The sequence below is a fragment of the Netta rufina genome, assembly GCF_964035555.1.
Source record: "Netta rufina genome assembly, chromosome: 1".
Lineage (NCBI taxonomy): Eukaryota > Metazoa > Chordata > Aves > Anseriformes > Anatidae > Netta > Netta rufina.
Window position 1 is genome coordinate 109,693,377 of NC_140123.1, and position 72,089 is coordinate 109,765,465.

The window sequence follows — 72,089 nt, forward strand, 5'->3', positions numbered from 1 at the left end:
TATTTTCTGATACACAGAAATTTTACATGTGAAAGTAATTGCCGGCATAGTTGTGCTCTACTTGGCAACCACTTTGAGGCCCATTTTGAACTAATTATTTGTTCTATTACTTTTTGCATTTACAATCAAATACCTAGATCTAGATGATAAAGCTTCAGAGGTCTGTCCCCAAACCTGTTATTACCTAGTTAATAATATAGCCAAGGGTATGACATGAATGTCCAGGAGATGCCACAAAGAGAATGACATTGTTTTGCTGGCTTAGCTTTTAATTCCAAGCATAAATAGGGCATAAAAAGTAGGTACAGAAAAAGTATCACAGACTAGTTGGGGTAATACACATTAAACACAATAAAGAAGTGTGTAACAAAGTGTTTCCTGATATTCAGATGGAACCTTCAGTGTTTCAGCTTGTGCCCATTGCCTCTTGTCCTGGCAATATGCACAACTGAAAAGAGCTTGGCTCTGTCTTCTGTGTACTCTCCCTTCAGGTATATATATCTTCTATGTACTCTCCCTTCAGGTAAATATATACATTGATGAGATTCCCTGAGCCACCTCTTCCCCAGATTGAGCAGTCCCAGCTCTCTCATCCTCTCCTGATAGAAGATGCTCTTGTCCTTTAATCATCTCTGTGGATCTTCACTGGACCTCCCTCCAGTAGCTCTGTCTCTCTCTCTTCTACTGAGAGAGAGAGAGTACATGGAGTAGGAAATACTAGTAGGATTTAAAATAAATAAATAAATAAATAAATAAATAAAATTCTGATTTTGTTTAAAGAATAATAAACAATTTATGATGCTAATTTTAAATGAACAGCTTTAGAGAGATAATTATGCTTTCAAAACAGTCTCTGAATAACAAATGGAAAAATTCAGAGAGTCAGTTATCTTTACTGTCATGTCTGCTTCCTATTTATTTGTTTGGGTTCATACTTTACAACCTTCTGTGGACCATTATAATTCCAGTTTGTCACTCAGAGCTGGCAAATCCTACAGGCATCCTTCAGCTACCTCCCATTTTAACAGCAAACAACTTGCCTTATCTATTTCCTTGTTATAGATAAATTAATGATGGAAACAACATTCCTTTTCTAGTCCCACCGAGAGTAACAGAGTAGCTCGAAAAGACGAGACCCCAGTTGCTTAAGCACTGGCAAAACAATCCTGCCCCCTAGCAGCACTTGAGAACTGTCTGTCCTTTCAGACAACAAGGCTAGCCAAAGCCAAATAAGAATGTTTACTGTAACAGACACCCCCAGAAATGTCTCTTTAAGAGCAATGAGCAAGCCTTGGAAGCAGTGGAAGCACAGTTTAAGCATATATTCCAAAGTATTAAAATTCTTGAGACATTTGCCATCATGCTATTCTTTTAAACTTCATTATGAGTGTCCTCATTCAGCTTATTAAAGACACAGTCACTCACTCCTGAACCTTCCCAAGCCAAAATCCAAATCCAATAAAGCACATAACTGCATGTCTACATCTGTCCCCTTCTAGCCCCACCCCCCCAAAAAAAAGGCTCTCCAACTTCACAAACACGCTCTTCCATCTTTTACATAAGGATCCAGCTCAGTCTGCTTTTTCTTTTCTTTTTTTTTTTTTTTTCAGACATTAGGTATGCAAGAAGAGTCTCAATAAATTACTTGATGCAGCACATGATTGTTATGAAACGTCCAAGTCTTATATAGACATTATTTCATCTCCTTGTACGCTCTCTCAGCACTCAGGTTTTCACTGATTTGTGCCGTGTATTCTGTTTAGTCATTAAGTCAGAGCACATGTGACTTCTAGGACACAGGGATCTCTTAATTTTTCTACAGTGCTCAGGGTTTGCATCTCAGAAAACACAGAACATGTGTTACTCATCTGTAGTAGTAGAAAAGAATTTTTGAAATTCCCTTTTTTAGGCAACATATGTAAACTTTGTCTCATTTGCTTTGCTAATCAGACACATACAGACTTAGATGTGCAACAGTAAAAATGTTTTGGGAGTTAGTCAATATTTAACAAACAGCAGATATTAATTCCAAATACCTTAAGAGCACTGCATAGCCACAAATAGTTTTAAAAGCTACACACAAATTCCCAGGAGCACAATGAAAGTTTTGAACATCACTAATCATTGTGGAAATAAGAGAGCACAGGTGATTGTGACTGAGATTAAAAGACACAGGAGGAACTGTATGTGGCACTTGTTAATATAAATCAATGTCCAAACAATGAAGCAAAAACAATGTCTCTACAATGAAGCAGCTTTGTCTGGACAGTTATCAACAACACTGATAATAAATACAGAGCTGAAGTCTCCTTGTTAAGCTGAATTTATCAAACTTGACTTCTACTACAAAAAATCAATAGAATTGAAGGAGTCTTGGAGTTTTTGGGAGATGCTCTGCACCTTCAGGCAGCTGCTGTCAGCAGGCTCAATGTTAGTTAAAAAAAACACAAAGGTATTACACACGAGGCTAGTAGATCTTTGCTTGGAGACCTTCATGAAAATATATTTAAATTTCCCAAAATAACTATTAAGCCATCAGATTCAAAGGCCACATATATTATTATATTAATGGCTCAGCAGGATTCTTTTAATAGTGTTCTACATGAAAGCTAACATTTCAATATTTTGTTTGCTTAAAGAAAAAAAAAAAAAAAAGGAATATAAACTATTATTAAAAAAATACAACTTTCCCCTCAGGAGGTACGTTCTTCTAGGCTGGGATTTTCCACAGTTGATCAGTTTGAACTTATTTTTTCCTTGAAAGCATCTGGTAATGCTTTGAGATGACTAGTAGGTGCCTAAACATAAGGAAGAGGAAGCAGTTTATTTCCCTTAAGACTCTCTCCACAGGAGTACTCAGTCAGTGCAGGTACACATTCATTCCTATGTAGGCTGCAGATCTGAAATTCTTTATACGACAAGGAAATTTAAATAACTGAAAAGATCTCTAGATCAGGCAGGCCACTATACTTTGTAAGGCTACCCTTCTGATACCCTACTATAGTTTTGATGAAAAATTAAAAAAAAAAAAAAAAAAAAAAGTAAACCTCAAATATCTCTAAAATCTGTGAGACTACAGAGACTATTCAATTTCCAGAAGTGCTTCAAATCTGCTAGAAAAGTGAACTAAAAGCTTAAACCAAGTGTGACAATAAATTTGTTAATATGTTTAATTAAATTAGATTGCTTTCATCCTCTTCTCTAAGTGCTGATTGAAATTGAAATGTGTTCCTTCTTATTCTGCCTACAGCAATGCTAAAAGGAACTTCAGATATGTCAGAGGCATAAGTTTCATAGCTCTCCCTTCCTCATACCTCATTGCTCTTGTCCATTCTTCTTGAAACAACAGGCCACAGTTCAGAGTGATTTATACTTTTGCTATACAAGCCTCACTGAGCTGGTCCCACGTGAGAATGTGAAGATAATGGAATAAAGAACAATAACAATGAATCTCTTTATTATAATCCACAAGGGGGAAGTTTGCACTCAGAGATGCTTCCTTGGCTTTCTCTTAATCTTTGTTCCTACAATGGTGTGTAAAGGTTTGAAAAACAAGCAGATCTGTTTGTAAATCAGAACCAAAGAAGCCTGATTCTTTAGATTTATGTCTCAAATAAACAATAGGCTGCTAATGAAGTAACCCCAAACTCACTGTTCTCTTCTTTGCCACTCTCCCTTAAAACCTACAATTATTTTCTTGCTGTCTCCATTTGGACGCTGGTAGCAACCTTGCGGCTGTGTGGTCAGTTTGCTTATCTACATGGAAGTTGGCTTGACCTGGCAACAATTCATTTTCACCCAGATCAGGTGCACATACACATTTGAATTGCAGAGGTTGCATCAGACTGACAGTGTTATGTGCAAAAAGATATGAAAATAGAAGTTTGTTCTGCTTCATCAGGATAATGAGGAAAGCTGACTACAAACTGAAACTGCACATCACTGCTAGCTGGCATGATTTTTTAAAATCATCATAGCAATGTTGGATTTTTTTTTCCTTAGTACTTAACTGTTCAGATAAAAAAAATCTGCAGAACTTTTGCTTTCCCACTAAAAAGTTAGTTTCTATCACTTAGAAATCCAAAGAAAATGAACTTTTAAAGAGGATAAAAAAATTTCTTAATTTTCTCAAATCCTGATATTATGACCAATGGACTGGTTACCCTGAGGAGAGAAGGCAGGACAGAGATCTCATTTTTGAACAGCTGTAGTTAGCAATAGTGAGCACATGAAAAGCCTAAATTTGGAATACCATCAATTGCGTGAGAGATAAAGGAAAAATACACATTCATTAAAACTGAAAGAAAAGGCATGGAACGGGATGGAAAACAGGAAAAAAATGAATTCTTTGTTTTTCAAGAGTTTCTGAACTTGGACCAGTTCTTTTCTTGCTCAGTATAATTGTAACACATCTTTATTTTCAGCAGATGTTGTTCAGTTGTTCCAAATCTCGGTATTCTGAAATTCAAGGAAAAGCAGCAACCTGGCTTCCAAAACTCTTGAGATGAGTTTCAATGTCATGAAATCTGTGATTATTTAACTTTGCCTTTTCACTTGTGAATCAACAGACTGCAATCAGTTCAATATTTTAAAGCATTTTTCTGCAAAGGCAGACTTATGGTATTTCATTCTAACGAAAGCCCATGTTCTCAGTTCAACTTATTGATTCCAGTAGTTAAGCCTTTTAAGGAAAACACCAAAATGACAAAATTTATGAAAGCTGTCATCAAAACTGAAAAGAATATTCATAGGGATTTTGTTTGTTTGTTTGATTGCTCTTTAATCCTCAGCTTTACAAATGTTTCCTTGATGAAAGAATGAGTGCAGTATCAAAGTTTAAACAGCATTGCAGTCAAATCACAAGTAGCAGAATGAACTGATTACAAAAGAAATAACTCTAATCCAAAGATAATGTTAAGAGCATTTAGCACTGAAATTTAAGTGTCTTTTTTTTTGTTGTTTTGTTTTCTTCTGGAAAAGATATTCCCCACATACACACACACACAAAACAAGATGGGACAAGAAATGATATTCTAATTAAAAAGCTGTTCAGAGTCATTCCTTTCTTTCACAACATAACATAAAACTAGTGTTTTCTTTTGCTAAGAGACCAGTAAATTTATATAAATACACTGTAGTTAGATTGGGCAAGATACTCTTTGAATTTAGCATGCTACAGCTTTCCTGAACTTCAGTGTTAGCAACCTCTGTCAAGAGAGGGCTGAACTAATTTTTCAGACGTCAAAGGTCGTGTTTGAGATGTGCAGGTAAGTTTGTGATAAGTTCAGGCACGCTTGACAGTCCTATCGGTAATGACCTTTTGTAAGTAATGACCCTTTGCTGGGTGTAAATTGAAAAACATTGCTGCATTTTCAACATAATTTGAACCAACAATTCATCTTTACCAGTATTTTATCCCCTAGACTATGGAGACCAGCTTTAAAAAATGTAAAGATGTTAAGTGATAAACTAACCACCAGAGGGAGCATCTCCAATTTCAGAAATTTAATCAAACCCAACAAAGACTAAGAAAAATACACTTGAACATTAACATATTTTAATGCAGGCAGCTTCAGAGTTCAAACTGCCATCAAGGTTTCACTATAACCTTTGGGTACATAATCTAAGGTGAGGGGCAAAAGTCAGATTTAATTCCCTTTTCTCTTTCCTGTAAAAACAGGAAGAGAACAGATCACATTGCATTTTTACCCATTACTAACACACCTCACAGAATTTTAAGAAGCAGAGCTACAATGAATGATGTGTACGTATCAAAAAGCTAAAATTTTGAGACTGAGGTGGCAATGCTCTCCAATCAACATAAATATTGGGTAAAATTCTGACAAATCCCCCAAAAGGAGAAGAAACTTTCAACGAGTGTGCTCTTTGCCAAGAGAAATCTTGGGACAGATGTGTAGAAGAAGCAACTAGAATGATTACTACATTTTCCCATCATGCTGGGGAAGCAAGGCAGTTTAATTTCTACTAAATGTGATATTGGCTAATGTTTATGACATTGAAGCATAACTGTTAAATGCTGCAATCACATTTTACACTGTTTACAATTCTTGTGCATTGCTTTAGATTCGTGTTCTAGCTCTCATGCCTGGAGCTTCATTTTATTTTGACAGACAAGTCTATTAGTTGCATTTTCATCAGTGTTTCAGCCTTTTGAACTCTTTTCTAGAAAAGACCTATTCCAAAAAGTAATTATGAATTTATTGTTTTTCTTTGTCTTCCAGGAAAACTCTGAATGAACTTCACAATTCCACTATGGTTTTTCTGATTTTATTGCTACAACTGAATACAAACTTGATGCTTTGCTTTCCTGAATTTGTGTCTTTGTTATTGTATGTCATACAAATTCTTTTAATAGTAGCAGAATTTATGCATGCTGCCCAAGGATGTGATAGATTTCCTAAAGAATAGAAACCAATCAGGTTAAAAAATTCCATAGGAAATTGAAATGTGCCTGCATCTCACTAAAGAGAACACAACAGTACGGGCAATATGTAAAAACCTTATTAATACAAAGTTTCTCCAGTCAACAAATAAATTAGAAGGCAGAGACCTATAGAAGCTAAGTTTCTGTCAAGACCCCCAGGATGACAGTAAAAAAAAATAATCCCTTACCTGTAATAAAAAGGTGAGCAATAGAGATACAGTTTATGAAAGCTCTCAGATCAATGATTTATCCCAGGGAATGGCAATAAAAATAGCTAGTGCAATTTAATTATGAAAGGGAAATGTCCTGGACAATAAATTTACAGTGAGGTTCCAACATACAAATTAAGATACAGTACTTTGTATCTTATCGAATTATCCCTGCTCACCATAAATCAACAGAACACGAACCTCATGCAAAGCCCAGCAAAGCTAAATGAAAACTACCACTGCCTTCCTGAGGCCACGAAGAAAATTCTTAACACAGAACTTTTCCCTTAGATTTGCAGGAAAAGAAATAACACCTTTTTTCACCAGCTGTATTATTGAATAAACACTTTTCAAAATAAAAAACTGTTGGTTTCTTCTCTTTTTAAAAAGCCAGGTTATAGAAAATAATTATGACATGAAAGTCAAGGACTCCTAAATATATATATATAATATATATTATATTAATATATAATATATTAATACATAATATATTTATATATATATATATTATATAAACTATGCAACCATGCTGAAAGCTGCATACAGTTGTAGGGTTTTTATTATTATTTTTATTATTTTAGAATTTAGAAATGGCGCATCCTTTTGTGAAGCTTTCACTCCAACTCTCAGGTTTTTATTCTATGGGTAACAATTAAGAGGTGTTAGATTTTAGAATTCTGCATAAAAATTTGGATTCATGTTCATTCATTTTGGACTTCTCCATAGATGTTCTCAGGGATTGTAAAATATAAACATGTACATGCTGAATGAAATCTAAGGCTTTCTGGAAAGCACCTTTTAAGAATGTAAAGGCCTGATCCTGTTCCCTCCAGACTTTATGAACAACAATAAAAAAAAAAAATCTATTAAATTCCACTGTGTCTTTGAAATTAGACCAGAAATGGAGAATAATTTATTCACATATTACTGCTGATTTCCAGCAGCTTAAAGCCAATCAAAAAGAATATATATACACTTACAAATTAAATACTACCTAAGCAAAGCACTGATGTAAAAAGGATAACAAATCCTAGCTTAATAAAGTAGGCATTTATTAATATATTTTGATTTTGCAACCTTTCATTTTACATAACACATCCTAAATAGAGTTTAAGTACTTCATGAAATCCAAATGGATTTGAGCATGTGCTTAAATAGCATGCTAACATGGGCCTTGGGGAAGTCTAAACAGAATTTATTGTGGGACATGCATTTATTTAGCATCTGCTGAAGAATGATCTCCGTCTGTTTTGGAACACTTTGTATTGTGATACAGAAGAGGCTACGGATGATGTGTTGATAATTTTCCCTCCATTTCAATCTAAGTTTTTGCTTTACACGCTTTCCTAAGCCAGTTTAAAGTTACATAGCGTGAGTGGACTGCAAACCAGTGACTTAAGGACAAAGTCAGGTGGGGCAAGTAATGTAAAGTGGCTGCTCAGGATTCAACTACGCTGCAGCTGACTCATTTTTAGCTACTTCTTATATTCTGTAATTATTCCTTACACTATCATTCTAATTATGCAGATAGATGTCCTCTGTTGACAAGCACTTATAATCATACAGCTTAATTAAAACATAATTGAAACACCTATGGTGATAAAAATACCTCCAGGAAATAAATAAATAAATAAATACATACATACATACATACATACATAAATAAAGCCTTGAGTTAAAGGAATCTGACTTTACATCTGACTAGGCTCTGTGTCTACCTTCTTAAACCCTCACAGATGAATTTGTATTTTATTTGTATTCAGTCACCACAAGGGATTTGGAATAATACTGCTATTTTCTTACTGAAATAAAACCTGTTTTCACGCCTTACTGATATTTTCTTCAATCACACACAATTGTGCAAAATCAAACAACAGCTGGTAAAACCAAGTAATTCAGAGCAGTTATACTTTATAGATGCTTTGCACAAAGTAGATATTGACCATCCAAGAAGAACAACTGTAGAGAAGCTAGCCTAGAGTTTTCTGTAGTATTCTGGTTGATAAACATTTTTTTTATGCCGTTGCTGCCCTTGCAGAAAACAGGCCATATAGTACAAACAGTTAACACCTTTTAAGATAAAATGATAAATTATATAGTGCTAAAATTCAAAAACAGCCTTTATAACTTGCTGAAGTGACATTATTTTGTCAAGGCAGCTGGGACAAGTGGCATGCTACCTGTGAACACAAGAAGGTGATTCTTGCCCTTAGTGCTGGTGAGAACACATCAGGAGTGCGATGTCCAGCTCCTTACTTCCCAGGACCAGATAGGGCCATGCAAGAGCAAGCCCAGCAAAGGGCCAGAAAGATGTTGAAGGAACTAGAGTTCTTATCAAGTAGGGGATGCAGGAAGGTAATAGGACTAGACTATTATCAGCTGTGCCTAGTGAAAAGACAAGGGACATTAGGCTCAAATTAAAACGGAGTAAATTCCATATAAACATAAGAAATAAATATTAAAATATATATATATTTATTGCAAGGGTGGCAGCACACTGTACAGCCTCAGCAGTCTCTCTCTTCCGTAGTAACTAAACAAAGATAAATGCCTGCACTACATTGGATTTCTCTCTTCAAAACCATATAACAATTCCTTTAAACTTTACTTTGCACTCTCTTTCTTTATGACTTCATCTTCTTTTTCTTTTGTGTCCAGGTAAATCTTATTCCTGAAACTTCCTCACTAACGTTTCATTTAAAAAATCTCAATAGCTATTCAGATAACTTAAGAGAACTGTAGCTGTTATAAATCATCATTTGTACCAGCTGATGGTGTTTTCTGTGGATCCTGAAGAGCCATCTGAAAGTTACAGAATATTATCAAAACTTACTATAAATTTGAGTAAAAAGAAAGGTTGGGCTTCCAGACATTAGTGCAGTCTATTTTTTTATACAATTCAACTTGTTCCATCAGTTTTCAAACCATTTTTCAGCTTTCCACTATTGTTTTCTTCCACTGAGAAGACTACATTCAATGCCTTTTCTACTTAAATTATTCAAATTCAGACTTGAATTATAAACCCCTTGGAAAATAAGAACCATTTAACATACTAAAAGGAACATTATAGGTTAAATTTACAAATTATGTATCCTTATAATTTGTTTCACTGCACATGTAGGCGTGCACAGATTTTAAGTGTTATTATGAGACATTAGGAATTTAAATGAAATATTAATTAGAAAGATATTACTGATTTTAGCAGCAGAGATCCATACAACAGTTGCTTAAGATTTGTTTTTAAGCCACAAGAGAAAAGGAGACTGATGGTGCCATCTGTTGGTCAATTTAAAATGGACATCATTTAGTGGAGGTTTATGGTCTAATTACCTGCAATGTTTGCTGTAATATCTGCGAGGTGTTACACTTGTTACCCATCTGAATTGTGGTCCTAACAGAGGACCAAACTGTATTTAGTTCACAGTAGTGCATGCAAAATGCATAACACCTTATCACAGAGCTGGGGAACTGATGTTCTGCCAGTTCTACTGAAACGTATGCAAATGCAGACAAGTGATTTTAAGAGACTTTGAATGACTTGTTTGATTACTACATCATGTGTAGTGCATACTGGAAGACGCTTGTGCAGAGTGGGGCTCCATTACTGTTGTAGTGCAGAGCATAAAAACACTGGAAGCAAAGCCCCCCGATTGTCCCTGCTAACTGCGCACAAGTTCAGATAGTTGAATGGTCCACAAGAACTATGTTTGTGTTGGCAATCTGCCCTAGATGCACACAAAACACACTCCAGTGGCTAAAGGGGTAGAAAGTCTGAACAAATGAGCAGGCTGAACAACCATGAAGTCCCCCAACATGTTCCTAGCTTGCATGATGCAAAGGACAGTTCTAAATTAGAAAATCATATAAGCTCTTGGTCAAAGTACTTCTCAGGCTATGCAAGATGGCACCTAGGTCTTAAGTTACGTTGACTGCTAGCACTCAATCAAGTCTTTGCAACACCACGTCTACCTTCAGCATTTTTTCCTAGCTGTTTTCTTTTAAGGTTTCAATGTCCTTTCCTTTTAACATGCTGTATCTCTATTCTTTAGAGCCTTTTTCTACTTGCTAAGCTCCTCACATATTCTGCAGCTTTTTCTTTGATTTCCCTCTCCTTCTCATCCATGCTCTCATCAGGAGCCATGTCTCCCTTGCCTTCCCATTTCAGCCTGGAAGCATATGGTATGATAGCTGGTTCTGAACACCTCCCTCATCATCCAAACAACTTGTGATAGTGCATGCTTCCATTCTTTTATGCCTTGCTGTCCTCTGATGGGCTATGGTAGCACATATGGAAAAGTTTGTCTTTTGACTGTTTGCTTCACACATTTTACTGTCTCTCCACGCACCCCATTACATCCTGTGCTCCATCTCTGTTCATCAAAAGATCCTATACAACACAGAAAACCATGAGGAATAAAGGTCAGGAAAGTCCTGTCAGCATTTCCCTTCATACTATCTGAACACAGTAGACAACACTTCTGTTTGCCCATTTACAAGACTTAGCATCAGAAGGTTGTTGAGTACTAGGCACCATGGTGCCATTTGTAAACATGCAAGATTAGAAGTAAAGTGAAGAAGTAAGAAGAAGAAGGAACACGAGAAGGAGCAGAAATTAAACATGTTTTCCCTGTGAATCCACACTTATGAATTAAAAGGTCAGATAGCTAATGAATATGCTGGCAGCAAGTAGGAGCAGTAATAGGCTTAGACAGGATGCTGGGTAACAGCATGATATGAAGACAGTGAAAGCCTTTTAAAGATTTAACATCAAGAATATCACTTTCGAAATAGATTTACATATTTATTTTATATTTATTTACATACATATTTTTAGATTTACTTTGGTATATGCTTTTTCCATTCACTGCCTTTTTTTTTTTCCAAGCTAAGCCATTGACCAAGGGGTATGGGGTGGGAGAGGAATGAACCAGACATTATAGATTATGAATTTCATATATACCCACAAATAAACAGTTTTATACTTAAAAAATTCTCAATGCCTGGCAATCCTGACTCTGCTTCTTAAAATTCCAAGAACAATAACGTTTCAGCTGCTATTAGCAGGCTTGATATAGGATGTATAATGAAGTCCTTGAAGGGTCTGGGGGCAGAGCAGGAGGAACAATCTATAAAACTTTCTCTTCACTGAAAGTATTTTATATTGAGAATTAAAACCACTGCCAAATATGGAGCATATGATCTTGAGATATGTGAGCTCTTGCACATGAAATTGTTAGTGGACTTTATTGTGACAAAGCACTAATTCCAGACAGTGTAGAGTAGGGCAGCACATTACACCCTATAACTGCTTTAGGTCAGCTCAAGGGACTTAATTGACTGTAAAAGTATTTACATGGTTTCACTGAATCCAGTTCACCCTCAAAAACGATCCAACTTTTCATACTTGCCACAAAAAGACATGCTGTGCTATAAGTATTTATTTCCTTTAACTTATTTAAATAATGAGTAGTATAACTAGGGGAAAAACAAACAAACAAAAAACTGTAGGCAACTGGATAACTGGATTTGTCAGTGTTTGCAGAGATAATTGGAAAATGTATTGAAAATACTGCCAATCATCCTAACAGATGCAAAAATCTTATATACTTCTCAAGAAATGGAGATGCTCCTGAGGGACAGCAGGAAAAAGGTTCGCTGTATTTGATAAGGAGTTTTCATTGGAAAAAAAATTCAGACTATGCCATAACTTTATTAGTACTCCTTGTCTTCTTCTAATTATTCTACTATATCAGCTAATTATTACAGAGCAAACCTTTTTTCTTCTGTTATGCAGGAATATTATTTCTTCTGTTATGCAGGAATATTATACATTAAACACAAAACCCCTCTGAAAGAAAACACTTTAAGTATTTTATAGTGTGAAAACTGGCCTGAAGTAGAGACAAACAAGCATAGCAGTCAAACAAAAACAAACCGTAGTAAGAGATGCCTCTATTATTTCATTGTTTCTTTACATATCTTCTCTAAGATATGCAGTGGAACACAAACTCAGAGTTTTGGTATTCACTTCTACAGTGCTTACAGGACACTCACAAAATCCATATGAGGCTACCATTTCAGTAAGATCAGGTCTTGAGAGGAGTGCAGAGGAACATGAACAAATTTTTGTTGTTGTTTTGGTTTTTTGTTTGTTTTGCTCCATTTGAGACATGAAAACTCCATAAGCTCAAAATCAAGTACTAGAGATTCAAAAAATTGCCACTGACTATTGAATAACCCTAACTTTTTCCACATCTCTGCATTTAATGAAAACAGGGATACAAGACGCAAATGTTACAAATATTATTGCAGTATTTTGTGCTGACTACAAATCCAGGAAGCTTTAGGAACTTCTTTTCTTATGCACCTACCTAAAATGTTTGAGGAATGGATCCTTTACAGACCTGCTGCTTTTTTTTCACATGATTTGTTTCCATTTAACATGTAGAATTCACCAGCTGATTTTTGGATTAGTCTCCCCTTGCTAAGTTCTCAAGAAAAGCAATAAACACCACAAAGAAACACACCTTCCACCATTAACTGTATGTTTTCCAAAACAAATACAGTAGGAAAAAAAAAACAAACAAACAAACAAAAAAAAAAAAAACACAGAGGGAAATGAATAATTTGCTGATAACATCCAGCTCTAACAGTAGGAGTTCGATCCAGGAATTCAGCAATGCAGACTCGTGCATGAAATAACTGTTCCTTTTCAGAAGAGCAAGCAGCTCGCTAGGTATGTGGCACAGTCCCAATTTAAAAGGTAGTTTTCTCTAAGCCCTGCTGACAGCTAGCCCAAGCCACATTCGTCAGTAAAAGCAAGCTATGGCACATTTGGCTCTTTATTCAGCTTCTGTAATCCTGTCTGAAGCCTTTAGTACACATCAAGAAAATAGCACATTTATATGCCAGACTGACACAGTCAGTAAAACATTGTACTCAGCTGTCATTCTTTGTACAAAAAATGAAGCAAGATTTGCTACCACCAAGCTAAGTAAAATAGTAATCACTATGGTGGGTGGTTAGCTGTTTTTACTTCATTGTTACCTTATAAACTCAAGTAAAACCCAGTTTGCTCATCTAAATCTTTGTTAAAATGACACAGAGTAAACTTACAGACCAAAACAGGACTCCAACGTTTGATAGCTGAAAATGCCTGGCCAGAGAAGTTATCAAGGATCACGCAAAACTATAGCAAATAACAGGCAATGTATTTGCTTTCCAACAGTGGCATGCCAAACAACAGCAGATTCTCACACATTTTGAGCTCATAAGGGGGCTGCTTGACTACTAATGAACAAAATGGCAAAGGTACACGTATGAAAGGGAGGAGAAAAGAAGAGACTCATAGGATACAATCCTCCCCCTCCAATTTCACTGCCATCAGTTTAGTCTACATTTTAATTAGATTTTATGTGCTATAGTACTCGAGTACAGCTGCTAAGACTGCTGATAAAATATTATGTCTAAAATTTCAATAATCACGAGTCTGTCCTTTTCTTTCAGCCAAAATCCATTCTTGAAATTCAGAATGATACATTGTTTTAGATTGATGAAATAGTTAAAATAATTGCAGAAATAGCTCTTTTCTCCCACAAACAGAAAGATGCAACAACTATCCCACAGCAACAGAATCCTATTTATTATTTCTGATGACATTTGCACAATTATTTTTTTTTTTGGAATTGAGTTTCACGATTTCTAATTTTGTTGACCATGACATATCTTTTTTCACAGTTTCAAAACATTCGCATGTTAAACAATTTTGTTCTCTACATAGAATATTTATGGAAAATTTTATCTGCCAGTCATAAGTGAAATAATAATGGTATACTATAGCACCAAGAGTCAAAAAAAGTAAAAAAAAACAAACAGCCCCCACAAAACAGTCTTCTAAAAAAAAAAAAAAAAAAAAAAAAAATGGAATGACATGCCTTTTTTACATGTCACCAGCCCACCAGATATGATATCTTTATCCAAAATAAGAGACTACTTAAAATACCTGTTTTTTTTTTTTTGTTTTTTTTTTTGTTTGTTTGTTTTTTTGTTTTTAACACATTGAGCTTCTTGCTCCATATAGGATATTTGGATGAGAAGACAAAGAAAAGCATTAATTTGGATGTGTTTCCCAGCCACAGAAGTGGGCATCATGTCTCTGTTTTTAGCAAGTTTCATTTCAGATTCATATAACTGCACTGAAATAGTTTTATTTCGTATATTTTCTGAAATTCTCATTCTTCAAATGTTATACAGATCCTTTACATAATAGTAATACTTTTCAGATAGTACTGGTTACTTACGTCTCTCCTTCAAAGTACACATTGCTGTTACCTACTAGATGTACTAGTACGTCTTGTAGGCATCTAGTGTACATATATATATATATATATCTATATATATATAGGTGCGTGTGTGTGTGTGTATACACACATAAGCACACATTCTTCTTTCAGATAACAGTGCAAGAAAACATGACTACTTGCAACTTACATAAACATTAAGGATATTTTGTATGCTATTGAGAGGGATTTTTTTTGGTAATATCAGTTGAGAATGGAAGATGACATCATGATACAAAATACTAATATTATCTAGTTAAATATAAAACTATACTAAGTTTAAAGGCTAATATATGTTCAAACAAAGTTTTAATTTATTGAATGAACACAGCAAAACATGTTTTGTTTTTGATTCATCACATTAAAACTTTTCTGGAGCTGAATTAATGTCTCAGGTGAGGTAAAATTCTAAAGATATTTGCAAGTTTTCCTTGAAAAAAGACTAAAGCAAAGGAATGAGAATGTTGAAGAATTGTGAATTCCCAACATGCTCTTGGGAGTTGCAGCCACCAGTAAAACCATCCTATGACACATTTGAGTAAAAGAAATTGATGACAGTGGTGTTTGAACTGAACCAAGTTTGAAAGAAGTGGTCTTCCATATCCTGCAAAATCTTTGGAAACTGAAGACTATACTTTCCAGTGAACATGGACATTTCTGCAACATTACTAATAATTCAGAGACAACTGTGAGATGGAGTTTCTAAAAGCACAAGACATATTTATCAGTTGTTTGTTTTGTTTTGTTTTAAAACTATTTTAAGCAAATTGAAGTTCTGTTAAAATGCTAACATGTCCCAGCAACAACCAGATTGTTCAGACTATGCCTTCCTGAGAGATACAAGCAAATTGACCTTGTTAAAAGGCAAAATACAACATAATTGAATTTGAATCCAAATGCATTAATGCCAATTGTTTGCTTGCTTGACTATGAGACTCTGAGGAGCTGTTTTTAAGCAACCAAGTTTAAATACTTTTGTTAGGTTTGCAGGCTGTAATTAAGATCACCACCTTTTCCAGTAGATGCATTCTATTACTGAGAGAGGGAAGTGGATTATTTTTTTTTTATTATTTTTTTTTTGTACAAATGAACAAGAACACTTTGGCATTTGGCAGCTATGCTTTGCAAAGAAGATGAATAAATTTCATAATCACACTTGGATCTCAGGGATGCGTACACAGATCTGCTTTTCTTTAGTGAGATGGGAAACATTAAGAAGTGACCTATAAAAAGCTTTGAAGCATTTGGGGGATAAAAATAGATGACCATGACCAAGGAAGAATAAGCAGACGAGAATATGATAAACCTCAAATGTCATACAAATATTTTTTGAGACTATATTTAGCAAAATTGTCAAAAATCTTTTTTTTTTTTTTTTTTTTCACCCCTGCAAGAGTTCCCATTATTCCCACCCTAATGTTAATACTCTTTCTTTTAGGGTGGTACTGATAATTTTGATAACAAAACCTAGATCAAAAAAAAAAAAAAAAAGTTCAAAAATTTGTGAGACACTCAGTTTTTTCAGTTAGCTGTGGAATTTCAATACAAGTGAAACTTGGGATTTTCCTTGTTTTCCTTGTTTCCTTTGTTTCCTTGTTTATTTTAACAAATTATTCACAAAATGAGCCCCCACCACTTTCTAGATCTGCTCATATACAGAGAGTTCACTAAGTAAACAGATGCCCTTCCATCTTCCACCAATCAAATTAGGACAACTGAAGTTAAGCTAGATGACAGCATTTTACAATGGCATAATGACAAAGGATGTTAATTTCATCGCCAGTTCTCAGAAAACTGTAGAGGATACAGAAAACCAGTGTGAAAAGCCTTGCATAATCCTTCATTTTTCCACCAGCTGAGGGTTTAATCTCAGCAGTGCACTGGGGAGTAAGTTGAACATTATCTATTACTCTGGCACTTTAGAAAATCCATACATCTGATGCATACAGTATTTCAGATAGTGGTTATTAAAACAGGTAACTGTTTTGTCCAAATCACCATGGGTATTGGAATGCATATGTCTGGGAAGGCTTACTCTAGGCAAATAATTATTTCAAACTGGGTTAAGGTAGCAGAAGGGTTAAGAAAAAGTTTAACAGCCATGTTATATTGGAGCAATCATTGTAATGCCAGTGCTCTGGGCAATGACAATCTGTTAGCTCTTTTCTAAACCCAGCACAGGCATTTGTAATGCAAATGTTAGCGCACTGAATATATGGCACTGTGTCTATACTCATTCATGGGAGAGAGGGAAAGAATCATGTGGCCCCATCCCCCCAGCAGCAGCAGCTCCCTGTAGAGAGGAGACTAGAAAGTAAACGAGCTAATCTAGTTCTTGGTGTCACCAAACACAGAAATGGTTGTTTAGGAGTGGTTAAAACATTTGTTAGCCTTGTATCTCCTTTTCAGCATAGAACAGGATGACGTATGTAGTGAACGTGCCCAGTGAAGCTGGACCATTTTACAGGAGTATATCGGATAAGTGGCAGACCCCTAAACATTCAGCTCTGACCCTTGCAAGGCATATACAATGCAAAGTATCATCTGTTCCTGTGATACATATTTCCATAAATACTTCAGGAGTTAAGATTCGATGTCTGTACAAAATATTCACAGTGAGAAATGTGACATGAGAAAAAAACTAAAAGAAGTATGAAGGAAGGGAAACCTCTCCTCCCAACACCAGCACTAGATGATTGACATTTTAACTGTTTCTCACAGCTGATTATTTGCATTGTTATTGCTATAGCTATATCTATAAATTATGTCAAGAAAAGCAGGAATCCTTAAAGCATGAATAAAACAGTCTGTGAAAAATAAACCATCGCAACATGGAAAAGCAACTACAAGCTGGGTAGATTTCAGGCATTATAAGATACATTTCTACCAAGAATTGGCACTAATAGATTCTGGTTCTCTTCACGGGGCAACAAATGCTCTAACCATCTATTGCATTTTTTTCAGTAAAATAAGCCTGAAGTCTATGTAAAAAAAAAAAAAAAAAAAAAAAAAAAAAAAAAAAGTACACATGGAAGTCATGAAAGTAAAAGCAAAGACAAGGAAACAACACACAAAGTAATTACAGGTAACATCACTGGGGAAATATCAAAATCCTTCAAGAATATAAAATCCTTCAAGGCCAAAGAAATTACAATGTTTTTCAATAAGGAATGGTATGAACAAGAACCTAACACCAGAGAAAGCTGACCAGGGATTTGCAGCAATTAGTGATTAATTTTATCCTTTCAGAGAAAGACAAAGTCTTCCATGATATCACTGTAACTGAAGAAAAAAAAAAAAAAAAAAAAAAAAAAAAGTTATAGAATGAAGGTAGAAAAAGGCAATATCCAACTATAATCCAGAGATCATATCCAGACATGATCTTCATTCAAAGAATAACCATTGAAGATAAAACAATGACAAGAACTATCTATGAATTTCAAGAACTGAAGAAAGTATCAGAAACCAGCCACCACGATACACTCTGGAACACCCTGACGGGTAACGTTTTATTAAAATTTCATTTACACCTTACACAAATACATACAGAAGAAGACTACAGTTTTAAGGAATGTTCAAGAAGAAAGTAAAAGCAGTATAGAAGAAAATGGTTCCTTTTTGATGGTGTCATCAAGTTAAACACAGAATATACAGATAAATACTACACATACATCTTGTATACATACAACACCACCCTATAACACTGGTTTAAAACCTTTCTTTTTTGTTTATTGGAAGTCACCCTAAAATTCTTACGGTGGAAATATGAATACCTAAAAAAAAAAAAAAAAAAAAAAAAAAAAAAAAAAAAAGCCTACTGTATAATTTATTTTGCTGACTGATTTTTCATGCATTTATTGAGACAGACCTTACATTCACTGCGAGTAAAACAAGTTGGAAACTGTTACGTTGGAATACCTTTTTCTGACAAGATCACTCTAGAATTCACCACACCAGTAATCACGGAAGATTTTCTCCCAGCCACATAAGATCCTTGACTAAAGTAGTCATTTTAAATTTAATTAAATACATAAAAAAAACTGCCAGAAATAAAAGTAGTGAACCTGGGTACTTGTCTTGGCAGAAATTAGCAGAGAAAAATGAACGACGAACTACATTAGCCATATTCCATGTCCTAAACAAGATCTGATGGCCAAAAACACAAATTAAAAATTAAATTTTCAAGTTGCTTTTCCTTCCATTAAAATGCATATGTTAAAACTAGAAATCTCACAAATGTTTAAGGAGATTGTTAAGTTCTGCCAAGACAGACACCTCTTTCACAGCAGTAGGTATGAGATGGAATTTTAGTTTAGTTTTTTTTTTTTTGGCACAAGTGCTGAGATACAGTGGAGTTCACAGCTTGTCACCTCAAGATCTACAGAGAAAAGCAGATGGTGATACTTTATATGATTTAAAAATGAAACTGGAGCACCTGCCATGACACATGTTATCTAAGGTATATATGAAGAAAGTGTTAAATGGCCTGCAGAGAGGGTAGATTTCTGCGTTGTTAAGATGCCTTCAAATGACAAGCAAGGAGGGATAGGGAATACAGAACATGCAAGAAAGGTGGAGAACTGCTTAAGCCCAATTGCAATTTTCAACTGCAAAATAAATTCCCATGTCAATTTGTGTGATTCTTTCTTTGTTAAGGAGTAAGACCTTGCAATTCCACTGAATTACTACGGACTCATTGGATTTAGCACTGAAAAAAGAAAAGGCAAAACAGTCATGGAAACCATACTGTTTTACCTGATACATTAACTCATGCCACTACTGAGCTTTATTAATTTTTATTTCTGTCCCAATGTGTTTACTTACTTAAGGAATCGCTGCTTCTAAACAAAAAGTATGAAGACATAAGATTACATTTTCAACAGTATCAACCACCAGAGATATTAACAAAATTCTGAAGTATTTAACAGTGAAAACCACAGTTAACTGCTGCAATTTTCTAATATGGACATAATTAAAGCTGCAAAAAGTGGTGTCTGTTTTCCTTTCAAAACAAATATGTGTCATTATAGGATTTAACAGCTATCTGTGTTGATAAATGAACAACTTGAACACAGATATGTCTTGCATGACTGAATATCCCAATAGATCCATGCCCCTAAATCAAGAAGATTTTGAAAACCCAACACATCATGTAAAAAGCTTCAATGATTAAATGAAGCAATATTTCTCAATCTTTCTTTCACAATTAATGACCTACAGACCTTCTTGGTTTTGTTCAAACTGACCTGCAAGAAACTAAGAATCAGCATCCTTCACCTACTTGGCTATAGAAGTGAGCATCCTGAGAATAAAATCAAAATACTGAATTGCCATTCTAGAATATGGGTCAAAGCAAGACATTTAACTTTGTATTTTATAGAGTAAAACAGTTGATCTAGTGAAAAATTGCTTCAGAGGAAAAGATGCAACACGGCAACTTCCCTTATTGTATTCCTAAATGTATGAAATAATTTAATTTGAATTGAAACATATTATTGATACTTGAAGACAACAGCGTTTATATTTCTTCCCCAAAGAAATTATTTGAAGACATTATGATTCCTCAGGAGGAAAAAAAATATATATATATGATTCCTTTTAGCATACCAATGAAATCAGAGGGGAAGTCCTACTGAAGGACTAACTCTCCTTAATGCCCTTATTCTCCCTTCATTATGCCATCGATGTCCCATGAAAACAACATTAATTTGACATGGATGAGTTATGACCCACTGTTTCCTGCACAACCAACAGGATGCCCAAGGCAGGGTTTTCTACTTTGGGTATTGGGGCCAGAAAGACATGCATAAAACCAGCACAGTAGAAGGAGCAATTAAGCTACAGGTTGTTTTGCTGTAAGCAGTTAACCAGCTGTGCCTAATAAATTATTTGATTATACAACATCCTATAGTTTTGACATCAGTGGTAACCATGCATAAAACTAACATTCGGGGATTTTGTATATTTGCACGTGTGATTATATCAGTAATTCCTCCTGGCACTCATTAACGGACCCTGCCAATCCAGCACTATTGGTTTTTTCCATGCAAATGGTCAGCTTGCTCACAACAGCTTGAAAACACTGGCTAATAAAATACCACAACCCTGAGAAGGAAATGGGAAGTGTTTGTTACTCCTATTTGCTGACAAGAAAAGAAACAGACCTGTGCAAGGACATGTGCACACAGAGCAGAACTAAATAAAAGAGTAAAACTGAAGTGTGTAGAAACATTGTATGTATATATACAATGGGCATACTTGCATGTACATACAAAAATGTACAAAAACTTCCTTCAGTAGGGTTAAAAAATATAACCAAGAAACTCTTGAACTACAAGCCTGGCATGGATATTTTTGTGGGTGGAATACCATGCTAACGTACACATACTGTTTCTGGCACCTGCACTACTTTGATCAGTGGGTTTCCATCATCTCTTCATGCTTGGGAGCTACAGACATTGCATTTCCCAGTCCTACACTGCTTCCACGCTATACTGCTTTCTCACAAAAGAAAGAGAAGTTTGAGCTGATGTAGTGGGTTTATGTGGCGAGGTTTTGGTAGCAGGGGGCCCTAGGGGTGGTTTCTGTGAGAAGGATCTAGAAGCTGCCCCATGTTTGGTAAGGGCCCCACTGCTGACCAGAGTCAAGCCAATAAGCAATGTTGTTTTGCACCTCTGTGAGAGCATATTTAAGACAGGAAAAAAAAACGCTGCGCCACACACAGCAGCTGGGAGAGTGAGAGGAGTGAGGAACAGCCTTGCAGGCACCAAGGTCAGTGAAGAAGGAGGGGGAGAGGTGCTCCAGGTGCCAGAGCAGAAGTCCCCTGTGGCCTGTGGTGAGGACCATGGTGAAGCAGGCTGCCCCCTGCAGCCCATGGAGTACCACGGTGGAGCAGGGTTCCACGCTGCAGCCCGTGGAGGAAACCACAGTGGAGCAGGTGGACCTGTACCAACGGAGGCTGCCACCTGTGGAAGACGCCTGCCAGAGCAGATTCTGGGCCGGACCTGTAGCCCGTGGAGAGGAGACCACGCAGGAGCAGGTGACCTGGCAGGAGCTGCCCGTGGGGGACCCAGGTTGGAGCAGTTTTCTCCTGAGGGATGGACCCCATTGTATGGACCCATTTCTGGAGCAGTTCTGGAAGAGCTGCTACCTGTGGGAAGCCCACGTTGAATCAAGGACTGCGTCCCGTGGGAGGGACCCCACAGCACAGGAGACGAGAGTGACCAAGAAGGAGCAGCAAAGAAGTGCTGTAGATTGACCATAACCCCCATTCCCCTGTGCTGTTTGGGGGGAGGAGGTGGAAGAGGGTGGATGGGGAGGAAGGTGCTTTTGGTTTCTTTCCTTTGTTCCTCACTTCTCTACCTTGTTAGTAATAAGCAATAAATCTTACTGTCTCCCTATGCCAAGTCTGTTTTGCCCATTACAATAATTACTGAGTGATCTCCTTGTCCTTATCTCAACCTTTGAGCTCTTTTCATTGTATTTTCTCCCTGTTCCTCTTTGAGGAGGGGGAGTGAGAGAGCAGTTGTGGTGGAGCTCAGCTGCCCACTCGAGTGGAACCACCACAGCTGACAAGAAAATCAGATTTCACAGTCTTGCACAAACATGAATGCACAAACACTGCAAGTCTAAACAGCCGCCCCCCTTGACCATGTCCATTTCCTAACAAATGCTGGCAAATGAGTTCTCTTCATAGCGAGGAGGCACATTCTCATGTGGCCAAAAAGAACCACAGAAAGCAATAATTGTTCTCTATTTAAAAGTTTTAGCCTTCCAGTGAGGACCCAAAAACTGTCAAGATGACTTTGATGACCACCATACATCACATGCAACAAAACAGTGAAACGAGCACTTCTTAGAAAATTCAGACAGCAATTCATAAACTATTTAATGTGAGATTATGAATAACAAATAGATGAATGTAAATTCTTTTCTCCATGGATAATGCATGTACAAAAATGCAAATTTTTCAGGATAAATTATGCACAGCGAATGAGTCAATCAGCCCTATTCCCTCATAGGCCACTATTTCCGGAAGCTATTTTAAAGTGAGACAAAATTGGTGAAATTGTATCATCTATTTTTGTATACAACTGGAAAGCACACGATAAAACCCTTCTTTATTCCCTTTATTAAAGCATTCCATGAACATGAATGGCAACAATGAACATAAGCAGCAGCTGTAATTGATACTGCAGTGAAAGCGAAATTGCACATTGGTGGATTTAGCTAACATCACAAATCTCAGTAATTCTGATCAGGCAGTTAATAACAAAAGATCTCATTTATTAAGTGATATTAGCAGACATTTGAACAAAACAGCCAGTTTCAGAATTCTGTCAGCATCACGTAAAATACCTGATTGTTCAGTGACTTTTCCTAAAAGCCAAACCTCTGTAATTCCCAGGAGCATTTACAATCAGGAACTGCCATTGTGAAAAAGGTGTATCATTGAGAGCTGCTGTTCCCTGACCTCCAGGCCAGCTGCACTTCCCATGACCACAGAACCCCTCCTACTTGGAGGAGTTTAGTTCTCCTGGACAACAGGGAGAAAAATACCGCTGAGTTTCTTTCCCCTCCACTCCATGGGCTAGGATTTCAGCCTACAGACTTTGATGCACACTATAAAAAATAGTAAAAATAGTTGCAGCCACCAACTCTCTCAGCAGAATAGCCCTTTCTCTCATTCATTTCCAAAACTGGAGCAAGACCTGATAGAAGGATTTTTCTGAGGCAAGAGGGTCAGAAGAACTTAGCTAAACTGGGACATCGAACCCACCAGTGGTTCACACCCTCCACATAAAATGGTACGAAGTTTCATAATTTCCAAACATTTTTAGCAACTACAGTTATATCAGGATCAAGGAGTAAATTAGAAGGAAAAAGTATCTAGTGGTAATATTTCACAAGCAAACGCTTATTAAGCTAGTCCCTTCCATCAACTGCATACAAGTTAAGAAAAAAAGAGCCACCACAGACATGTGTTTTCTCAGATATCATTTAAAGGTTAAACCAGACAAGCCCCCTGAATAGGGATCTAACTAGATCAAAAGGCTCAGCTCTAGAGATGTGATGTTGTACAGGCAGAGAAAGACAGGAGATACTGCTCAACAATGCTTCTGTCAGTGACAGCTGAGTCTTCCAGACTGCTACAGATACTCACATGTGCATCCTGGTGACCTCATTTACCAATGAAACACCTCAGTTATCATACAAGGGGATTATCCATTGAATTCACACTGAAGTTAATATGGCCAAATATCTTTCCTGTCTTTTAGAGCTGAGTCTTCATTTACATGTAGCTGAGTTTTTTTCCCCTGCCTTCCCTTGAAATGGCATGGTTTACCTTAACAGTATGAAGTTGGTATTGAAGGGTTAAGAAAGAAACTGTGACGTAAAAGAGTTTGAACTAATCTAAAATAAATCCAACGCCTTTTTAAACAGGGAAAACAACATTAGTCCAAATTTAACTTTTTTTTTTTTCAGTACAGATTCACATACAGACAACAAAGAGAACATAGATTCAACTAAAATGAAATGAGATTCAAAATCGCTTCCAGAGTTGGTGCTGAAAACAAAGCATGCACATGGGCGTACTAGGCTGCACTCTTGCAAGGCATAAACAGAGTCTACAATAAATTGCTTGATGTTGTCTTGCTGGTCATAAAGCTATGAAAAAAAGGAATATGCCATTTTTTATAACACTTAAGGGCCCAATGCAATACAAACTATGGCTGGCTTTCTAGTAATATATGTTTTGGGAGTAGATACCAGTGAATTTGAGTTTTATATGTGCTTTTGCGATATAGGACCTGAACATATTTTTTGTTGGATTAGACCATTAGGTAGCTATAGCTATTCTCAAAGGACAAAATAAGTGACAAGCCTTCTGAACCCCGGCAAAAATATAAATCACTAAAAAAGTTGAGAAATCCTTGATTTAACATTTCCAGTATTCAGAGATATTTTTGTATTCCTTTTCTACTTAACAGAAACATTAATGTTTTTAAAATTTTTAAAGAAATTTCTCTTCATATGGATGAAATAATACCAATACAACTCTATTAAATAAATGTTTGTTTCTTCCCACAGCTTTCAAAACATAGAATAAAAAATGTTTTAAAGTATAGCTGAATCATCAGAAGTAAAAAGAATTGTTACCTTAAGACATGAAGAATATCATGCACTTAGAATAAAAGAAATATTAAAATACTTCTACTTTATCTTCTAACTTCTACTTTATCTACTAACTTCTCAAAAGATATCTTCCCCATAAGAATTGTTATAAAAATGCTGAATCAAACAGCATCTATTAAGGATGCATGTTTTCATTTTCAGAAAGCCCTCTCTTTTGATTCCCTTTCTCTCTATTCTGTTTCTGAAGAGTATCATTCATTAGTACAAAACCTCTACTATCACATTTATTCTGACTACTTACACATCCATTTCTCTACTCTGGACTTCTTTATTTGAACTGTTCATCTAGCATTAACTTATAAGTATTCAGCTCTGTAGGACAGCGTTCTTAATCTTTCAACTACTCAGTGCTTCCAGCCTTCTCCCTTTTGTAATCAATGCAAGCACCACCATCTTCACTTCTGTTATTCAGGGTTTCAAGCTGAGCATCATCTCCAGATCCTCATCATTTCTGCTGTATACAAATCTTACCACTCACTCCTGCAGAGCAACCCAGCTAAACCAGCCTTTCCTATCTAGTCACCAAGCTGAAGTCCAGTCACTTGTTATTGTGATGCCAGGTGATTGCAACATCTTTACGTCCCTGATGTAGCTAATCTGGCTCCTTCAAAATGATTTGCAGAAGATAGCCTTCTTGATTCGTTGCTTTGATTACACTGCCATTTTCTTTGACTTTAGTTCCTTTGGTTACCCATCTCAGATGCATCTCTATTCAAGGCCCTCCCCCCTTCAAGACCCTCCGTACCATCCCACATTCACTGCCCACAGACTCCTTCAGTTTTCATTAATGCTAGCTGTTCACAACCAGTTCGAAAAATTGCTTCTGACAAAACAAGCACCTTTTGTCTTTGCTACTTATCACTGTTGGAAAGACTTCTTCACAAGCTGTTACAAAGATCTTTCAAATACCTTCTTAAGATCTTTTTGCATTGACACCTATGCACAGAAAGGATGTAAGGCTAAGTAAGAAAACTTCTGGTTTCCTTCCACTGTCCCATATGTTAATGTCCACATATTATTTCTTAGTGTACTGGGACAACATATTCTCTGGTGCAGGGTGTGTGTGTTTTTGTTTCACATGTATTGAATTCCTAACCCAAAGTAGCCATGTTCTTAGATAATAAAGTAACACAAATAATGAACAGTAATAATCTTAAACTGAATTCCTACATTTGTAATGCATGATTTTAGAACTACTACTTGTATTGTTCTAAACACTATATACTTGAGCAGATGCAAATACATTCTCAAATCTGGACCTATTTAACACAAGTCTTTATACATTGAATATGAATATGAACATGTGATGAATTCCAGATAAGTTAAATATAACAACTTCACTATTAATGCAGCATTCCTCCTGAGTAACATGCTAATTATTTTTACCTACGGTAAACATAGGAAGTACAAATAATAAGAACATCACCAAAAAGGGCTTCTTTTTAGGATTGACATATTTGTGTTAAAAGCAGATTATTTGAAAACAAGTTACTGAAGCAATATTCAATCAAAATGACTACTCTCAGCCATAAACATACGGGACCCTCTAAGTACCCAGGGTAATAAGTCTTGTATATTATTGCTGGGAATTCCTTCAAAGCCCAAATCATTTTTAGTTTGCAAAGCTCTCTAATTTATTTTCCATGGTTGGAAGGAATCTGCTGCTAAACTAAAAATACAGTTTTACCCCCCATTATCTCTGCACGTAAAGAGTCACACAGCTTGAGGCTAGAATTAACATGAGATAGGCTATTATGACTGTAAGAACATTTAGCGGTCCCTGTTGACTTTGCAGTTTGTAATAATAAATATCCTCCCCATAATCTCTCACTTTTTTTTCCCCCTAAACTTGATGCCTTGAGGAGTTCTTGAAGCTTGTGATAAAATACTAACAGTAGTTACCTATTTTGTTGATAGCATGGATTTCTGCTTCTCCTTGGGCAAAGTCATTTAAAGATATGGTATTTGCAAGTAAATGCTTTTAAAAGTATAACCCTTGATTTCATAAATGCCCTACAGAAACATGATGTCCTACTGTAGTTGATTACTGAAGCAAAACTAAATCTGCTTGTACAAAGTAATGTCACTATTTTATAACGAAGTGTTTCCTCTTTCACCAAGGAAGAACCTTGCAATCAGATGTGAAGGTTATAAAGTATTCAGCCTGCAACTCGAAAGAATCTTATCATCACCAATCAAGGTAATAATTAAAACCAGATTTCTATAAGGAGGGGCTAGACATTTAAAGGGTTTTACAAAGTATCACACTTCATGCACATGCTAAATGGTGCAGAGTACTTGTGCTATATTAAGAAGATGCCGAAAGTCTCAAACTAACATGTAAATCTTTTATACGTGTTTCTATATACTTTGATATTCTGTCTCCATACAACACAAAACCTTATCTGCCTAAATCACATATATTTAGGATTTTTTTTAACCCCATCACCACTACTATTCCTCTCCCCAACCCTAATTGTTTGCAAACAAAACATGTCCAGGAGTAAAAAATTAAGATGAAGACAACATCCTTCAAACATTCAGCATTCCAGTTCACCAACAGATCTTCAGCAGTAACTCTGCAGTAACATCTTACACTTAAGATACTACAGTTTAATTCATTCTCACTTTTTTTTTTTAACCCAGAAGCTTGTTAAGTGAATTTAGTGGATTATCAGGCAAAATATTGATATCACAAACCCCTTCTCACATAAACAGACAAATTCAGTCTCCACAGATGTCACACAGTCCTCACAAGAGGAAACTAAATCAAAACATGCTTCTATACCTACATATGTATTTCTCCTCTATCCTGCACATCTTGCATGCTATAGGTCACAGATGAATAGCAGCTCTTTGGCAATTGATTCATTTTGAACAGTGAAAGGAAGTATCAATTAAGTTATTTGTAAGATCAACAGTACACTCTCTGCTTCACATACATGCCCAATTCATCTTAAATTACTAGAAGACAGGAAGCAAAGACAGGAAGCAAGACTTTTAGATTCACTACTCTCCTCAATATTTTTTAAAATTAATGAAAAATGTTCCATGTGTTTTTGTTTTGTTTTGTTTTGGGGGGGAGGTGGGGGACAATGAAAAAATTTAAGGATATAAACTATTTCCAAATAGATAATCCACTGATTGATCTGTAGCTCACTGATGTTCTAATCATAACCTAGCTTATTCTTACATTATTCTTACCAAACAGCAACTCTTTAGTCATTTGGAGATAGTTAAATAGTTGATATTAAATCTGTCTTAGTTTCTGTTTAGTTTCAGTGTTGCTGCGTTATTTCATACCTGTGCATTTGCTAGATGCAACTCCCCCTCTCCTCCTATGAATGAAGTATTTTTCAGTTCTTGTGAGCTTTGCAGAAAAGTTGTCTAACCTGTAAGATGAGGGTGAGATGCACTGTATAAAACACTTTTTTTTTTATACTTGCATACATAAATAAGTGATTTCATTTTGGACAAAGTAGGGGAAATGAATTTCATAACCATGATAGCAGACCAAACTTCCAGCATCTCCAGTATTTCTCTCAGTCTTCATCCTCTCCTTTAGGTCCTCATTTATTCCTATTTTTTTCTGACTTTAATTTTCTTCACAAATTTCCACAAAAACCTTTTATGATAGTAACCTAACCTCTCTTGCACTTTTCCAGCTCACCTTCTTCCCAGAGCATCACAGCTTACTCCCACAGCGTGCATTGCCACCACCTCCCTGCTCTGATGACACTATGATTTCCAAGTGTTACTAATGAGTGCAATTAGAGGTAGGATCATGACACACACACACACACACGCACGCACGCACTTACTTACTTAAAGGGATTCATACACCTAAATGCAACCATAACAATCAGCCTGACTTTTCCATTTTGTCCACCTCCTAACTCAATCTACCTTCATATTACAAGGCATAAGTCACATTAGCCTTTACACAATCATCTCACAAACTCTTAAATGCAAAGGTGCTGTGTCTGTTTTCAGTGGAGCTTCTCCGTGATAAAGTAAAGCACGTGCAAGCCTTTGTGGGACTTGGAACACAGCCAGCTGCTGAAGCCCCGGAGATGCTTCTCTTTACGTTTGTTTTATGCTATAAGTATTTCATACAACAATACATTTATACAGTTCTTTGATCATTTATCTTAGTCAGGCTCCTACAATTTTCAGCTTACTCACTTCATTCTTTACTACACATGGCCTCATTTAATTTTCTTATATCTGCAGATGAGAAATTAGGCCCAGAAGAGATCAAACGGTACTGAATTTGGGTCATTATCCACAAAGCATCCCAAGACAGCCTGCCTTAGATCGCCAGCTTGCAAGGTTTCACTCACCCTAGCAAGGGAGGTAAAGACTAACTTGCATTAGACCAACTGATATAGTCAGAAAGCTTGAAAAGATTTCAGGCATAACCTTGAGAGCTTCTTCAACACTTGTATGCGTGGAAGCTCACTTCCCTTCCCTCCCTCCCCCCCCTTTTCTCCAAGCGTATACAAAAAGTATTTTTCCAGATCAGCTGCAACATGGACTATCCTGGAGAACACTAAGTAGAAGTGTTGCTTTACAAAGGCATCTTCATACCAGCCATTTTTTTCTGAGCACCTGCTTTAAGTAGACTGAACCTAAGTCACCTGTTTTAAATTAACAATATGCTTAAATATTTTAATGGCCCACAGAAGAGCTTATACACACACAGATTAAATAAATAAATAAATGAATAAATCACTTTTTGCACTTTGAAGGTGTTTGGTTTCAAGCTAATACAGGATATCATACCATTCTTCTGAACCAGTGTTGTTGACTTGCTTTACTCTGTCTTCAACAAACAGAAAATAAACAGCCACTTCTTCCGTTTGCTACTGATATTTGCATATGGTCACGAAGGAAGGGTTATTTATTTCATCTGATTGATTTTTAAAGTTTGATTATAGCATAAAAGACTAAGTTTATATATTTCAAATAGACCTTGAAACAGGATATTGAGAATCGACAGGCAACACTGAAGTTTAAGCATTATCTTTTATATAATTTTTTTAAGAGATAAATTCAAGGTCTTCTCAGTGTATGGTACCATAACAGCAATCAGGCTTGGAGCACACACAAACACAAAAAAAAAAAAAAAAACAAAAAAAAAACACTTGGCAAGCAATAGCTCAGACATACTTTATTTTATCACAGTCATGAAGTCTATTATGGACTGTTATTGTTTCTCTCATCACAAGAAAATATTCATGAAGAAATATTATGGAAAAGTGCTTTTCTGGTCTCATAGCTAATTAACTCATTTTAAGAGTGGCCTGTAGTTAAACTGCCCAGACTTTCTCTCAGGAAAGTGGGGAACTGAGCGTCAATTACAAGGTCTCTCCTCCCCTTCATCTGTGCGTTTTTAAAGCCAGAATTTCAGTTTTGCTTACTAACTCATCCCTGACTGATTTGACTGAACAGACAGTAACAGATGCAAAGGAACAAACTTGCAAAGTGTATTTTACCTACTTTACAGTGAATTGTTAAATTCCCATAGTATTTATGTGATGAAGCATGACCTGAATTTTAGGCTAGCGCAACTAGATTAGAAGAACAACTAGCACTAAAAGGCCATGCAGAGAACAAAGAAAACTTGCTATTTGGAATTAAAATCAGTACTTCCAGAAAATTAAATAGCACTGTCACAAAATACATAGCTTATAGCTACATATGCCCACATAAATCTTTACACTGTTATTATAACATTCCAGTAGATTCACACAGGGTTATAAAAGTGTGGTTGATGAGGGTACCGCCACCATAAACTTACAGTTCTTCCCCAGGTTAGATTTATATCCAGCTATCAAAATAGATTACAGTTGCCTGTTTTTCCTTACAGATTACATTTTAAAAAGGACCAGCAGTTTCATGGGAGGGAAGGCATGCGCAGCTAGCGTTCAAACTGCCAGCTCTGTTTTCTTCAGTGCAGTGTTAGCTCCAGCGTGCTGTTTTTCTCCTAATTAGTTGGAGCGTACATAGCTAATCGCTAACGATAAAACCACAGCTAGGTATGAGCCACCTCATTAAACACTAAGGCTTGCAATCAGACACCGAAACCCAAGAGAATTTTCACTTTCCTCCCCACACTGTCTCGCCCTGGGGCAGCCGCGGCCCCTGGCGGAGAGGGAACCGCGGCCGCCCCGGGCCTCCCTCAGTTCGGGGCCAACTCAGCCCCAGCGCCAGCCCCGAGCCAGGGCCACCTCATTCCCATTCCCATTCCCAGTCCCGTCCCCATTCCCGGTCCCGTTCCCGGCCGGGGAGGCGTGGAAGATCCGCGGCCCGTCCCCGTCCCCGTCCCTGTCCCGCCCCTCGCCGGCGGTGAGGCGGAGCTGGGTGAGCTTGCGGGGCCCGGCCGCTTCCTGGTCACCGCAGCAGGAGGAGGCTGAGGGAGCCCGCGGAGGCCATGGCCTCGCTTTTCAAGAAGAAGACCGTGGACGGTGAGGGGGCGGCTGTCCCCGGCCCTTGTAGGGGCCCTGGGCACGGGGGAGCTGGGACCGAGCAGGGCGGCCTCGGGCCCCGAGTCCCGGCGGAGCTGGAGCTCGGGGGCTCGCCGAGCACAGGGCCCCGCATCCCGTCTGGGGGTGCCGGGAGGTAAAGGGGGGACACACGCATGTCGCTGCCTCGGGGGGTACCAAAAATGCCTGCGGGGAGCTTGCTGGAGCAAACGGGGAGGCGGCTGAGTGCTTGTGAGGTCGGGGAGGAGACGGGGGGCAAGGGTCTTGGGACAAGTTGGTCTCGTTGTTGGCGTGGTTAGGCTGTTGACAGATCTGTGTGTGGGAGTCACCTTCTGGAAAGCGAAGCCAGGAAGGATTGCTTATCTCCCGAGTAAGTCCAGGACACACCAGGCAGCCCCCCAAGGAGGTATTGTTGCCTCATGCAACACCTGGGGCAGAGGCCAGACATTAGCAAGAGCCCCAAAACTGGCTGTGTGGTGTGTTGGGTGTCCTCTGTCAAATCATGTGAGGCTTGGCTTGAGAAGTGCTCACCAAAAATGACGCTGCACGTCAGCCAATTGTTGTTCACCGGGGATGAGTACGTAGTTCCCACTTGTTCCTTCCCATTTCTGGCGCACAACCTGCGAGGGGGGAGAAGGAGGAGATGACTGTGCTCCCATGGCCAAGGCGGGTGACGGCAGCCAGGTCAGGGCATCTCTGGTCCAACCAGTTCTCAGGAATGGAGGTGCGTTCTCCTTGCCCCGGTGTGCAAGAGCAGGTGCCACAGGGGGATGGCCGTCGGCAGAGGGCTGCCACAGAAATACCCCGTCATCTTTTTGCTGCCGGAGCAGAGCTAGGGCTTGGGTTCTTGTTCAGAGTGCTCATCTTGTCCCTCACTTGCAAAAATAAATGAAAGGGATTGAAGGTAATCGAAGGCAACTGTTCTAGTTGGTTTATTGCTATCTTTAGCTTAAGCCATGATGTGAGATCAGAGAGAGGGAAGAAAAAAAAGAACAAAACACAGAAATAAGCATTGTGCTAGCCCTTATTGTCTCCTGACAATTATATTCTGAGTTTCTTATTGTCTTTAAGTTCCTACTTCTCAAGTTTTCTGCGCTAAGGGGATTTTTTTAATAGTTACTTCAGTTAGAGAAGACAGTCTTGTATGTAGCTATTAAGCCTTTTCTTTCATTTTCACAAGTGCAGCTGTGCAAGTAATATACGATTGTCTACCTTCAAAATTACTTGCCTGTAGCATTTTTTTTTCAGAATAATTCTCGATGATGCTTTGCTCATGTGAAGAACATAATGTTATGTTCTGTATCATCCTTCAACTTTTCGTGAATGTCCATTGAAAAGTCTGCATTTCCCAAAGATGATTTTTATGTATTTCTGGGAACAGGGGTAGCTAGCACTATAAAAAGAAGTCTTCTTACAGAGTTCGTTTGCAATATGCGTTTATTTGCTTGAAAATGATTGTTGGGTGGGGGTAATGCATCTTCAAAATAGTACTGAAGGTTGTTTTTTTTTATTTTTTTTTTTTTTAATTTGAACCTGTTAAGTTTGAAGTTATTTCAGCCATGGATGTTTTACAGTATCTCTTAATGTGAGGAAACAGAATCTGAATGCCTCTTTGTTTCTAGAAAAATAGTTGCAGGCCTTAACAACTGAAAAGGGTGGTTGTGTATCAACAATTTATCCTTCATGCCATCGTTTCTGTTAGTAACTGTGCCTGTTTGCATTGATTTTTCACGTGCCTCAGACTTTTTTAGTAAGATGGCAGAATCCCACTAGGATGTTCCTTCCATGGGTTAGACACAAAATTTACATGACAGTACACTCCTGTTAACCTTTCATCCAAAGTTTATGCATCTAATAGTAGATGCATGCATTAGGAATAAATGAATCTTCCTAACAGTGTTGTTTCCTCTATAAAGGTCAGAGGATGCTGAGTCACATGCAGACCTTTCTACCTTTGCCCAGGTGAATCACACCTAAGCACTCACTGTAAATTCTAACAAAAGTTAATTGCAACTAGTGTGACTGACACCTATGTTAAAAGTAATACTTACTTTTAGTAAGTGGATGTTACCAGTAAAAAACTTTTAAATAGCAGAGTGGACAAAACATTTATGAAAGATGATATACTTCATGTGATAGCATTCAAGTTTCTGTATGTTTTGTCAGCTGTCAGAAAACTTAAATTTGCTATAAAGGCCTCCACTTTTGTACCTAAATATTCTTAGGATTCTACTAATTGAAAAAGTTTGTAAATTATTGCTTCATAGTCTAATTTGAAATTGAGCTGTATAGATGTAGATGTACATTTATGAAGAAAAATAACCTCCATTAAACCAGAATGAGGACAGAGAAGAGCAAGATTCTAAGATTCGCATTGCAAAGTAACTTCGCTGTTTTCATGGACCTAAGAACTCTAACTTCTCCAAGATCTCATATATTAGGTTTCTTCAGCTGACCTCCTTGCAGTTGGGTCTGGCTTGTTGAAAAGGTGTGAGCTTACAGTGACAATGTTAATCCTGAGATATTCTTGAAACTTGCGAAAAAGTGTGCGTACCTAACCCATACCATGCAGTTAAGGCTCTTGCTGTGGTGCAAATAAATATGCTAGGTAAAATAGCCTTTTTGTTACTGCATATGGCCTATTTTGTTGAAACATACTTGTGTTGCATACATTAAATATGGGCAAAATACAATGTATTTGAGATACCAGCAGTTCTTTTGATTTCTGGCTGTTCGTTCTGAACGAGAAGAAACTGTGTCTGCAGAGCACTCAGCAAATGAGATGTTTATATAATACTGAAAACCTTTTTCTATCTGTATTTTCTTTCCAGATATAATAAAGGAGCAAAATCGAGAGTTAAGAGGTACACAGAGGACTATAACCAGAGATAGAGCAGCACTTGAAAAACAGGAAAAGCAACTGGTAAGTACAACAGGGAATTTTATTTTACTCTTTAAAGACAAACACCTTCCCAATATAACAAAAAAAAATCTGCAAAGTGCTGAAGATACTACTCAGTACATAACAACTGAACACTGAAAAATTGGATTTTTGACTTCTCAGTTATTAAAATTTTGTTGGAAAACAATTTACTATCTAAAATACCTTAATTTTCATGAATACTTATGTTGAAATTCTGATTATTTGCGACATTAAATTGTTTCAGAAATACTGAATTTTTAAGGAGAAGAAAGGAAAAGTGAATCAGGTCTTCAAAAAAGTTAAAAATACACTGTTTGTGTGAGAGAGTCAATGGACAATAAATATTAATTTTTCTGAGTTAGATCAGGTGAAAAAGGACCAAGGGCTTGTCAGTCAATCCCAGAACATTTTGTTATGTTCTTTCCGCAGAAAGTATTTTTCCCCTGAACTACGAGATACTATTCTGAATACCTAGTATTGTACAGACAGTTCTATTTCAGTTCTGTAACCTCATATAACTATATGAATTTTGATTTTTTTTTTTTTTCCAGAAGAACATAACTGACTTGGATAAGCTAACCCCCAAAATCTCAAAAGCAAATAGTGTATTGCAGCTTGCTATCCAAATTCTTTGTTAAGAATAAAACAATCAATATATAGGGTTTGATTTCTGCATCTGGGTTGTCTGCAGTAATATAGCAATAGTTGCTGTTGGTTTGTATTTCACTTTTAAAATCAAGTTATATATGCTACTGAGGTATTGATCTCAGTGAGAAAATCAAATGCTTGCCATTAAAACTAGTGTGCAAACTAGAATTTGCTGGTGAACAAACTAATCTCTCCTATCCTTTGCAATTATTGAGGTGTTGAAAAAAAAGAAAAGTCTGAGCTTGCTACCGAATTCTGGTTTTGTGGTCTCCACGAGCTACCTACGAAGAGGACATCTTTGCATATATTTCTGGCCACTAATATTTGAATAGTCTTATGTTCCTTACTTGCTGATCTGTACTTTCTTGGGTTAAAAATAATATTTATGACACAGCCCTCCAGAAATTACAGACTTTTGGAGAACATCTTGTGCTGGTGCCAAGTCTATAGTAAGCTTAACCACGATCTTTCCTAGTGGTTAACCTAACACAATGGGTCAGTTTACATTTGCCTTTAAATATGACTGTTTTGCATATTCTAGTGACCAGCGTTTACTTTTTCGGTGCTACATATCCACTTAAAGTGCATTTTTCTGGACCACCAGTGTAAAAACTAAACTAAAGCATCTTTATTATCATAGCAGGTGTATTCTCCTGAAGAGTTACAGTGCTGGTCTTAAAGGTTACTTTTGCTTAATGGTAAAAATAAAAATGTATAACTGGCATCATAAAAAGAACTCAATTACTGTAGCAAACTCTCTTTAAAAAGGCTAAAGGAAAAACGTTTCAAAAGTTTACATTACCGAGTCACAAATCAAAAGGCATAGTTTTAAATAACTCTGTTAGCAAAGAGTTTTTTTGACAAACTTTTCCTTGGTACCTCTGGGCTAAATAATTCTCCCTGGATTGATAAATAGGTTTGTTTTTTGTAAGTCATTGCTGTCTACAACATGCACTGCCAGATGGACAAAATGTGCCACTTTTATTATGTGCTAAGATAAGTCCAGGTAAGTGGTGTCAGCAAACAGAGCCTATGATTGTTGCCTATCTGCCATGAAGCCACATGAGCCTCTTAAGCTGAAAAAACATTTAGCAGAGCATATGAACTTGCCATTTCTTCTATTCACAATCTGGCTTACTAGTGAATGTAAGAAAGTAAAGAAGATTAGAAATTGCACTAACAACTGGTTGGCCATAATAATTTCTTCACTTTTTTTGAAGTGTTACTCCATGACCAGATATGGAATTGAATGTTCATATATAAATTAATAGGACGTTATGCAAAAGTTGATGTGAGGCCTTTTGGGGAAACTGTGTGCTACTGTGCTATAATTCGGTTGTATTGTTTTCTTTTTTTTTTTTTTTTTTTTCCCTCTGTCAAAGCTGAACAGCATTGCACTTACTCTACTAAGTGACCTTGGAAGAAAAGCAAATAAGGCTATTTATGTAACTTTTGATGTCCTGAAAAAAAGTCAAGAGGATAGTTAACTTCTGGAATTTTATTCAAGTTAAGGCTTGAATATACAGTAGAATCTTAGAATGAAAATTCAGTAGAAATTATTTTTTTTTTTTAATAGGAACTGGAAATAAAGAAGATGGCTAAGACTGGTAACAAGGAAGCCTGTAAGGTGCTAGCAAAACAGCTTGTACAATTGCGGAAGCAGAAAAATCGAACATACGCTGTTAGCTCTAAAGTCACTTCTATGTCAACTCAAACAAAGGTTATGAACTCTCAGATGAAGATGGCAGGAGCTATGTCAACTACAGCAAAAGTAAGGTGCTACAAGACATTCTTTTACATTAAAATACAGTATATGCTTGCAAAAAGTTAACTTGTTTTATTTTGCTTACAGCAATTGAAGGAAAGCAATTAAATAAAGTGTATTGCTTAATAACCTGACCAGTATTGAGGATATAATAGGGAAGTGTAATTTGATTCATATTACCATTTTTTTGAATAGTCAATTCTGCCAGTTAGCGTCTAACTAAGCATATTTTCTTGGGCTAGACATCTGTCAAATGTTTACATGATAAAAATCAACTCTATACCTGTGGAAGAACTTTGTTAATAGATTAAAAAAAAATCAACAAACAAACCATGCCATTACAGTATCTTGCTTGTATGTCACGCTGCAAGCAGTTTTTATTGGGAAAAAGTGGGGCACGCTTCAAATAGAAATCAAGGCAGTGTGTCACAGTAGCTGTGTAGTTTATGTGACGAGTAGGTTATTACTTCAGATCTTACATTTCTGCAGAAATTTAATCTAGAAATTTAATCCCTGTCATTCTCACTCTCCATGTGCTAAGGATCCAGTATTACATTAAGTTTTCTCACAAATCTTGGTTCATAAAAGGCCCTGAAAAATCTCAGTTTTCTTAGTCTTGAACTTTTTCCAATTTCTACAAACTGATAAATAGGAAGCTTTCTTTTGGTAATCAGGATTGTTCAGCTCAAGGTGCAGGAAACAGAATTAGCACACATAATTGTAGACAAATACTACTTTTATAGAGTCCAAGATAAATCCAGTTATGTGGCAGTTAAACCTTAAAAAAAACAGTGCCACTTAATACAGAAAGTAATTACCGCTTTCTGAAAAAGGTATTTAGAAGCATTATTTTGGCAGGTATCAACCTCTTAGTGAGACAAAGTTGTAGCTCTGCAACAAGCTTTCTATTTACCAGGACCAACCCACAAAAGAGTGGCTTGTCTGACTACGCAGCCAATCAAGTTAAACAGTTTACTCAATATTCCTATAAAAGTCTTACATATGAATAATTTGAGCTTGCTTTTTAATTATTACATTGTTGACTTGCTCTTTATCCATAAGATATCTTGGATTTTCTCAAAACCAAGGTTTCACTAAGGTAATTATTAAGATGTAATCAGTTAAAATATTTAAAAAACTATTCTAAGCAGCATCTAGAAAGGTGATGGGTTTTGAAACACAGCAGATGCTTCTATGGACAAATTTATGTAACATTATCAGAAGAAGGTATTAAATTATTTTGGTCACTTCTAAAGTGAACATCTTTGCTTCATCCACACAGGAAGGTTGAAAAAGAAAGTATTTAGTAGTTCATTTTGAAGCTTATAAATTGTTCTCAGTCTTATAACTGTCAGTGAATGCAATCAGTTGCCTTAACATGCAAGACAAATACATGGAATGTGAAGCTTTCAAAATATTATGCAAATACTTTTTAGCATATATAGCACAAATTCTGGACATAGATGACTACTCACTGGACTTTAATCGTGCATCTGACCTATATTTGCTGAAGATACATAACTGTTATTTCAGTTTAGTGCAAATATTTTTTATATTCATCTATTTACTGTTTAATCATGCATCTGACCTATATTTGCTGAAAATGCATAAATATTTTAATTTAGTGCAAATATTTTTGATAATCATCTATAACTGGAGTTGAAAAATTCTAACAAACTAACACCCTCAAAGTCCATAACAAGTTTTTAAATTCATATAATATGAATATGAACATAACCTTTGAAGTTCATATAACATGTGAAGCATAGTACATTACCATTTTAAACAAAATCAGAAACGAAGGCAGAAGTGCTTGTATGAAGCCAGTAGTAGCTGTATAGGTTAATCAAAAGTGTTGCTATCAAGTCAACTCTTTTATAGTCTTAAATATAGCTAGACTTTCCATTTAAACTGCTCACTTCTATATTTATATTTAGACATCTAATGAGATGTAGTATCTTGCTTCTTATAAAGGAAGAAAGCTGCAAAGGCAATGCTGCATACTTATAGTAAAACAGGTTCATTATGCCATCACAGAAAGTTGTCTACCCAGTGCAAAGGTTTACCATAAGCTGCGTACTTCCTGAGCATTTTAATATTCAATTTTCACTTAAAAGTAAATTCTTTCCATGAAGAAGCAACATAGAGAAACAATTTCAATTTAACGTCTGTCCTCTAGTGGTGGTTGAAATAAATGTTCCATACTGAATAAAAAAACTGCAGCCATTTACCTCTGTAAAATGTATAGCCTGCACTTAAGGAAATGTTTTCCTGTTCTTTTCATTAAGATCAGGCAGATTTTTTCCTAATGCACAGCTAGCTAGGAGAAGGGGTGTAGTAGTTTAGCAGACTACAGTATTTCTTACTGAGTACAGACTGCACTATTGATCTTCTGTGTATCTATACTTCTCTTGGGACATAAAAAGACTAGGAAAGTGAAACTTGGACTGAAGGGTATTTTCTATTAGAGAAGTCTTATTCCTTTCTAATGCATGTATTGGCCAGTATTAATGTTTCACTGTATAATTGATTTTTTTTTTCAATTTTATTAGACAATGCAAGCAGTTAATAAGAAAATGGATCCACAGAAGACACTACAAACTATGCAGAATTTCCAGAAGGAAAATATGAAGATGGAAATGACTGAAGAAATGAGTAAGTTCTGGGAACAGCTAGCAGCATGCCATAGTATTCTTGAAGGGGTAGAACCAGTCTAGGAACAGGGTTTGAGACCACTTCAAAACCTTGTTGGCATAACTAATAGGAGAATGAGAAAAAATGCCCTTTCCATATCTGATCTGTATGTGCCTTTTGTTCTGGGACTGGACACTTAAAAATGTTGAGTTTAACAGAGATTATTGATCATCTCAGCTTTATATACATGGTGGAATAATTTATATACATAATGGAATATGTTTGTCTCCTTTTTGATTTTAAGCCACAAACTTACTTATGTGGTGTGATGTGGAAAAGGAGCTTCTTTCAGTGTCAATCCACTGCCAACTAAATCGTACATAACTTCCCAGTGTTGCAAGCACAGCCTGCATCCTATCCTAACCCCTGCCACTGTAGTTGGCCCTAGTAGGTAGCATGGACTCAAAACAGGATTGTTGAGCAGGATGTCAACATCTCTACTGCTCAGAATTGTATTGTTGCAGTTCAGAAAACAGGTCAGTTACAATTTTGCAATTTGTTTTGAAGAAGGAGGGCTTTTCTAATGGAACTGTAGATGATATTTCAGAGAAATGTTAAAATCTAGTGGAGGGAAATAGAGCAACTAAACTATTACTGGAGAAACCTAACATTTTTATAAAAGCAGACATGCCTTACCCTGTTGTCCCTCCAGTTGTACTCACAGGCTTTGCACAGCAGAGGTAAGAAAACCTCTCCAATATACAGGTGTTTTCTGCTGATATCTTACCCAGTGTTGTTATTATTGCATTGTGGGAGAGTTGAAAGATGACACTAGGTTATTTTTGTAATCTCATCTTTGCATAATACAATGTGTTGTTTTGGTTTTTTTCTTTGAAGTTAATGATACTCTGGATGATATCTTTGATGCTTCTGATGAAGAGGAAGAGAGCCAGGATATTGTTAACCAGGTGCTTGATGAGATCGGAATTGAAATCTCTGGAAAGGTATGGATGGTTTTACTCAGCTCACATATTTCTTACCCTTCATTCTTTTTTTTTTTTTCCCCAAAAGAGTTTATTCTAACATCCTTTATTTTAAAGTCCTGTTCTGGAAGTCAGGTTGTCATATAATTTATTCTTTTGACTAAATAAAATTTCTCTCTCCTTCTAGATGGCCAAAGCTCCATCAGCTGCCAGAGGCTTACCGTCTGCATCAACATCAAAAGCTTCTACCATATCAGATGAAGAGATCGAACGGCAGCTCAAAGCATTGGGAGTTGATTAGCTTGATGGCAATAGTCTGCCTTCTGACAGCTGCAGACAGATGTAAAAAGTGCAAATACTCTTTCAATGCAACTGATGCCTAGGAAAACTCTGAAGCTTCAGAAATGACAACTTGAAGTTGGTACTAGGGAGGGAGAAGGGGAGAATACTTTGAATCAATTGATAGCGTGAAGTACACTTGTGACCAGTGCATGCCATCTTATTGAGCATTGGATTGAATAGGGATGCAGTTCTAATGATAAATTTATACACAATCTGAATCTGACCTCTGCTGAATTCAAAGTTTTTTTCTTCTATCTCAATTCCTTTTCTATCTTTAGAATTGGCAATTCTGTGGCTGGTGGTGGTGTCTCCTAGGACAGCACCTGTATAATATATATCCTTTTTATAAAACTGTTGCTATAGAAAAAAATTTACTCTGACATTTTGGCACAAATGAAACTTCACCTTTGCTCTTAGTTGAAAACTGTTTTTTCTTTTTTCTTTTTTTTTTTTGTTTTGTTTTGTTTTTTAAAAAAAGAGAAATAACCTTGGACATCCAGAACATTTAGGCAGAAAGAAAAAGCAGTTTATGCATTTCTTTCAAGTTTGTGTAGTAACTTTGAGTTGATTAAAAATAGCTGATTGTTCTTTTTACTGAAGGGGAAGGATACAGTCCTTGTGAAGTTAATTTTACTGGAAAAGGATTTATGTTAGTGAACTTTGTTGCATGAAAGGCACTGATTGAACTCAATTGTACTGTAACATAGCTAGTTTCAACAGAATTGCTGTGCCTTTATGTATATAAATCTTGTATTCCTGTGATTTTTTTCCAAATGAGTCTTTGAAAGGAGAGTAAACTGTAAGAAAGATAGTTTCCACAAAACACTATGGTGTGAGCTCCGTGTATACTTGATGAGACTCAGTGAAGTTTAGAAATGCACTTGTTCAGAAATGCTACTTGCGCACTTGCAAAAAGGACATTTGCCTGAAACATTTGTATATATTTTACAGTATTTCATAATGGGAGATAACTGTGCATAATGGAATTGTTTACTAAGATGCAGTTGAGCACATTGATAAGCTAAATCTAAATTTTAGTTAGAAGAACAATTTTGGATGATGCATTCTAATTATTTGTCTAAACACTATAATGAAAGTGTTCTGGTTCCATGAAGGCTTTTCTATGGTCTCTGAGCTGCATCAACATGATTCCGGCTTTAGGTGGAATACATTTGGCTACCAAAATAAGAACTGTTGACATTTTTGAACAGATGACAAAAGTCTGAGAATGTAGTTCACAGTTATGACTTCCCAGATTGTATAAAGTTCCTCAGCCCTTACTCTGATGTAGATTATTTGTCCTAAGTTGTGCTGATTTACTGGGGCTGTTCATTGAACAGAAACAACAAAATCATTGTGATTTGTAAAGAAAAAAGTAAAATACCTCCTAAGATTAAAACCAGAATAACTTTGGGGTACAAATTTCATAAAAAGACTTTGCTGCTAGGAAAAGTGTAGCAAGAAACCATAATCTCTATGAATCTACTGTTGTCACATCATCTGCTTTAGGGTTAAAATCAGCAGAGAAACTAAAAACAGGTGAACCTTCATCTGTTTTTTGATATAGAAATTGAGGTGTTCTTTCTCTTTGGAGGAAGTAAGGGACATACTATTAATCTGTGAGGTAGTGGGTAGGAATGTGTAAGTTTATATATTGCATATATCTCTGATACGAGGTGAAATTTTTTTTTCTCAATTTATTTTGTAAAAATCTAATAAAAGGCTTTTTACTCCACAGCGATTCTGTCCTCTGTAAGGTTAGTCTTACACATCAATCTCTTGGTGGGCTTTCTTTGGACTTCTATTAGATCTGTTATGGGTCTTGCTGATGACCTCTTAGCTTCCATAAGAATTCTGATACCATTGCTACTTTTGGTTGTGGGGAGTTTGAAACAGTTCTGTTCTTCAGGCTGTACAGCTACAAGAGCTACTTTGATGCTGTATCAGTTCTGCTCCCTTACTCAGTATATCTCCTTTCGTTGCCTTTCAGCATTAAAATCCAAGCTTAAAGCCACGAAGGCAGAAGCTAAGTTCAGAACATTTGACCAACCTGGAATTTTAATTATTTTAATTTTAATTATTATAATATGACTTTTTTTTCCCCCTAATAGATCCATTTCCTAATTTTGACCCAAGCTATAAAGGACCATATTTACTGAAGTTGCCCGTAGGCCTTTGACTCAACATTAAGCATAGCTTTTGATTAAGTTTGCAATTCTTTTCACTTGAGAAGGATTGACTACTCTTAGGCATTGAAGAAGAAACCATAAAGTGAAATTATTTAGGTATAAAACATTACTGATTGTATTTTGGTTGAACATCAAGGCTAGTGTCCTTTCTAAGTGTGTATTTTATACTTCCAGTGGCTGTTAAAATTGGGCTTAATTCTGTGATGAGCTCTTCCCTCTATCTGTAGGGTCTCTGAAGAAGAAGAATAAAGGCATTACTTTTTGGTGTCAGTAAGACTGCTCATGTAGAATCACTGATAAGATCTATCCAGTGTTTCTGGAAAGACTTATCTTAAATTCTGCAGCCCTACTCTGTGTCTTTCTGCTATCTTTCAGCAGCAGATTGAGAAATGTTGTAAGTTTGCAGGCTTGCTTTTGTCTCAACTATAGGTAAGTATTTTGTAGCTCTCTATAACCACATTACAAGGAAACACATTCCTTTTAAATTATTCTTAGTGGACTAAAAAACAACAACAATTAAAAGTCCTCAAACTCCTTTATCTTTGCTGACACTTTAACAGCAACTGAAAATCTATCCAAGAAGAACACCATGATTGCTTGATGCATGTAAAAATGTCTGTTCTGAGCCAGACCAAAGTCCATCTCACCCAGAATCCTACTCCACTAGTACCTGCAGGCAGTGCCCAAGAAAACATGAGAATAAGATAAACACAGATGACCAATAATATCTCTTAGCCTCTAAGTACTCCTAGAACCATGCATAGTTTCACTGTATATGACAGCTTTGACTGGCTTTCTTTTCTGTGAACTTGGCCATGTAAATAAACTACTGGTACCCACACTTTGTGGTAGAGGATTTCCACAATATACATGTAGTCCCCACAACATTAAGAACCATCACTTTTTTTTTTTTTTTTTTTTAAATGCCTTCAGTTTTCTTCTAGTTTAACACATTGATTCTCAGTTCTTAAATTACAAAGGATGGTGAATAACCTGTCTCCATCCACCCTTTTGGAACAGCTCATAATTCAATAGACCCCTGTAAATGCACACATATCTAGAAGAGAGAGTCCTAGCTTAATTAGTTAATTCCACTTACCTTTGGTCATCAGCTTTTCCTGTACTGGGACCCTTTCTAGGCCTGTTGTATCCTTCAGACAAGAGTGACAGAGTACGTAGCACTTAGGAGACAGGTGAACCACATATTTACATATTAGTGTAATGCCTTGTTTTCTCTCTGTTCTAGTTTTAATGCTACCTAAAGTTACCATAGGAAAAGTAAGAGCAAGAAAAAAAAAGAAAAGAAAAATAGTGCAGCCCATGCTTGTCAAACAACCACCTAAACTTACTTGCAGGCTTGTAAAGCTAACCCTCAGAAGTCTTATCTAGTATTTTTTTTTTCTCCCAACCAAGAGTGATGATGGCAATTATCCAGTGAGTAAGTTGTTCCTAGAGAAAACACTGAATTGCTACTTTCTCTAAGTCTAAAAGCTGCAGCTGCAGCACATTAAATTGATTTCATCCTTTTTTTTTTTTTTTTTTAAACAATTCTACTCTAATTTGTTAGTATTTCCATGGAAACAGATAGATGTTGTTAGATGGTGGCTGCTTCTTCCATTTAGTCTTCTTGTCATTCTTTTGCAAGAAAATGTCATTGCATGTCACCTTTCATTTTATTTTGCTATGCTTCTGCAATTAGTCTTCACTTGTGAGACTTTATGGAAAACTAGAAATCACAATTTTATGGTAAGTCTGTTCTTGAATTAACTTACAGCATGCTAAAACAAACAAGTGCATCAGCAAAATACACAGCTAAAAAACTACAAACCATTATGTGGAATACCAAATATATAGGAATACTTTATTTGGGAAGGAGGGGAACATACAGGCTTATATCATTTTAGGAATTCTTTTATAATCAACAAAATAACTTACAATATAAATAAAATTCATATTTGTCTGTAGCTTCAACATACATAACACTAGGTTACATAACGTCAAAGGTACACAGATGCATGCCACCACCTTCACTGACTGTCAGTCTTCTCAAATGCATTTATCTTTCATCCTTTTGGAAAGCTAATAATCTACACGTGGCTGATAAAGACTAAGGCTCAGTCTTTGCTGTTGTGGGTGAGCTACGCTAGTGATGAGGATTATCTGAAGAGAGAACATAACATAATTTCTCCCATTTGAATTATTAGACTAGAGGCTACTTCTAAATTAAGGGGTTATAGCAGTGCAATTCACCCATAAAAATATATTTTCTTAATCCAGAGGCCTAATTTCCATAGCTGAATATGCTTATGGTCACTGTAAAAAGAGACCATTTAATATACAGCAGTATGAGAACACAACTTGTACACACTGCTTTTAAGTGATCTTGAACATTAAACCCCTTTGCTTTCTGTGGGCCTATTATCTAGACATTTTCTAAATCATCAGGTCTGTTTTATGGAAAAATAAAATTTATCCGGCCATTACTACTTGCACGTACTCACTTAATTTCAGTCCTGGGAAAAGAGTAAAATACATATATGGTAATGGACTATTTAATAACAATGAGCAGGGCTGATGAGATGGCTTGATAATCTATCCCTGGTGAGCACTAAAGTCCTTAATTTAGTTTCTTAGTGTCTGGCTTTCTGATAGGTGAAGCTCTGGCATTTTTTTTTTTTGGTGTTTTTGTTTGTTTGTTCCTTTTTTTTTTTTTTTTTTTTTTGTCGTTCGTTGTTTGTTTATGTTAGTAAAGTTTTTTTCTTCCTTTATTTTTTTTTCCTCCCCGTGATTATTTCCCTAGGCTAGGGGAGGACGAAGGATTGTTTTCAATTAGTGGAGTGTAAGAGAGTAGGAATGTACAGTGCAATAAATGCTTTGTGTGGATACTTATTTCAGAGAAAAAAAAAAAAAAAGTTGCTTTTTAGCTTAATACATTGTCTCTGGTGCAAGCATGTCCACAAAAGATTTAATCAGAAAAAAAAAAATACACTGCAGAGAAAGCCCAAAGTAATAAAAATAAATAAATAAATAAATAATAATAATAATAATAAAGGTAATCCTCTAGTTTTTCCCTCAAGCCACAAAGTCATAAGGTAAGGTAAATTGTTTCCCGATTTTTATAGCTAAACCTATCCAAATCAAACTTTAAGGCACCCTATCAAATAGCAAGAAATACCTTTGATAATTAGCATAAAGAAAAAGGTCATTTATAGTTGGTGTCTGCTTAAGGCAGTTAAGTGGTACATTAAGTGTTAGGGGCTGTGTGGACATGTCAGTACTGGTAAACTTATTGTACCATGAATAAAGACCACAGTTATGGCACATCTTTCATATCTTCACTCTGAACAGACACAAGGAAGTTACCTGAAACAGTTCAGTCAGTGGCATGCAGCTTCTGTGAGTTGGTACCTGGGTTTCAGCCAGTTTTGGAAAGGCAGCTCTTCTGTCCTCACCCAGCGCTCCTCTGCCTGCCTTCCTGGCTCGCTCACAACTAGTGGCAGTCCCACAAGATCCTGTGGGTATTTTTTATCTTCGGCCATAACTAGATAGTCGACATCACCACCACCACAAGTTTAAGGTCACTTATTCACCTTTTCCTCTTCCTCGAGGTTCTAACTTATTTTTCATGTTCAGTTTAGTGAACTCAGTGTTTGCTGCTGGAGACAGGACCCTGCATGTGCCTAATGGCTCACAGTCTCACAGATTTAGCTCATTTAGCTAATTACCATGGGGTGAAGGGTAAGCAATTACATCTATGTGCAGAGGCAAAATTATTTCCAAACAACAGCGGCTGATACCAAGTTTTGTAACCTTTCTTCATGTGTAACACAAAGGGTTTGTTTCCTCATGCCTAGGTTACCTACACAGGGCTCTCTGTTAATCATTAAATGTAGCACAGACGCAAGGAAGGCACGGTACAGGGAAACTGCATCTACCTGGGCAACTTGTAAAGCATTTCCAGTTACACAAATTCATAATAGGCTCCTTGCAGTTAAGCAGAGGCCTCCCAGTCTTTAAATATATGCTGTAACATTTAATTTGTTCCTGAATTTTTACATTAAAATCAGATCTTCCACACTACATTGCAGCTGAAGCTGGCTAGTTTGTAAGGGAATCAAGTGTTTTACTGATTTTTACATATATATATATATATATATATATATATTTAAAAACAACAAAGTACTTGAAATATTTACAAAAAGCAAAACAGAAATCCACAACTATGCATGAAAAAGATTTACCGGCACTCATGATGCTCCTTGATAATAGAACTAAACGCGTTCTGATGCAAACTTGTCTTCACTCTTTTTTCCCTTTGTCTTCTGTTGCAAAACCAAACTCTCACAACTTCTTTCTCAAGATTGAGCCCCTCAGCCATCCTCATAATTTCCTGAGAAGAAGGCTTACTTTGTTCTCCAAAGTGCCTCTCTAGGGCTTCTTTGGCAGCAATACTGGATAAAGGGACAAAATTTCACCTTTAGACACTTTTCTGACACATTCAGGCTTTTGCCACTAGTTAGAAGGATTGAGTCAGAGTACTGAAGTCAATGACTTGGTTTGTTTCCTCTTTTGCTGAGTAAATAAAAACCCATAGAACTTACTGCTGTAGCATGCTGTTGATGTGGACATCATAACATGCAGAATGCATGAAATTAGGGGTTAGGAAAAAGGAATGCAGAATTTCAGCACAGAGTCATTTAAAGACAAAAATACCATCAAGTTCAGTACAATTTTAGTGGTAATCATGAAATATTTGTGCTCCTTGATGTTCTCTAGAACATCTAGAACCGCTACTAACTAGACATGAATGAGACCCTGGGAATGAGAACAAACCTGACCACCCATTCTGCCCCAGCCACAGCGAATGCACATTGCTGGGGTCACCTGATTGTGTCATATCATTCACCTTTAAAAAGGGGAAGAGCTTCATCAGTTATCATCTGGGACGTGCTGTGTCAAGTTCTATATCTCACCTTGTTATGGAGCAGACACAATATTACTTTTAGAAATCAGAGATTACAGCAGTCTCTTTTGTTGCATTTTCTAAAAATAATACAGTCTTAACCTATTCTTCACAGTCAGCAGTGACAAAGTCTAGCAGTTGAATAAAAAAGTAAGCTAAGAGTACTATCTTTCATTAATTCACTTCCTATTTGTGTTAACGTATTCTCAAAAATTTAAGAGTATCTGTAACATGCTTGCCTGTGAGCAACAGGGTGCACCCAAAACTAGCTTCAGCAGTAGCTGTAATTTCTTTGAACACAAGAGGGCACTTCATGCTTTATTCTGGAAATGAGATACGGGTATTTCCATTATACAAATGTACAAAATAGCTGCTGGAGTTCCAGTTATTTCATCTGTAATATGCTGTTGGTCTTTTATTTATAGGCATATTTTGAAAATTTCAGTAGCATTACCAAGCCTACCTATTAATAGCATAATGTTCTGCACACAGAGATGTATAGTTAATTGTTTTTGACTAGAGTTTTTTAGTTTTCCTGATGAAAATAGAAAATAAAATAACTTCCACAACTTCAAATTAAGGAGCTTTTGCCCAGGGTATAACTAACCTAATGTATTTAGTGGGACTTCTGTTTTACCTCTAGTTTGACTTCAAACATCAATTAAGAATTGCTAAGAGTAAAGCTACAGTTCATATAAGTCCCTCTCCCTGATTAGTTTGAGGTCTTCAAACTGAGGTCCTACATTCCTTCAAAGAAGTAATTAATATTTTCTTACTATATTGGATATGAACTTCCCCTCAATTATCTGTGCCCTTGAAAACTTGCCAGAATTGATGGTCTCAATGAGATGAGATTTGATATAAAAGCAGGAAGAATTATAATAAGCTTAATGTGAAGACTGATTTCCTCAGCAGTTGTTAAAAAGCAATAACAGCAAAACCCACAATATTAGAGGAATGGTCTTCAGGGGATTTCTCTTGCCAAGGGAAATTGCCTAGAACAGAGATGCTCTGAACTCACTGTTCTCAGTCAGTCAGTAATTCACAAACTGTGTAAGGGCATGGCACTGTCCCTGAAGACCTTACTCACCTGGAGAGAAGCTGGGAGAAGAAACTGGCATCCCAAGAGTAAAATTTCATCCCTTTTGAGGTGCTGTGATTAGCAAATGAGCAATGAAGCATTTCCTATCCCCAATTCACTTCTAGCTGAGAAGCATCCCCTTAGAGGAATACTTTAAAAGTCAATGAAATCGCATTTTAATTTTATTTCTTATATAAAAGGCAATATGATTCAAAAAGAAAAGCCCAAGTTGAAGGGGAGAGGAGAAGATATGAGTTGTCACTGTGGGACTCTGAGATTGCAGGGCCATGGAGCAGCCTACTTCTCTGGGAGATGACATTGCACATAGGATATGATCCCTGTTCAAAGAACAGGTGCAGTACCCTAAGAGGTAAGGCCTGACAGCACCAGGTTTGTGCCCAAAGGCAGCCAAATTTCCTTTCTGTGGAAGAGTACTACAGTTCCTTGGAGGCCCCCTGAGGGAATTTTCTTCATCAACAATAAGAGTTTGGTTTATCTAAAGGAGAAGAACATACCCTATACCGTTGCTTTCATCATGTTATTGGCTTTATCTATTTAGTAATTGTTTATATAACATGTTTTTACCAGCCTACTTTATTTCTTTATGGATTTGAGGCTAGACTGATAGTAAATTTTGGTTACCCAAGATGAAAAAAAAAAAATAGGGAGAGAGACCTGCAAAAGATATCCTCAGACTTCCTAGACCACAATTCTGTGGAAAAATAATGCAATTTCATTTGGTATAATGTAGAACTTCCCATAAATGAAAACAAGAGTGCTCTGCTATGTTACTATATAAAGATTATAAGATTGGGGCAGAATTGTAATAAAATGTTTTTTTTGTTGTTGTTGTTGTTTTTTTTTTTTTCATACTGAAGTATGTTGCAATATTTTGAAAACAAAAGTCTTTAACTGGGGAATTTAGTACATTTGGAGAAAATTGGGGGCTTGGAGGGGTATGCTGTTGTTTCTCACTAGACTATTTTCAAATAATTTATCTTTTATTAACTATTCATTAATAGGAAAAAAAATCTCAATTTCAGCCTCACTTCCTCCTCTCCTCTCCCCCCCCCCAAAAAAAAATAAAATAAAATAAAATAATCTTAGCCAAAGGGTTTTCTAAAGTGTAAACCCATAAATATGTATTACCTTATGGTGGTTCTGCGCTTCCTCTTCCGCTCATTCACTCCAACTTTTTCATTGTATAAAGCTGTATTAAAAACAAAACAGCAGTTAACTTATACAGGGAATGGAAACTGAGTACAATCATCTCTAGAAAGAAAACATCCTTTTGTTTGAAGACAGATGAAAGTGTAACAAATACTGTTGCTGGCAGCACTGCAAGAAGGGCACCATGCACAGTTACACTTCTTTCTTTAAGATCTTTCGTCATTATTTTAACTACAGTTATAAATGTTTATAAGCAAAAATGGTGTGCCAATGGTAAAGCTGCAAGTAGCACTGGCTCTGCTTCTCTGCCAGTGTACCCAAGGAACCATACATCAGCCCCCTCCTTTTACATACCTTCTTCCTCCTTGCCTGCTGGGTACTGCCTGGAGAGATGCAGTCTATCTCCGTACTTTTCAGCTACCTCACCCTCTTTCTTCAGAAATAAGAAGCACTTATCCCATTTATTCATCTGCTCCACCTTCTGGTGGACAAGTCTCCCATTTTTTTCAGAGGCCACTGTCTGCAGGCATGATCTTACCCTGCAGTTCAAGCCTGCACCAATGCTCACACAGTCAGAAGCTGCTACCCACCATAAACCCCTTAGAAGTGATCTTTATGATGTGCTGACCACATTAAGAGGTTTTGGTTCCATTTGGTTCAAAGGAAAATGAACTGTGTGGCAGAATCAGCTCCTTAACAATGTTTCCTACTGTTGAATATAATGGCAAATGCAAGAAGTAGTATTAAGATCATCTCTTTCTTCCTATGGTAGGTGAGTGCCACACAGTGGTAAGTCCTGGCTTTCAATCACCTCCAGGCATACTGCTTCACATCACTGCCATTCATCCTGTTGAAAAGGTGCTTCCTTAAAACAACCCATTTCCTTTGAATCGACCAACCTGTTCTAAAGTCAGCTTAGCCCAGTGAACCTCAGAATTCTTTCTACAAGTGGAAATTAACAGGGCAAAAGGAAGGGAACCCTCAAGCAGCAAAAAGGTGGCAACAAAAACATCACATCAAAAACCTCTATGTCATGCTATTCTTCTTCAGGGATTCAAAGAGGACTGCCTTAGCTGACTGAACTCAAATTCTTTATCCCATGGCCACATCCTGCATTCCACAGACTGGAAGGAAGAGTCTTCTGCTAGTGAAGAATGCCAGTTCAGTGCTGCACGCACTGTCCTGCAGATCCTAAAGAAGTGGTAATGACTGACCAATGCTACAGTAGTGGGACTAGCTCACTACAGTGGGACCGAAGGAAATGACTTCCAGAAGGCAAAATGATGTTTCTGCTGTTCTGTACCTTCTATGCCTTTCAGTTTGCCCCTCTTCTCTCACCCAAAAAAAAAAAGATACTAAAATTCATGACATGCCATCGGCACATCTTAGTATTTAAAGCTGGTAAAACAAAAACCTTTATTTACAGAAGATGCATATTAGTCCTTCAAAGTATTTATAATATTATGGTCTAATTGTAGTCAATATTCAGAGGATTTCAGCTCTCTACCTCCCACTTGCTCTGCTTCCTCCAGCCACTTAGACAGTATTGATTTCAGTTTGCACGCATTCTTGAAACTCAGCTGCAAGTTTTCAAACCGGCAAATTGTAGTTTGGCTGAATTCAGAGCCATGTACAGCAGCCAGCGCTTCCCCAACATTGGTTTGTGTATAACCTGTCAAAAATTAAAAGGAAAATGTCACTCTAAAGCTTTCTAAAAAGTGTTACTGTCATTATTACACTTCAGCCTTCACTGCCAACTGTTATGAAACTTGTGTGCCTGTGGTGTCTTCAGGATGGTCTTTCTGCAGAGGTCTCTGAGGCTGACTTTCAGCTCACCTCAGAGCTGTGTGGAGTCTTCTGCTGATTTCAGAGTTTTACAGGCTCTGAGATTAGGGATCTGAGAAAGGTCCAGACCCCATAACCATTCTTTAGAGGATGCCATGGCAATAAGCTAATCCCTAGCAGCATTGCTGGCCTCCTGTTACTTGTTGTGATGCCTAAATTGAAGCGATCAGAGAAGTGCTGCACTTTACATGTGGGCACTGACTTGATAAACAGCAGCTCTCCATTGAGTGCATTGAATAATTTGGCTTGTCTTCCTCCCTCTCTACCTCTGCGCCAGGATGAGTACAATCTCTTTAGATGCTGAATGTCTCACAAGGCAGCCTGTTGCTTCCCTTTTGACTGCACTAACTGTGTCTCTCAGTCCCAGACCCAAAGCCCATATTAACTCTGTCTTCTCTTGTAAAGCTCAACCTCGGATTAGTTTTCCTCTGCAAATTGCATTTTTCCCATCAGAGCATTAAGCTCAGTCTCACAGTCTCTCTGCCATTTGTTTACATCAGAGGAAGTTTCGCTCCCTCACAAATTACTGCATCAAGATGGAGTAATAATTACACTGATTAATAGCTTGGGGCCCTGATAATCTTTCCTCTGTTGTGGTTGATGTTGAATACATGATATACAGTGAAAATACCTAAGTACACAAATATTATTATAAACCATAAATTTCTGCTTTAGTCCTTATTTTTTATACTGCAAATGGAACACAAGAGCTTTCTAGCTATTGAAATAATGCATAGACACATGTAACAATCTTGTATTCTTTTCTTTTCTTACATTTATAAAGTTTTTTTTGTTGTTTTTGTTTTTTTTTGTGTGTGTGTGTTTGTTTTTTTTTTTTTAATAGAAAGATGCCCTATGACTGTAATGCTACAATATAATTCTATAAGCAATACTGTCAAAATTGCATCTTTTTGTTTGGAGTACCCAATATTCAGCTCACCAGAGATCTACTGATACAATTCATCTCACATCATCCCATCAGATAGGAACAAAGAAATCAATTGCTGCTGTACCTGTGCCATGCTACCAGAAAATAAAACAGGAGGAAAATCTTCCTACTGGTGTGAAAAATTTGCTATGGATGTCATCCATCTTGTATACTGAGGTGGCATTGCACCATCTTGTGAGATGGAGTGCTTCATGGGGAAGAGAATGGGTACAAGAGGTTAGAGAATGTGCTGCCCTCAGCTGCAGAAAATTTTGAGCTATTCAAAAACTAATGCACCTGCTACTGAATGCAACTTAGTGAACAACAACAACAAAAAATGCCTCTGCTCTTGTAAGGAAGACAAATAATTCAAAAAGCAGGAACTTTTACAGTTACTTTCTGCATACTAAGCTGCAAAAAGCTGAAGTTTATCAATTCTGTGCAAGTCTTCTAGGAATGGAAAAAAATTAGCCATACAAGGCAAGGATTAAAGTTATGTTTATATGACTGCATGGACCAGACCATAAAACACTCAGACATAATTGAGCTCTCTTTGGAAATTTTCAGCCTTTTGTTGGCTGACAAAAAGCACATACCCAGCTTAATTCTCCGCAGTTTAAATTCATTAGCAAATTTCTCCAGCTCTCTGATTTCAGGTGAATCCATATCAATAGGCTCTTCAACAGACTTGCTTTTCCTGCGGAATTCCTGCTTGAAGTCTGCAGCTGTGGGATCATCGCCGAGAAGGGACTGGTGCATGGGTGTGAAGCCGTGGCCCAGAGCACAGGAGCTGGCACTCAGGGCGTGCTCAGGGAATTTATAAAGGCAAGGAGTCAGGCTGCCTGAGCAAAACCCAAAAGAAAACTACATACAGTTATTCTGCTAAACTATGAAAAGATGCCTTTGTCATCTCATAACCAAATCTGTAATATTTCTATGTAATTTATGTGAAAGGCTACCCAGGAGCAAGGGTGAGGATCTCCCAAGAGACCCAGTCTTTCTCTTGTCTCCATATACAAAAGCAGAATAGCAACCACTTTCACAACCCATAGCCATACGTATTGCATAGTCAAACTGTGACATGTCATTATAGATTTCAGATAGGAAAACCTCACACACACACACACACAATCCCAAAGAATAAGGAAAAGACTAGAAAAAAAGAAAAGGACTTGCTTTGCAAGGTGCTGACACTATTGACTATGTTTGGATGTGGCATGCTGCATGTCTGTAAAATGCGGCTCTGGGAGAGACTTGCTGATAGCATCTCTGGAGTTGCAGGCTTGATACCTAAGAAATACAAGGGTACAAAAAGAAAGGAGAAGGTTGAAGATCTATTTATTTTGGAACAGAACACAATAGATTTCTGAGCAATACCTTTTTTTTTTAATACCTACAGACTTTACCAGGGGATCTAAACAATGCCAGGAACATTTGCAATAGACAGGTTAGACAGATTAATGGATAATGAAATGGGAAGATTTGGACATTTGCACACAGTGAAGGAAGTCTACTGTCAGTCTGTAAGAAGTCCCTATACAGATGTACTAATCTATACCAGCTTAGTGAAATATTTCCTTCAATCTTAAGTGAAATCAAATGCTGAGTTTGATCTGGATTGGCTCTGAGAAACAATTATTTCCTGGGCTGTGTGTTAATCTGGCTCATGGAATTGTCTCAATGAGGGCAACTTGAATTTACATAGAATAATATTTCTGCTTTCTTACTTGGCCTGAAACTTTAAAACTGAGTGTGATGCTAGCATACCTGTGAGTGGAAAAATCCATGATCATCTCTGTGAAAGCACATCATACTGCTTTATGGCATTCAGAAAAAACATACGTTGACTGCAAACTTTTTTTTTTTTTTTTTCTGGCCTTGAAAGCTATCCCAACATGTTTAAACTGGTAGAAATGCAAAACAACCAAACAAACAATCTTGATCATAACTCTCAAATATCGATTCTAAATCCTGTCACAGTTTCCATGCTACAAGTTTAATGCACATTTATCTTGTCTTCTTTAAGCAGTTGTCTTGAACTGATCCCTCTAAATGAAAACTGACCAAAATCAACATTCTAGTAGCCCATCCAGTTTAAGCTACATCTCTTACCTGCCATCACCCCATAGGTAGACGGTTGATTTCCGTAGTGACAAGAGGGCACAGAGTAATGAAGTCCTGCCAATGTATTTCCCAAAGTCATCATGGCAAAATGGAGATGGGAGCATTTAGGAGTTTGGATCAAAAACAAAACAGATTGGACTGGTAAGAAAATGTATAAGGACTCAAGATACATCCTTTCAGTTTAGAAGTAGAAGGTATCCTCGTATACTGTTTTTTCTCTAATCATTAACTCTGGGCCATCAGGTTGATGCTGCTGGAAGTCCAGAACACTGGGCCCAGTCACACCAGATGAGATTGCCACTACAAGTAGTGAGATACCTTTTGAGCCCAAACCAGAAATTTTCATGTCATGGTCTTGATGTATTATTTTAAACAACATCTATGGATCTAGCCACAGTTTATATATACTGCTGAGTACGCAAAGCAATGAACTCTCCAAGAAGAGGCTCCCCACCCAACTTCCACATACCATTTCATTTATTCGTATATGAAAACTTGTTTTGTGTTTCCAGAAACATCATTGCCTTCACTATCATAAAATCCCAGAGTGAACACACACATATAGGAAGGCAATATTTTATGCATGCATAAGACCTATGTTCTTAAAAGCAGTTGTTTGGGACGTTTGCTTTGCAGCATCCAGAAGTCATTTTCACAAGTGCCAAGCCACTGAAAACATTTCATGGTGCTTTTGCCAGGTTGTCAGGAAACAGGATGATAGATTCTGGGCTTATCTAAAAAGTTTGGCTTATATCAACATTTTTTATCACCAGCAGCAGCAAGCATGCAATGAATTTATCTCCAAGTCTTTTCACAGGGGTCTTCCAGGCAGCATAGCAAAAAGCATAAGTCTGAGGAAGAGATTCAGGAAGCATATTCCACTGGTTTCTTGCCTCACTAGATCAATATTCCAGCTGCTCAAGAAAATCAGCAAAGAGGTCAAACAGTATCAAACTTTCATCAGTGAAAGATGAAGCTATGCTCTATTTCCCACTTCTCCTGGAATACAGAAATCACCATTTTCTAGCTCACTCTATGATGAAGAGAGGTATTTCTGTTCCGTGCTCAGTTATCTCCAATGCTTGGAGATTCAGACAACATTTTACTCAATGCAAAAGCTATGGTTCCTGACAGGTAAGCAGACAGCAGAAACATGTACACTGTCCCGTCTAACAACTGTTCTAAAGGGTAATCTTAAAAATTCATGTTTGTGAGCATTCAGATATGTAGAACTGCACTTTAGATCACACATTCCAGTTGTTCAAAACAGAATAATTAATTAGGGATTAGAATCTCTGTTTTTTACAACAGTAATAACAGTAAAATGTCATGTTTAGACACGTCTATAAACTCTACTAAAAGAAGCATGCCCGTACAAGTATAAACACACCCAAAATAGAAATTACATTAATAATACTCATGCACTTAGAGCAATACAGCTTTTCTGTTGAATTAAGAACTAGGGATCTAGGTGTTTACTTGTTGTTTTCTTTTTTTTTTTTCCTTTTTTTTTTTTTTTTCTTAATCCATAGTCTGTACTGTTTTTATAAATAAAAATTACCATTTTCAACTTACTAATAAAGAGTTGATACTAGGTAGGGAGGAAGATGCTACTTAAATAATAATAATGAAAATGTATAGGGTACTACAGAAAACTATATGATATTGTATATTATTTGAACAAAAGTACTCATATTTAATGGTGCAGCATTGTTACATGTCTTTTAATAAAATCTGACATTTAAATAAGTCATTATTCAAAATTCTTTCAAGTCTACTTTTTTCCACAAGTTTTCATTAGATGTTTTCACCAGAATGGCATTGTTTATTACAATTTCTGAATCTATGTACAAAATTTGGAAACCTTTAGTCATTGCAAACAGCACCTTCTGTAACTTTTGTTCTCACAGGATCACCTCCTAAATGTGATCCTGTGAATCAAATTCCCACTGACTAGTCATATTTGTCCTTGTGGTGTAACTAGAAAATATCAAAAAACAAATCCAAAACAGATCTGAAAATGCTTTTGATAATACTGCCTCTCACCATATATTTTTTCCTACATCAGAACCATAAGGAAAAATAAACAATCTAAAAAATACTGCTATAATACAGATATATAAATGTGGCCTCATGTAAAATTTAAATTCTCCTATATAGGTCCCTACTAACACTACTAGCAACAACTGTGTTAGGATATTTTGAGCTTCCTAGCATACCTAGCATATAAGATCACATTAGGTAACACTGATGCTTAGTTTTCATTACCTATATGCTATTTTATTTTATTAAAATATTTCATTTCCAATGCATTCAGCAAAAGAGTTGTTCCTTGTTAAGACTCCAAGTAAAATCATTACCTTTATGCAGTTTCAAACAAATCAAAACTATTTCTTTTTCAGTTCCTGAGTTTTCAGTAACTGTTGTATTCTAGAATCCCATAACCGTAGATTTGAGGCTGCAAGAAATTCCTCTCTCTCTGTCTCTCTCTGAGACAGTTTAGTAATTATTTGGGTTATATACACAAACATTTGAATTTCCAAAATGTAGATGAGACTTCCATCACCAATTTTGAACATTCACTTCAATTTTCATTTTTATTCAGTATGTAATATGCTTCAAAGAGCAATGTTTCTCCTTGAAAACATTTCCATATAGTATTCAAACCTATTTTAAATACATTTCCTATTTAAAATAATTTATATAATTCAAAACTGTGGTTACATAAACAATTTTTCAATTATTTACACAACTATTATCATTAAGACTACAATGGTAAAAAAGTGTCAGCATTTGAACCTGTTCTAACCTACTCTATTTTATCTTGCAATAAATTAGGAGAAAGCTAAAGTTTGGCTGAAATGCAAAAATTGTGAGTGTTCCTTATTCACTCATGATGCTGTTTTGTGAAATTGTTTTTACTTTAAAATACTTCCAGTCCTGCACATAAATGATACCAAACACTTTAAATATTGTGAAACTTGATGCAGGCGTATCATCTAAAAACATTATAAATGAGAGTTATAGAGAGCAATATTATTTTTAAAAAAGTACCTGTAGAGACAACATTGGTCGCATGGTTAGAAACTGGCAGGCACTCTGCTGCGCTGTGATGCATTATCAGAGGCAGAGAGGGAGAAGAGTCAGAATTCAAGGGTACAAAGGTGTCAGATGAAGCAAACGCTTGGCAAGTCATACCCTCAAAGAGATGAAAGACAAAGAGCCACCTTCCCCTGTTTTCTAACAGAACAGATCCTGAGTGATTAACAGCAGCTCCAACTGTATTCCAGTCTTTGTACTTACATATACATATACAGAAGGGCTGCAGAGCACAGGGACGTCGTGTGCAGGTATTTATACCACCAGGAAATCCCTTTATCCATTTTAATGTTCTTTCCCCAGCAATATTGCTATACTGCTATAGAGCCTCCTTCCTTCCCACACAAACACAATACGCGTCCAATTACCGTGGAGAGAAGAAGAAGGAAACCAGAGACATGATTTAACAGATATTTTCAATTAGGTCTTTTGTGAAGAACAATGACCAGAAAAGAAATAAATAGAAGTGCCGTCTCCAAAGTCAGTAGCAAAGAGACAGGTATGTTTAATACTAAGTAGGTTTCCAGAGTTAACACCTGCCCCCAGAATCTCATCTAGGCAATTGTCTGGAAGACAACCTGGCTGAGAGCTCAATCAAAAGTCTGCAGAAGTCAAGAATCTATAGCAAAATACTCTGAATTAACCAAATTCCTAGCAGATACACAGTCATCATTTGTCTTGTTAGGCTAGTATAAATAAGTGATGTGTAACACAGATCAACTGTATCCAAGAGGAAGCTGCTGAACAGACACTTTTACATAAGCAAGAACTGCTGAATGTTTATCTAAGATAAACTCTTGAAAGAGCCTACAGTGACACATGAAATTCACTCAGTTACTATTATTAATTTATAGCACTGCAACATCTACAGTCTCATCCAGAAGGTCCTGGTCTTTATTGTTCTAGTGACTAAGTAAAAGCAGAATCTTTTTACAAAGAATTAGCTATCTAAATGATTTGCTGGCATGAAAACGGAATGACTTTGAAACAGTGAAAGCATACAGGTTAATCTGAAAACGATGAAAAATCACTAAGTACATCATAGTCATATATTCTATGAATAGGTCATAAATTTTAAAGGAAAGAAAAAAAAAAAAAAAAAGAATCAGATGCTCCATTTCATTCATTTTACTTTTTAGGAGGTAAAACGTATTTTTTATTTTAATTTGTATCCGAAGATGTTTGGGTCAGACCATAAAAATGATGAAGATGTTGTTACTCTTGGTGTAAGTCTTCCTGGATATTCCAAAGCTGGATCAAATGCCCGAAGTAGCATATTGATGTAACAGACTTACAGACTTCCAATATGTGGTATGGGAGAGATCATATATTGCTTTTTTTTTTTTTTTTTTTTTTTTTTTCTGTAGAATCCTAGATATTATCTGTAAATGTGATTTTGTGAAGGCTGTGTCTTTGGGTGTGCAGAAATTTCAGAATTACTGTATTTTGCAAATTGCACATGTGCTTTAGCAGTAATGAGGCTAATATTGGCTTAACTACTTTCTGTATACACAATTCTATATTGTTAAATTTACAAAAACTTAAAAATAATCATTACAATATTATGGATGATACTGCCACCAAAAGAATTGCCATCTGTATTACTTTGGGCTTGGCCCTACATATCTTAAAGCCTGTGAACTCAGGACTACATTGGCTAATGAATGAGAACTGAGCCTTAAACAAACAGCATTTGTTCAGCTGAGTGTGTATTTGGAACCCTCAAAATTTTCAGATCAGGGCACTGCACTGAAGGAAACTTAGAAAGATGTCTGTAATTCTGACACTGCTTTTAAACATTGCAAACAGTTAAACAGCATATCCTTCTTATGACACAAGTAATTTTGTTAGCTTCAATAGTGGATCTTGGCACAGTTGGCCAAAGTGCTATACATAATGAAAAGTATATAAACTATCTCTCAGTTTTGTGGAAATTCAACAATTGTTTTAGGAATGTTCACTTTTGGTGACCTTTTCTCCCTCAGCAAGGAGCATGATAAGTCCACAAGTGTCTTCAGTCCACCTATATACTGAGGCTTTGAAGCCATGGGATAAAAAGAAACACTAAGGATGACTTTACAGCCCTGTTCTTAGCAATTATTTTTTCTAAAATCCCAACAGGTAAAATTTCTAATGCAAATTCATAGCTAGATGCAGAGAACTTGTAGCCTTTCCTGAATGCAAGATAGAACACACTGAAAGATTTCTTCCTGACTCTCTTAAAGCTTTGCTACAACCCTCTGTGGTTATAACTCCTAAGTCTGTCACTATTTTGTGTTCTGCCAAGAAGAGTCCCTTGGGGGTGAAGCTCTGTCATGGTAGCCATGCTCAGCTATTTGGCTGGATTTCAGAGTCACTTCCCAAAAGGCACTCTATGACCCTCATTTCACAGTCAGCTTTAAACTCTGACAGCAGATAGTTTGCCTATATTTGCTCTTCTTATCCCAGCTCCTATCCAGATCTGCAGTAATAGATATTCTTCCGCTTGTTTAGGGAGGTAATAGGGCCATATGGACCTGAAAAAGACCACCTGACCACCATGCTGACATTTCAGAAAGCTGTGCCAGGTGTTTGTCCAAGGACAGCATTCCTGGGAAGGTTCAAGGACAGGTTGAATTAAGTTTTGGGCAACCTGGTCTGATGGAAGATGTCTCTGTCCATAGGAGGGGGCTTGGAATTAGATGATCTTTAAGGTCTCTTCCAACCCAGACCATTCTGTAGTTCTATGACCCTCCATTCTGGCCATAAGAATATGCTAATCATAGGAAAAAGGAATGATACAGGGCTTCTCTCCTGTGTCAGGATGGAATTAAACTTTGGGGCTGGGGAAGTCAGACTGAACTAAGAGCAGTTTCTCTCCTCTGACTACACCCACAGAAGTCTCAAGTTGTTCCAGACTGGTAGATCACAAATGGGAGAGCCAGGGACATAGATTTTAATTTGTTTTTGAATCTTAATCTCATAGGATGGTAAAGACTTCCCAAGACACTTCTTTTCTCCTCAGAAATCAACTGGATATACACCTTATCTATAGCTTTAGAACGGAAATGCCCCACCTCACTTCATTATATCACCTGTATCTGACCATTCTTCAAACTGCATTCTTTGGCGAGATCTCAAAAAGAAAGACAGGACTGTACTAATTATTATTATCCTCATAAATCCCAAGCACTATCTGAATCTCAACACTCAGCATCCCAAATTTGGTCAGCTTATAGAAACTGAATGGATGTATCCCTTTTCACCTTTAAGCCTTATGAATAAGGAAGGTTTCACTAGACTCAGTAAAGTGGATGAAGTAATATACGTGTAAGTCTTTATCACCCAGAGAGGCCTCTTCATTTCTGAGTTGTCTTCCAGTACTTAAAACAAAAGGGTTGTCATTCAGCTGAGGGTTTCTGACAGCAATTTCAGACCTGCAGCCACTGACTTAAAGAGACTGTCTATACCCCACCCTTCCTTACACTTATGAGTGTCATAAAAATACATAAAAATACATAAAAATACATAAAAATACAGCAGAGGGGATTCTGTCCTGAGACCCACACCACAATCTCCAACTGGATTGGTACACATCACAGTAAAGCCCATCTGCTCCCTTCTGAATCCTCAGTTAAAACTGGTCTTTCAAGTGACTATTATTTTTGTAAGGAGGACTGGGGAAAATTAAGATTTTAATGATTGAGCCTCTTTTGTGCTGTCCATGATGGGATATACTGAAATCACCTCCCTTAAATTATCTACAATTTTTACTTCATACTAGGAGACTGAGTTTCTCTTCCTAAATCTATTCCAATTAGAACTCAAAAGACTGAAGAGAGCTTTCAAAAACCATTTAAGTTTTTGTTTAGACAGAATTAAGTTATTTGTTTTCTTGGCAGAAAGGTCCTTTCACAGTTTTCTCAGCTCTGAGATAGCATTTCTAGTGCAGGTTTTCAAGACTGGATGTGAGGCAGCTGGGAAAAACCCCATTGTTTTTCTCCACAGGAGCACAGAATCTGTGTCCAAGAGGTGATCCCATGCTGATTGACATGAAGTTTCCTCCTCACCTTCGCCAAGCACTACGTCATTACAAAGAAAATAAGGCACAACATTGGTCTTGTTAGCATCGTTCATTCTTTTCTTTTCATGGGTCTCTACGACATTCTTCTAGATAATGTTTGCATTTTGGAAACTACAATTTAGTCACCCACAGAACCTGCATAAATACAAATATTCAAAGGAGATAACACTAATGACAGATGTTTCTATGAGATGCAGCATCTACTTGCACAGCCTGCCCGCCTTAACTGTTCAAATGCCTTTGGGATCCTGTTGGGAATTTTGTGCAAAAGGTTGCAGACTTAAGGATTGTTCATATAAGTCGTTTATAGTCTTGAAAGTCTCTACAGGCATAATCACTATGATACTCCTAAGGCTGAAACATGTCCGAGTCAAACAATCACCCATATGTACATTTGCACTCTGGAGAGGTATACATGCACACACACAAACATATATACATGTAAATAGTGCAGCTCACAGAAACTCTGTTTTATTGAAAAGTAACCTTCACTTTTGTCTTTTCTGTACGTGGGGTAGAAGATCTGTTTAACTCTTTCTATTTTGATACTATTACAATTTGCATCCTGGTAATCCCAAATATTTTTGCACAATGTACTTGCATGTAAAAATACCTAACATATGTTTAATTTTTGTGCAACCTCCCAGTTTTAAATTCCATAATTTCATGGTTGGTTTTCACTGAGTTGGGTAAAATCTATCAAATAATTTGAAAGGAGAAAATGAAAAATATTTTCTGACATGTTTCTATTTTGCTACAAATAGTCTTTAGCATATATGTGATAAAACAAGGGTTTGAATATTCTTCAGTTATATTCCAGATTTCTAAAGAGTTCCAGCTCTGCTTTGGCCTTCAGTTGTATCATTTCTTTGTGCAGGGTATTTTTCTTAACTCATTTTACTCCTAGCACACTCCGCACTGCTTAGCAATCATGCAAAGGTGAGGAATCTGGTGTTAACTCTTCTACGTCCAAACTTTGCTTGCTCAATGTTGTCCAACAAGAGCATCTGCACAACATAATGGAAGCCATTCCATGTGCATCTGCACTATGAAAGGTCCATCCTGGAACAGCAAGGGCACAGTTCTTCCTCTCCCCATGTCAACTTGGTAGCATTCTTGAACCTTTGGGTTTTTTGCTCACAGAGAGAGCAAAAATGTTAGGTGTTGTCAATGGAAGGTAGAAGTACTGAGCAACACCAGAAAGGCAAGGCTGTGAAGATTTGGATTACCTTGGATTCTAAGCATGATATATACCAGTATTTTTGCCCCTAACTAGTGATCTGGATACAAATAAACATCAGTGATATAACCACAGATGCTGTAGAATTTTTGCAAGATTTTTGTACTTCCAATAGTTTATAACTGTTCTATAGATCTGCACTTTTATATTGTTCTTCCCTTCAACGATACTACCCAGACTTTTTTTTTAAAAAAAAAAAAAAGAAAAAAAAAAAAGAAAAAAGTTAAAATAGATTACTGTTTACTTCCCACTTGGTAAATGAAAAAGACATCTCTAAGTAAAATACCTTGTGCACAGGCAAAAAATCTTTTTCCTTGGGTAAGACATAAATTGACTGTCAGTGTATATGCTATGGATGGTTTCATCTAGAAATTATGGGGAAGGAGGATTAACTATTTTCATGGAAGACACTTTCCCAGGGACTGGCACAATGCAACTCATTTTTAAAGACACATAGACATATAGAAGGCTTATCAGGTCTTGCTGCCAAAGTCTGGCTCACTGGAGTCTGAATAAAAAACATGTGTAATTGCATTAGAGCAAACAATAGCCTTAAAGCCTGATTTAGACCAAGCGGGACTACTTCATAAAGAACAGAAAGAATGCAAGATTATTTGTTTCTTCAAACCACCTGTCCTTACATTAGATCACCCCTGCAGAAAAGAGCCTCTGAGCGTGCAGCACAGACATGATCTGTTACCTGTGGGGAATGGCGGTGTTCCCACGGCTCTCACACAACAACCTGAGCACTATTAGCAGCTCCCCATGCATGGAGCATCCTAAAATACATTTCAACTTGGAAGTAAGATGTACAAATTTAAGTAACACAGATATACAATTTCCACTGTTTTTCTCCATGCTCCCAGTCAGACTGGTGCTTCTCAAAACATTACATATATTACACACAAGTTGCTGCAGAGCGAGACCCTGACACTGCATGGCAGTGGTTCAAATTCCTTCCAGTGTAAGCCCAGTTTTCAGTGGGGCAGCGTGGGATCAGGCTGCAAACAGCTAGAATGGGGCCCAAATGTGGACCTGTACCAGGCATGAATTTAGACAAGTATGTGTAAAATAAGATACTTAACATCTTTAAAATATTAACATAACTATTACTACTAGTGATGATTTAACAATTGTTAAAGGCCAAGTTTAAGTCTCAGATGTATAATGGTTGACTCATTTTCAATTAATTGAGGACCACATCCAACATCCTTTTCACTGGCAAAAAATCTATTTTTCCAAGTGGTTTTTCATTTGGAAAATTAGATCTTTTCCACACAGAAAAAGTGTTTCACATACCTGAGGTTATGAATTTAAATCCATACAGTGCTATTTCTAACAACCAAACTTTTAAGTGAGCACTCAATCCTCTCCAAGTGACTTTTTTTCATTTTTTCTTACATCATTTCAAAAAGGATACCTGTAACACCAGGAAACTTTTATCATGCAAACAGGGGCTTTTGCTACAGTATCAAGACCATTAATTCTTTCCTAGTGTGCCCTTTTATATTACAAGAGTACAACCCATTGTATCCCTGTACAATATAATATAAAAAGTATTACTTTTTTTTTTTTAGATTTATACTATTTAATACATATGCCTACACATAAATGTTTTATAAGTATTCAAATATATACAAAATAGTGCTCTCACAAAGCTTTTCTGAATATGCACATATGCTGAATACAGTGTAAATGATACTGTGAATCTTGAAAATTAAACTTTCCTGTACAGCTTCAAAGTAGTCATTTTTATTTTTTTTTTAAGTTATTAAACTTCCCTTACCCCAACTAAACTGATAAAAACTGTTATTAATATTTGATTTCTATACGTAGCTGAGTTGTCAATTATAAATCACATTTCAGCACTCTGAAGTCATTTCTTGATATTTTCAGATTCTAAACCAAGTCCAACTACAAATTAATTAAAAAAAAAAAATAGAAACCAAAATCGCTTTCAAAAGATCATATCATTCATCTGTATGGTATAGCATACCTTGACTAAAATTAGTTAAACAACAAAAAAGTCAGCAGTTTTGTAAGGATCAAACACTGTAAAATGCTGTCTTTGATTTCTTAATAGCATCTTAAAAAGATAAGAGCTTTAAACATGATATCTGGGGAAGAAAATGGTTAGACAAATATATAAGCATAGATATATTTGCCTGATGAATAGCAGCATGAGATATTCTGAAAACCCTAACATTCATATTATAGCATAGAAATGAATTACATTCATTTGTGCTTTAAGGTCCATTCACATTCCCCCAAATGGTGCAAATTTGCTTTAGTACAAATGAAACATATATATATACACCTTCTGCTTCTCGGTTTACATTTTCACTAAAAAAACAGTTTCTCTCCAAATGCACAGTTAATCAAAGAGTCAAAAGAAGAGAAAAAAAATAAAATAAAATAGGATTTGACCAGGTCGAGGTCTAAAATGACATGCCCCTTTATATCCTGAACTGACACAAAGGTGGAAAGCAACTAATTGTAAAAGAACTAATTTAAGCACATTAGGGAAAGAAAGTATAACAAATGAATCAGAACGAACAGAGAAATCTTGCCAGAGTAAAGCTATTAGCCCAGATCCTTAAATTAGTAAAACCCTCCCCAGGAAGTGCTTTGGAACCATAGCATACTCCAGATCTACCATTCAAGTATATACTGACCTACTGCTGCAACTCATCAACTCATATCCCAAGACCGTATCATCTAACCTCTGCAGCTTCACTATGAATTGATCCATTTACCATTCGAGATGACAAGGTCCATCAGAAAAGCTACAATCTACCTGGCAGTGCAAAGCTTTCCCCTACAGAATATGCATAAGCCTACTGAAGATAACTTTTTTCAGCAGTTGGGCTTACACTATGTCTTTGAATATTAAACAATGAAAAACAAACAGCCCCCCAACTATTTTTCCTGAAAGCATCATTCACTTCACATATCTCCAAAAACAAAAAATCTTCTAAATTAGAATTTAAAGAGAATTGAAGACTCCCTATCTATTGAAAGGATTTCAGAAATTTCCATATAGAGGTCAAATATGCTAAAAAGACCCAAGTACATTTGAAGGCTCCTCCTGTGTTTTCCTGGGATGATGCATTCCATGAAATCTGTTTAGGCCCATCTCCCACTGGATCACAGCAATGTTTCTGCAATACAATCCTCATGAGCATTTTCAACCTGCTTACATCACATAGTGAAAGAACGTATTTTATCTTTTATCTTTATGTGATTTCAGATCCAACTCCTTACAATTCATTTAATTAGACTAAATACCAAAGAAACTTCAGTAGTCTATACACTTATTATAAGCTACCATCAATTTTACATGATTTACAGCCAGAGGCAAATGCCTCACATACCCCTGTCTCTCTAGCGAAGTCTGAGAAGACTGTAACAGGTAACAATTGAAATCGCATTCTGGGAGACTGATTAATATTTCTGCCTGTTGCTCAGCATTATTGGAAACCTGGGACAAGGATAAGTTTAAAGTCATGGGACATGTACTGAATAATGAAGAGTCTCAATTTTTCTCCTTTTCCCTCTAGCATAACTATCACTCCCTGACGTGCTTACCTGCTTCCCTCATTCACCCTGTGCTGCTAGCCCTTAATCCCCAGTCTCCCCTCATTATATGTCCCAGGAAAGAGGAATCGAGCATGATATATGCCCAATTATATTTGGATGGCAAACTGATAAACTGATGAACACTTTTCAGATATAAAGTCTTTCCAAATCTAAAACTATAATCCTAACATGTTCAAATGCAACAAATTTGGAATAAAATAACAAACTGCTTTATTTCAGTTATGGTCCATAGTGAAATCAATATGTTTATGTGCAAAGTTTCTGCTTTAAAGAAAAGTTATTCAGAGTTTCAGAAACTATTATTTTAAAGGTCTCATCTAGTGCTATGGGTGCCTTTGAAAATCTTCCATAAATACATGAGCTAGTGTTTTTATAAAATTATCAGAGGTTGCTTTAGATAATATATTCATAGATTTTTTTAAATCTGCAGTATTATACTTGCAGTATAATGTACACATAGCTTATGTGGAGGCAGTAAGCTTATAGCTTTCCTATGGGAGGAAAGCTTTCCAGACAAACTGCAATGGAAGATATTAATTCTTTTGGGGTTAATCCAAATTTGTAACAATTTATAGGATTGCAATGTTACTTAATAAGATTTACAGCAGTAAAGATGTAAGATCAAAGTAAAAGTGAAATTTGCGGGTTTTTATTTTAATTCAAAACTTCTGAGGTTACTCCCTTTTATTTTTTTTTTAAACAACCTCAATATTTGAACTCACAGTTTACACAAATACACTTTGCTCTTTTGTACCAAGGTAACTGTAATGTTCATGCTTCATCCTGGAAAAAAAAAAACAAAAAACAAACAAACAAAAAAAACAACACATATATTCATCTAAGTTAAGTCTAATTAAAATGGCAGGCTCAAGTAAGTCAAAAAAAGCAAAACAGGACTCTAAAATACTTTCAAAATATTAGGGTCAGATTTGGATATCATCACCGAACAGTACATTAAGCAATAAACAGTCTCAAAATACTCCAGAAACACTACTCAGTACAAGCGCAGCCAGCAAGGTGTGTACTAAATGAGAGTTTCTAATTTGCTAAAATGGTTAGTGATGAGAACTCAATTATTTCTGTATTCATGGACCCAAGTGATAAAATAATGCTGCTTTCTTTTGATATCAGTGTAAAATAAAGGTCATGAGGTAGCTACAAAGATCAATACCTAAAAGAGATTATTATATGAGCTCCCAGAAAATCCTAGTTATCTATATTCATGTCTGAACTTTGCCTGCACACACTGCATTGATGAATATTAGTGTATTAAACAGACAAACATCATCAGCTCAACACGGTCAGTAGTTTTGAGTTTCATTTCCAAACAAAACATCTTGCAAGCAAAGTGATTTCATTAGGATATTCAAACCACTGACTGGCTTTGTCTGAAGGTCATTTAAAATTCTTTGAAATATGAGACAAAGTTTTAATTCTGAAATCTCACATAACATTTAAAATGCATTATTCCTTAGGAACATATTCCATAACTCCCCCTAAAAATTTAATCCACACAACTCAATTAATCATTACCAACATGTGTTAAACCTGGAGTGTGTACCTTCACAGTAAAAGAATAATCATCATGGTATAGCACCACTCCACCCTTTGAATACCTTCTTTTATCTAAAGACCTTGCCATTTTCCCCAGAGGTGTGGCTTCCACTTTAAGGGTGAGGAAACTGAAGTGTTAAGTAGTTCACCCAAAAGAATGCAAAATTGGTGGCAAACCTCAGGATAGCAGCCAGATCTGTCAACACACATTTTGATCAATACTGCACTTATAAAACTACATAGCTTTTAAAAGTATTCCCATGCCATGGGGGAAAGCTTGAGATGTCCCACCACATTGATATTAAAAAAAATTCCACTTGCGTTTTCCAGGGTGAACCCATGGGCAAAGGACTATGCTTGTCCAGCCTCTGAATTCAGAAGCCACCATCTAAGAGCAGTCTCAACATGAACTGGCAGGGGAGTGACCATATTCTCCCTTCAATTATGAATTAGAATGGGAATTAAAGGAAGGATAATTTTTGATTTTGATTTTTTTTTTTAAGGTGAGAAATAAAACGATCTTCTTCATATGTACAAAGAAGACAGGGATCTCCTGGAAAGAGTCCGGCCACAAAGATGATACAGGGCCTGGAGCATCTTCCTTATGAAGAAAGGCTGAGCGACCTGGGTTTGTTCAGCCTGGAGAAAAGAAGACTGAGAGGGGATCTCATCAATGTGTATAAATACCTGAGGTGTGGGAGTCAGAGGGATTTAGCCAACCTCTTTTCAGTGGTTTGCAGGGACAGGACAAGGAGTAATGGTCACAAGATAGAGCACAGGAAGAACTTCTTCACAGTGAGGGTGACAGAGCACTGGAACAGGCTGCTCAGGGAGATTGTGGAGTCTCCTCTGGAGATGTTTAAGGCCTGTCTGGATGCCTACCTGGGCAGCCTGCTCTAAGGAACCTGCTTTGGCAGGGGGGTTGGACCCGATGATCTTTCGAGGTCCCTTCCAACCCCTTCAGTTCTGTGATATACACACCTCTTTTTAATTATTGCTCAGGAAAATTTGGAAAGTGGGAACCTTCCCAAAATGAACACAACTAAACTCAGACAACAGCGATAGAGTAATTGTCATTGGCATAAGGCTACGAGAATTACTTATTGTTTGAAAGAGTTTGAATGCGTTTCTTCCTCCCGATGGGATTTTAATGCTTCTGGTTGGAATTGTACCTACAGCCTTTTCACAAAATCACTGTTCTGGTAAATAGCACTTAGCTTTCCTTTTAAAATGCCCCATCATACACGCACTTTGTTTATGTAAGCCATGCTGGGAGGTTGGCAAAAAAGGGTTTGGAAATTTCCCTTTAAATTACTGAATTGCATTTTAATCTGACAGCAGACATGTGTAACACATGGGGAGAGGCTTCTTACTGTACTGGCAGGTGTGCTGGCCTGAACAGGTGGATATTTAAATAAAATACCATATCACTTTCCAGGTGTTAAAGGAAATAATCATAACTCAAACCTGTACATGAGTGGGGGAAGTGGGAAGGGGAGCCCTTCTCTTTCCACATAGAAAAATATGGAAAATATTTTTCTCCAGGCAAATGAAAGCCCAAGTTTAGCTCAACAGTATCTAGACCTTTGAAATCCATCTTTCTTCCCATATGTGGAAGCCCTATATTTGGGCCATAGACACAACCCCCTTTTTGGAAAGGTATTTCTTCCTCTTCAGAGCAGTCAAGCACTCCAAAGCCTGTTCCCCAGGTTTTGTAAGAATCCTAAAAAGAACCATAAGCATCCACTCAGGTGATGCTGCTTTCTTTCATTAGCCCTGCCTATCTTGGGACTTTAACAGTGGCTGTGGGAGCTGGGCTTTTAAGGAAGTCTCCATTAGGATGCTCTTGTAAAAGATGCATTAGGTCAGAGAACTTTCATATTACACAGAACAACACAGCCTAGAGAATTTAAGCATGATTTTTCTCCATGTGCTCCATCTTGTGGGGGGAAGAAGTTCATCACAGTGAAATTCTTCCTTTCAGTATTGCAGCCTCCCCAGCATAGCAGAGATGGTGTAGGGAGGGAAGAGGATACAAAACCTAACCACTGTTTCATGTCTTTTACACTGTTTGTCATGACACTGCAGCAGCTGTGGGGCAACAAGGAAGATATTAACTGAAAATCATAACCCAGTCCTTGTAGTAACTTAACACCAAGAAACATAAATAATATTATTTATAAATCACTGCAAAACTTGCAAGAATAACTGTGTGTGATGCTGAATACCACGGTGGTCATACAGAAGATTTTGTGCAGCCTACATACTCCAAAAGGACCACATACAAGGAAATAGTAGGCTTTCCTACATGTGCTACCTGGTCAAAGGGTGTGAATATACAGAAATAAGTGGAACTCCTTGTCATTTAAAAGGAAAAGAAAGGACCATGTAAGAGTACAAACAGAATTGTGCTCCCTGTTCACCTTTACTAGTTCAGATCAGCACAAATGTAAATTTTCAGAAGCAAAGTTGAAGCAAGCACAGAAAGGAGGTTTGGAAACAGAATCTTTGTTTTTAACATGCTCTTGAGGACTACACTGACGATGGTGCTGCATCTCCATCAGTGCAGTATATATTATATTTACAGCCACAAATAGGAACTTCAACATTTCAAGTGAAGAACACCAGAAAAGGCAGCTTTTGCTGAACTTTCCTTAACACAATTCTTTACACACCAAAAGCAAAACCTCAAGACAAACACTTATGTAAAATATGTTACCCTGCAAAATGCAGTCTAGATGGCTGCACCTTTCTACAACCTTTGATTGATAAAAACTGTCCTCTTGTTACTTCTCTTTGTTGTTACCACCTCTTTTCAGACCCTGATTTCCCACCAGCATGGAATTGGCTACAATTCCTTTTCTAAGCTCCCTCCCACTTAGTTGACTCAATCACATAGTGCAAAATCACTTGCATCATAGGACACCAGCATTTTCTTGTCCAGTAAAATTTAAAGCTACAAAATGAGCAAAACAGTATATAAAACAAGGAGATGGCATGTCTGAAAGATAGCCAGTTTTAGCACAACTCCTCATAAATTAGGTACAGTCTAACCTTATCATATTTAACTGGAAGCTAATTTGAGAAGTGCGTTACTATTTCCTCAATGAAAAAAAAAAAAAAAAGAACATTATAAAAACCCTTGCACATCCCCAGTCATAAAACTGTAGTAAAAGTGAACACTACCACCATTTTTTCTGCCAGTTGGCATTTACTAGCTGATCATAACACCACCACTTCTATTTCATGCTAGTTTTATT

The 72,089-nt window shown here is 36.8% G+C and overlaps 2 protein-coding genes across 5 annotated transcripts; one reads left to right on the forward strand and one right to left on the reverse strand.

Annotated features, from left to right (window-relative positions):
• The first annotated feature begins 31,540 nt into the window (after positions 1-31,540).
• CHMP2B (charged multivesicular body protein 2B) lies at positions 31,541-42,710 on the forward strand. The gene is made up of 6 exons (XM_084302322.1): positions 31,541-31,660; positions 34,510-34,601; positions 36,826-37,020; positions 39,567-39,669; positions 40,546-40,652; positions 40,819-42,710. Exons 1-6 carry the CDS (start codon positions 31,627-31,629, stop codon positions 40,930-40,932), a joined length of 645 nt encoding a protein of 214 aa, XP_084158448.1. The 5' UTR covers positions 31,541-31,626; the 3' UTR covers positions 40,933-42,710.
• A 4,689-nt stretch (positions 42,711-47,399) lies between these two features.
• On the reverse strand, positions 47,400-58,469 carry POU1F1 (POU class 1 homeobox 1; the record flags this gene model as incomplete). Of its 4 annotated transcripts, none has more annotated exons than XM_084306279.1 (7): positions 47,400-47,613; positions 50,356-50,416; positions 51,884-52,048; positions 53,746-53,987; positions 54,322-54,439; positions 55,262-55,327; positions 58,328-58,469. In XM_084306279.1, the coding sequence occupies 7 exons, from the start codon at positions 58,467-58,469 to the stop codon at positions 47,400-47,402; spliced, it is 1,008 nt and encodes a 335-aa protein (XP_084162405.1). The 4 variants fall into 4 exon arrangements, with proteins under 4 accessions (XP_084162405.1, XP_084162404.1, XP_084162407.1 ...); XM_084306278.1 differs by having other exon boundaries at positions 55,262-55,411; XM_084306281.1 differs by lacking the exon at positions 54,322-54,439 and having other exon boundaries at positions 53,746-53,991.
• Between the last annotated feature and the right edge of the window lie 13,620 nt (positions 58,470-72,089).

What these genes read in the sequence shown, in the direction of transcription:
- CHMP2B (XM_084302322.1), top strand. Translation starts at nt 31,627, where the DNA reads ATGGCCTCGCTTTTCAAGAAGAAGACCGTGGACG. An exon ending in AAAAACAGGAAAAGCAACTG is followed by an intron (nt 34,602 to 36,825) that starts GTAAGTACAACA and finishes TTTTTTTAATAG; the next exon opens with GAACTGGAAATAAAGAAGAT. An exon ending in GGAAATGACTGAAGAAATGA is followed by an intron (nt 39,670 to 40,545) that starts GTAAGTTCTGGG and finishes TTTTCTTTGAAG; the next exon opens with TTAATGATACTCTGGATGAT.